This window comes from Papaver somniferum, chromosome 6 (assembly GCF_003573695.1).
Source record: "Papaver somniferum cultivar HN1 chromosome 6, ASM357369v1, whole genome shotgun sequence".
NCBI lineage: Eukaryota > Viridiplantae > Streptophyta > Magnoliopsida > Ranunculales > Papaveraceae > Papaver > Papaver somniferum.
Genome location: NC_039363.1, coordinates 36775118 through 36847206, shown reverse-complemented (window position 1 = coordinate 36847206; position 72089 = coordinate 36775118). Strand labels below are relative to the sequence as shown.

The following is a 72089-nucleotide window of genomic DNA, read 5'->3' as shown; positions in this document are numbered from 1 at the left end:
TAGAGGACGTTATACAGTTGTTACACCATTTCTCGTCAAAGCAATTTTCAAAGTGATTGAAACATATCATGACTTGCGTCACTAGGTAAAGATAAACATGGTCGAAGAGAAACGCTTACCAACACATATTTCGAGATATAGATAGGCGAGGTATACTTGGCTCGAAATACCAAATATGTATAATCTAAGTCTATATATAGAATACGACTTTTTGTCTCAAGAAGTAGGAGATAGAGTAGATAGAATTTTAAGTGACAGATAAGTTCAAGTCTTCACATACCTTTTTGTCGAGAAGTTCCACCGGTTCCTTGAGTAGTTCTTCTTCTTGTATGATGAATCGCCATGAAGTCCTTGAGCTCAACTACACTTTCTATCCTAGTACGAGACTTAGCTATAGTAGACTAGAAATCAAGACTTATAGTTTTGATTACTAACATTGACAAGCATGCTTGAGATAGAAACGCATGCGAGTTCGACCGAGCAATGCTCTAACAATGTTCGATATAAAAATTTAAGTAAGAGAAATATATGCATAAGTCTCTTTCCGACCCGTAACGCTTCGAGTTCGGATCTTCATGTGGGTTTGACCCAGGTCCGTAACCCGGGGTGTTACAATTTACATACTTCAATTCTTAGAATAATGGTGATTGTGAAAGATATTGATGTCGTTGTTACAACTCGGAAGGACGAAAAAAGCTTTCCATATCCAACAATCATAAGAAGCCATCGTTTCCAAAACCACGATTGGTTTTGTATAGTATCCCTTATACTGACCTTTCCAAGCATACAGACATCCATTCCACACACAATATATGCAATCAAGGATACCTAGCATTCTGGGAAATCCTCTCTTCGTATTCTCAACTAGTAGTCGATTGACATCATCTTGCGTGGGTTTCCTTAAAGAATGTGGACCAAAATGGTTGACTAAAGTTTCACAAAACATTTTGAGATTATCGTATGCGGTTGTTTTGGCCATAAGAATATACTCATCATGAGCATCTGCAGGCACAACATAACCTGGAATCCTACGGGACGCCGTGACATTTTGTTCAGGTTTATGCCCTCGTATGTTTCGAGCGTCAAATTGATAGTTAAATTTAGTGTTACCCAAAAAATCTCTCTAATAACCCGCATGACCAAGTGTTGTGGCATTCGGTAGTGATGTTGAAAATCTTGATCAGAGTAGACACTTATATTAAGAAAATAATCAAGTATGATTTGTTGGTGACCTTCCTCTCGAAATATCCACGTATATCTTATTCTCAATACAGCTCCTGGTAATTAATTTTGTGGAAATTTTCCGGTGTATAATTGTAGCATGGCGTTTGTTATGGATCTTTCATCATCTGAATCTACATCTACATCCATTTGATCTAGCTGCTACATAAACCCTTGTTGTTGTTGGAAAGAAAATATCTGCTAATAATTGCACGTCTTCATTTTCCGTATCAGGATACATAAAGGAAACAAATGAAAACAAGAGATATATTATTGGTTTTTTGTTTTTTTTTTGTAAAATTTAGAAAATGGATTGTAGCTGAGTGTGTTTAATTTCGGTGGACTGAGTGTGCTTACATAGGTTGGAAACGAAATATAGCCGTTGAGGGTTGTGAAAGAGTAGTCGTTGTTGGGACGACTGACCTTGTAAGGTACGATCAACTTCTTTTGCTTTGATAAACCTTCCTCCCACTGCACAAACTCGGTTTGTTCATCCACCTGATACCAAAAACAAGTTTTTTTGTATAGTCCCACTGGAGTTGTTCCAATAGATTTAATATGATAGCCATGTATATAGACGATAATGAACATGGAGACTATCCAACATATTCATCATCGTCGGTATTAAAGAACATGGTGATAGAAGATACTCCTTCTCCTCCATCAGATGGTTCTCAACCTATTTTGCGTAAGAAGAAACCAAAATAGGGAATCCACATGAAAGCTCCTGAAACATTGAAAAGGAGTTCATATTGATTTATTAATAAACCAAAATAGGGAATCCATAGTACCCTTATCTTCTCCTTCATAATTCAAGATGAACTAAAAACAAATAAAAAATGATGGATTAATAAATCAATAATCTTCTATTTATAATTTGTATTAGGCAAGAATCGACAAACTCACCACTCTTGTCTTTGTTTTTGATTGTTTAAATAGGTTAGAATGATCAAAGTGGAACTCGTTTCAGTATCAAGAATTACGTACGGCTAGTATTAGCTGAACTCCTAACCGTAAACTATTCCTGACCGTAAGTAGTTTACCTACGGCTAGGAATTCGTCATTTCCTAGTCGTATACTGATAATTTTTTGTTGTTTACGGTTAGAAAATAAGAAGTTACTAGTCATCGGGTGTTTTATAATTAGGTTCCTAGCCATGGGTAGATCTGAAATCTCAAAACACTAAAATAGATACCGAATGACTATAAATATATACAGAATGTTACGAAAGAGTATCAGTTTATCCGGTGTCACTGTAGTACAGTGCTAAATTCATTGGGTGATGATATCAGAGTTCGAAACTCACTGACATCAAATTCTTTACTGATATAAAAAAAAGTACCATCAGTTTATACTCAATCTTAAAATGAGCACATATATATACTCATTTTTACGTAAATATATACAAATTACGGCTGGAAAATGGTAAATTCTTAGCGGTAAGTGTAATTCCTGACTTCCAAGAACTGGCGAACTCCTATGCCTTGAAAATAAAAAAGTGAGAGGGGCATATGCCCATTATCGATCCTAACAGTTAAATCAAATTGTTGATGGTGGTTTTTAGTTCAGGGCTAAAAATGTAAAACTCTATGTTTAATGCGCTGTCTGCAAAAGGACTGAGCCATTTAAAAGTAATGAGCGCCTGAGCCTCTCTACTCACACATGTATTGAGCAACTCAGTATATTTATTCAGAATGGTGCATGTAGCAAGAATCCCAAACATTATGTAAACTCTCGCCTACACTACTCATTAATGTATGGTTTATTAAGTATTTTCCTATTCTATGTTCCTCAGCTGAACCCTTAGTATTGGTATAACATGACAATTAGTGTTCACTCGCAGCTGAGTAGCATGAATTTCCCGAAGTATCAAAATTAAGGTCTGCATGAAAATGCTCAATCAGAAGACGCGCTAACTGCTCTCTGAGAATAAAAGAATTTTGTATCAACACACAGAATTTGTTAAATTTGTTTAATTTTGTGATAACTCACAAGATTCAAGTTTTCGGCCTAATTAATTTACAAACATTAGGTCTTTTGCGCCTTGTGCAAATATCTAGAACCCTATTGATCGAGGCCAAACCTAGGTAAGCTAGGAAACCAATCCTCCACGGAGCTAGTAGGTACGAAGCCCTACCAGAAAACAAGAAACAAAAGAAGAACTGTGGCAAGTAGGGAAAATGACAAAGGAGACGCGGCCACGCCACATAACCGGCTGATCCGTTCCAACAGGCGCCGCCTGTGGACGCTGTCCATGCTCCATGTTTCCCTTGCCAACCCCTTTTTATATCGACCAATCAGGTTGCTCTAAATGCGTCACACGCATTTAGAATGAGGACGACCCTATATTGCTTGCCGACCCTCTTTCCCATGGACCAATCAGGTCGCTTTAAATGCGTCACACACATTTGGAATGAGGCCGGCCCCACATTGCTTTCCGACCATCTTTCCCATCGACCAATCAGGTCGCTCTAAAGGCGTCACACGCATTTGGAATGAGGTCGGCCCCACATTTCTTGCCGGCCCTATTTCCCATCGACTAATCAGGTCGCTCTAAATGAGCCACACGCATTTGGAATGAGGTCGACCCCATGTTGCTTGTCGGCCCCCTCTTTTTGCCATCGACCAATCAGATAACTCAAAACCTGCCACACACGCTTTTAATAAAGTTGGAAGTTGGTTGGTCGACGCGCCTAATTCCATTAGGAACCTAATCTAGATGGCCCAAGTAAGTCTCCAAAAAATCATGGACGCACGATTTGGCCACTTGATTTATTAAGCTTAGCCACTCCTAACGCGCCCAAATAGGCATCACCATGCCATCGCAAGAAACGTGCCAACACCGCTGCTCCAAACCGCGCTTAGTGATATCGCAGGCGCCATGACGATTGGCTATCCAACCTTCCAAATCGCTCCAGCGTGCCAATTGGCATGTCGTGCCATTCCGCGGCAGCAACATGCCAACGTGCCATAACAACACAACTGCGTGCTAACCCACTTTTCGTTCATGGCCAACGCCATAACAAATTCCAATTAGGGTATTCTGATCAGAATACGACTCTTATTCTAGTGGCATTAGTCGAAACCATAATTCCTAGTCCCGACCTAAATTATGCCGTTTCGGCCCTACAACATGCCACAAGCCATGTGGGACCCATAAAATCCTAAAAATGGCGCCATGCTATGGCCACCGATGGCTATCCTTGCGCCTATGGTCGTTCTCACATTATGGCCCTGCCATAATTCCTTTGACGCGACCATGGCACTATCCCCACAAAAAACATCATCGTGTCGCGGCCACATGCCACACATGCTAATTAGGTTTTTGGCATGCCAAACCCTAATTTGGATAGGGCCGCTACGACCATGCAAAATAATGCCACCCAGGGCATTAAGTTTGATACGGAACTAAAGCCAATGTTGTTGAGCCATATTTGGACCTAACACCAATATACCAAGATATGGTGGCCGCGTCTACGTCAGACGCTTTTCGCGCCACTATGCCACTGGAAGGTGCCAATCGTGCCACTACACTATTGGCATGTACCAATCGCGCCACTATGTCATTACCAGGTGCCAACGGGATGTGGCCATAATCAACGACCACCTTCTCTCATAAATTGCAATCTCGGCCGTCCAGCTTCGCCACAGAATTAACCGACCTATGGTAAGTCTTAGGTGACCAACCAACACTAACCTAATAGCGTCTTGCCCCATTTTCCTACAGCAAGTCTCATGACTTGACTTGCCACACATGATTATCCGCCACTTAGCTGACGTACGATTAATCAGAATAACTAGGTCTTGCACACAAGACCCACTCAGCAATCTGCTGCACATTTTCCACGAAAATACTCGAGACATCCAACATGTCACAAACTGGGGGATGCTCATCAGGGTATTGGTCTGGCGGTTCACAGCGTCCGGCGTGCAACACGTCCATTATAAGAAAGTTTCAGGAAAGTGAACAGTTAGTGGCGGCAAGAAGTAGTGGATGTAAACTAACCCGTTTCCCCTCATAGTAGGGACGTGGTTTTTAGCATTTACTCATTACCCCACTTCTCCATCACTCAACCACTCAACCACTCTCACTTCCTACGAGATCAGGGTGCGTTCAATTATGACTTGTATAAATATGTTTCTGCCTATTTCAACCAACCAACAGAGTTTTGGTTAACAACACAAGTATTCAGAAAAACACCAAGAACCGAGAGCTTACATTCCGCAAGACATTTCCATGTTCTGATACAAGTCATAAAGTAGCCACATCTTCAGAGTTAACCATTCTGATCTCAACACCTTCTTCGCTTCCCTCCCTAAGATAAACCCTTCTCCTTCACTTTGTGACCGAAGCAAGACGGGAACGACAATTTCTTAGTTTAGGTCAGGATTGTACAGATTGATCTCTCGAATCTAAAGTAGTCACGTCCAATGCATTTGTTTAGGGTTTAGATTCGTTTCTCGGCGGCGCACCCAAATTTACCAAAACCAGCAGAATTAGTTTTTTCCCTAAAACACAAATGTAACCTTTAACACTTGGTTGGTTTACTTAATTAAATTTATTAACACAAATTAATTTAGGAAATTTTAGCCATTATCCGAAATAGTAGGATAATGGGTCATTGAGTTTACTGCTTGATGACCCTATTTTGCAATCTTGTCGACCCTCGTAACTTCTCTTTTGTAGCCCAAATGATACAATTCTTTTTTTAGGGGATTAGCTTAATCGACCTAATCTAGCCCGATCAACCCACAAAACACCATAGTCCGACGTTTGTCAACAATGCCAGCTGGCCCTTTAAAGTTGGATTTTGATAGCCTTCCAAATCGCATAAATCTAAAACGGACAGCTAGCTCAGTTTATCATCCTGTTAATCAAAGGTTTGATGCGTTCCAGGAGATCCCAGGTTCGCGTTCCCGATAACGCAGAACTTGACATCGAAGGTAGAGTTAGCTTGTCCCCTTACGACATAATTAGTGCTCTATCCGCTTCGACTCCCTTGACTAATTTCTCATGAAGCTCCATGATGGGCTAGCACGACAATTTGTTCAACTAATACAATAGTGTATGGTGTTGGAACTGAGCTTGTAATAATACTCCTTATCCAATAATAGAATAATTTAATAAAAAAATAGAAATTAAATAAAAGAATGAAAATTAAGAAAACTTAGTGCCCAAAATTCACTATTGATTACATGTAAGGGCAAATGAGTAAATCAAAACGAATGAGATTATACACGTCTCTCTCTTTGACTAATGAGTGTGATCAGCATATTACATGTTGCACATATGCTATGGGAAGAATAATGGTATCAACTGAAACCCATTAATTTTGGAGCAAATCTCAGTAACCTATCTAATGTGTTAGGTATAAACTTCCTTGCAAATAAGTGGCAAATATCCGTCTTTTCCCCGTTGTACTCGCACTTGGTTCCATTACCGTTTCTCAATCTCTCTAACAGTTCAACCGTGACATCTGTTCTCGTGAACTTAGTGGGATGAGGACCTCCTTTTGCCCAGTCAACCCAAGTCAATGTTCTATACGAATTCCTTTCAGAAAACGCCTTATTGATGTTTAAAAAGGTTGGTATATAATGTTCATCTCCGTAACAGGAAGACTTGCAGAACTTGCCAAAAAGTGGGAAATATGTACGGTCAGAGATTATCTCAGTAGCAAGTTCCCTATCCATCTCGAACCACTGCGACCCTTTTCTCCACTGATAAAGGCTGATTTGTGGCCTCATTCTAGGACTATATCTGCCACGACCAACACCACCCGGTAAATCATAGGATTCGATGAATGTCTTGGTAGAGTTTATAACGTAAGAGTAGACTGTAGAGAAGTTGTAGAGTGGAATGCATGCTTCTGAGAGGAGAATGAAGCGTTGGTTTGATAAGTCAAGGAGGGCATTTGCTAAAAGGCGTCGTTCGGCTTCTATCATATTAAAGCTTCCCCATCTTACTTCCTGCATCAAATATGAATCATTTAATCACGATGACAGACAAAGATGTATATTTTGATTCTTACATAGAATAAGAAGCAAATAACGTTTTAAAGTTAGCTGCGCAAGAAAATTAATCAGGTAAGAGTCCATTCATATACCATGCTGGTCCAGTGTTCCTTCTGTATAGGCATACTGGTCCATAATAGACAGTATCGGGCCAATACGATATCAGATGGGGTATATAAGTCTGGATACAACCTCCAGAAAGTAAGAATGTTGTATTAGAAAACAATTTTTGAAAAGTAAAAAAGGTTAGCAGTTTTATAAGCAAAAAAAATGAATAGCTTATGAAGCACTTCCTCCTCAAATTCCATCTTAACTTTTACTTTATATTTCAACTAATTAAGTCAATAATCTTACTCTTACAAGCTTCACTCATTTATGAGCTGTCTCAAAAGAATAGTAGAAATTAGGAACACTTTCGTTCCAAGGTATTTTCTTTAACTTTTGTATGACCTAAGATTGCTTCTAATTCAGAATCACTCTAATTTTGGACTGGCTGCAATCTTTGTGTCGGTAGAAGGAGGTTATATAGAAACGATCATGGAGAGGTCTTTCCATGACGCCAAACAAAGACTAATATTTTTATCCATCTCTCCAAAAGGTCAAACAAGGCCTAATGGAATATAGGTGCAGGCTGCTAAACGCAATACAGACAAGGCATGCAATGAATTGGTTTCTTTTCCATAAAAAAAAGAAAGAAAGAGGAGTTAACCGAGTTTCTTCTAAAATCTAAATACACATTATATAAAATGCAGAAGTCAAGTCACACATCTGTCTACTCTCTCCTGGTGAGGTGAGCATACACTTTGTGAGGGAGGCAATAGCGACCTTATACAACTCTTCACAATCTAATTCTTTTTAAGTAATGCAATAATTTTTTTTCTCTGCAATGGTGTAATGATGATGAGTCCTCTAATGTGTGTACACTTTCAGAAAAGAAAGGAGATAGTATATAATATATTAATGTGTGATGATATGTTTTCTTGGTGAATATATTGTTTATAGGGGAAACCGGGAAAGTATTTAAAATGTTAACTTGCAGCATTTTAGCGGTCCAACTAAAGGAAAGGACTGTGCAAGTCAACCCGATGATGAGAAAACCTTGTGGGACGACCTGGCCGTCCCCTGTTTTGGTCGACACTCTTGTTGTCTTGCACTACTTCGTGAATCCTAGAAGCAATTAAATACAAATACAAACTGATTGGGTTTCTTGTTAGCCGTATGGTCCCATACGGTGTTTCTTTTTAAAAGAGGAGTATTAATTTTCAATATCCTACTCCTATTTTCTTAATTGATAGTGTAAAATCGATGCCTATGCCATTACTAGGAAGATTATCAAAGCGCATGCACAACCGGTCGCCAACACTGAAGAACAGGGCTCCTCAATCTCTGACCCTAATGCTATTCCTAGCTTGTCCTAATATCAAAAGTTCTATGGCGTCTCAATATGAACAGAACATGTATGATCGAAGAATTAAACTAAATTACTGACAGAAAAAAAATCAATGATACTAGAAAGTTAACCCGATGAATGACTAACCTTACTGGGGATTGTTCGACCGTTAAAAACGGAGTTTTCAGGCGGTATGATTGTTTCGTTGTAAGAAGGATTTGAGTGAACGTATACCGAGTAGAGATTTGTATCAACCCCATTGAAGAATTTATCCCACAAAGGACCTAATGTAACTCCACCTCTTGTCAAGAACATGAATGCAACTTTAGGTGTCACTCTGTACGGAAACTCTTCAATTTTAGGAACCATTGATGCCCTCCATAACAATTCTTCATCTTTCATGTCATGCATAAGGTTTTGATGTGGCTTTATATATTCTGACAACCCTATGCGACTCGCAGTATTATTATTATTATTATTAGTGCTATTATCAACGCTGGCGTTTCCGGGTATCAACATTACTTGATCAAGTTGATTAATTTGATGAGGAGGAATTAGAATTTCCAACGGAGACGCTGGTGGCGGTTGTACTGTTGCCGATGCGAATTGTGTGAATTGCAGGTTTAAAGAAAAGCTTTTTTGATAGAAACTCCATATGTTACCGGTAAATAAACCGCACATAAAGAAAAGAATACACAAAAATACTATCAATTTCAGTAGATTTGATTGAGTGCTTATTTTCAGAGATGATAAAATAGTTTTTTGATCCGTACTCACGGATGATGGATTTTGTAACTTCTGGTATTGGTTCTTCATGTCTTGGTGAAGAGGAGAGGGAGGAGAAACAGAATTGAGTTGTATATGGAAGAGAATAAAGGCAGAGAGGTTGATTAATATACACTTGAACCTTGATTGGTATCCTGACCTGACTGGTCAATTGAATACGTACAGTGCGAAGATTCTTGTGACCTCAGACCCTACAAGAAACTTGATGCTCTCCTATTCGGAAGAGTATTCAGATATCTAGTCCAACTTGGATTATGGAACTCTTCTAGTTTTGCAAGTCCAATTTGGATGGTAATACTGTGTTATTAGTCCAAGTTGAACTGTGAAACTTCCATATGCTTGTTTTTTTGGTTATGGAAACACCATATTTTCATGACCTTAATATATTGAGGAGTTAGTTTTAGAATATGAAACTTATTTCATTTATTTATGACTCTATTAAATTTGAAAACTTCTACGCGTAGGTTATGTTATTTTTGAATATTAAGGGCAGGAGACGAGGAGTTACAGATCTACGTTATTTAACACCATTATTAAGCAGTATCGCTATCTGATTCTCATTCAATGTAAAATATTGAAGAACAGATTTGAAAAATCAAACGTAAATAATGAAAGAGAGGTGTAAGATGATTTCGACCGTGTAAGATGTTGTGTCACTTCTTTCTTGTTACACCATGGCATGCGTGATATTTAGGTTCTAATACATTTCCAATTTTACTTTAGTCAAACTCCTTAATGGATTCTATTTTTGATTTTATTTTTCGGTATATTGAAATACGGAACTATTTTTTGTTTAAGTATGAAATATTATGAGATGCATATTAGAAGTTTAATTTTTACTCCTCCGTTTTTTGAAAAAGAGTAACTATTTCTTTTTTATATTAAAAATAGGTCAAGATGAGAAAGTGATAATACTTTTTGTTTGGTAAGTCCACCGGTTTATTAAAGCAAAAAATCGTAATTACAAAAATTACAAGGGGGATTCAGAGGCCCCCCACTACCATAAACCAAATGGGTAAAAGAAATAACTTCAAAAAAATAGCAAAATAAATAGCTTCACCAAAAAAGAAAGAAAAAAGAAGCTACGTACGTCTATAGCCAACTCCTCTCGAACTTCCTCGTCGGTTAATAATTCTATAAGCTTTACTCTTGGAAAAAAACTTCCTCGTCGGTTAATAATTCTATAAGCTTTACTCTTGAAAAAAATTGTAGACATAGTATATATATATCCTCATAATGACCATCATAGATATCATCATCATCTTCATCTGAAGCATAAGCACCCGGCACAAGCTTAATTGGAGATTGAGCCGTCTTTTTAGATGTCTTATCCCTTAGATCCTGCTTTTCCTTAAGATATTCCTTTCTATAGGCAGGATCCCTAAATTTTGCACGAATTCCATGGTTTTTTATTTTGCTTACCTCATCCAATTCCTCTTTAGAAAGAAGAGAATTATCACGTCGTTCCTTCGAAGGCCTAGGAGATACTCCCTTAAGTACCTTTTTACCAATCCCAGAGATAACATCTTCAACACTCTTGCTCGAATCTGAATCACCACTAGAAGGACGTTGTTTTCTTAGGGCCTCTACTCCGGACTCCTTATGCTTAGTTGAACTATCATCCAAAAGTGTACCCCACTCTTTTGAGTTTTTCACTTCCAGCTGCCATGTTAGCTGCGTTAATTACAACATCGCCATCATCCAACTCTTCATTGTCAACTGCATGAACTTCCTCCTCCTCATCTCTAAAACCCAGTTCTGAACTTAAAGCTTCACATTGGTTATTGCTTACAACAATCTCCGATCTTAATAATTCATTCACCAACGGTGTAAAAGTGAAAGGAAAGCCAGACGAAACTTTACCCTTGTTTCTATCCCCAGAAGATGAGTTTTACTATTTACCTGAAGCCAATCATCTGTTGGACTAACTTGTTGCAAAAAATCATTCACAACACCATCTATGATAGTACCAGTTGACTGTTCAGAATTGTGTACTTTTGTTGCATGTACTGCATGGGAAGTTGTAGTTATCAACTTATCAGTAGCAACACGATTCTCTTCCTCAGACCTAGCAAGCTCCATCTCCAACTTTTTAGCAGCATCCTCATTATAAATACTGCCACTGGTGTTGTCTGCATTACCCGTAGCATTAGGTTTGTTATTCCTCTTAGGTTCAGTAACCCCATTATTAACCTCGGTGCCATTCCTTTTATTCTTCACTTCACACCAACCTTGAGTTGCAGTCCCAGCTTTGTTAGCAGCCTTCTTCTTACATTCAGCTTCATCATGACCAATAATGTTACAATGCAATCAGAACTTAAGACATTAGGAATATCTATGTATTTCCAGAAACTCTTACCACCAGCATTTAACCCAATTTTCTCTGGAATATGCCTTGCGAAATCAATATCCACCAAAATGGATGTTAAATAACCATATTTTAAATAACGGGTTTTCTGATCTACCACAATTAGTGTGCCAAGAACCTTTCCCAATTAAAGCAACGTTTTTTTCGTCCACAACTCAACATGAAGACCCCGGAATTTCACCCAAACGACAACATGTGAAGTTCTTTGTTTGTCTGGATTAAAACCAGGATACCTATCAATAACACGCGATACCTGTTGATTAACATACCAAGTTATGTTACGTAACTTTTCTTTATCTTCCTCACTGTTGAACATGATTAGAAAAAAACCTTTGCTCAATGGAAAAAAACCTAGGATTGAGCTTCCACTGATCTTGTAAGGTTTCCTTAACCTCAGCAGACTTTAAACCCGTGAAATCCAATCTAGCGATATAACAATGTTGGAATGGTTTACAACCCTCTTGAAAGAAATCTGTAGGAATATCCAAAGATGGTTCACCATCTCTCAAAATAAGGTTTGGTAACAGATTAATATTCACAAATGTAGGTTGAAGAGTTTTCTTTCCTTTCAGTTTTTCCGCAGAAGTATCTTTCCATTTCCATTGATGAATCTGATTATTAGGACCAGAAGAAGATGATTCTATCATCTTAGACCAACCGGAGTTGATCAAGATGATCAAAAGTTTATGAAAAAAACTTAAAAACTCTAAAGTCTCCAAGCTGGAATGGAGGTATTATATATTATTTTTTTATAATCGTCTTGTTCAAATTTAGATTTGTAGGTTGGTACCTTGTTTTCCCTTCAGTGGTTCTGCTTTCTTGTATTTTCATTCAGTACAATCTTTTATTCAAAATATATATCAAATTCAGGTTTGTAGGTTGAGTACCTTGTTCTTCTTTCAGTGGTTTTGATTTCTTGTATTTTCTTTTAGTACAATCTCATCTTCAAAATACATGTCTAGTACTTTCTTGACGCATTAAAACGTCGACTCAATATCCATAGGCCTGCAGGGGTTAAATTAATTTAATATACGGCTACATGCAAATAAAAGACTAGATACTAAAATACTTGCTAAGAGCTCTAACAAAATGTCGCGAGTTTCATAAGTAGAGATGGTTGAAGACATCCTTTGAAAAGGTTTAGAATAAAAATTCCTTAATTTTAGGAAATTGGATGGAATCATCTTCAAATGGATTTTTTTCATTGAATTATAAAGTCTTTTGCACAAATTTATTTATTTTTTTGTTGGCAAAATAAAAACTTTTATTATTAAAAGAAAAGATATTAAAACCTTATGCCGGTAACAAAAAAAAAAAGTGGTAGTAACATATTATGAACCACTAATAAGGATCAAAATAAAAGTTATACCAGTTTTTGGTAACATCATTTGAGTTCGCAAACTCATGTTTCATAAGAGCTAAAGACTATGGGAAAAATAAATAGGTAGCTTGATCCACCACACCACCATAACTCGCTCTTTTATCAGTAAAACTATAAGCATTTCTTTCTTTCAAAAGACTCTACATGATATCATCAGATTAGGTTACAAACATCAGTAACTGCTTTATTCTTCTACACCAAATGCCAAGCTTAAATAGTTGTGGGAATATCCAAAGGCATTGAAAAATTAAGAATAAAATAACTTCACTTGAAAAGCATACCAGACTTTTTGAGAAAAGATGTTATGAAAAAACAAATGAATTGGAGATTCAAAGTTGTAACAAAACAAACATGTATCAGGAACCTCAATACCCCTTCTTCTTTGCATGTCTTTAATAAGCAATCTCACTATGCAATAAGCCCAAAAAGGAAAACAATTTTGGGTGGATATATATGTTTCCATATAAAAGGAAACATAATACTTGTGATATGAGATTTATCATCATAAACTAAGGAATCATACATAGATTTGACATAAATAAAAATATTTGAAATCAAAGCCCATTGAATCTCATCCTCCGCGTCATTACTAAAACTGACAGAACCAAGATCATGGTTAAGAATAACCAGTCATCTTAAGCAGCGAAGTTCAATCTTCCAGGAATTTTCAAATTCAAGTAATACCATCCCTTGCAGACACAACTATCTCAACCACGAAAGAAGTTTAGCTCTTGAAGTTGCATAAAGATTGGGAAAAGAAACTTTAATATGCAAATCAAGAATCCAGTTATTAGTCCAGAAACATACTTTACTTCTTTTGTTCACTTTAAATCTCACATGGTTTAAGAGAGTTGAGTTGTATTTCATAATTGCCCTCCACAAAGATTTGCCATAAGTACATTTTGGTGTTTTAGAAATCTAGTTAACAACTTCAGTACCACATGTTATTGGTTCAACTAGGGCTTAACCCGTGTTGTAACTGTTAGCGCACTGCTCGGTCGAACTCGCATGCGTTGCTATTTCAAGCATGTTTGTCAATGTCAGTGATCAAAACTATAATTCTTGATTTCTAGCCTACTATAGATAATTCTCGGACTAGGATAGAAAGTGTAGTTGAGCTCAAGAACTCCATGGCGATCATCATACAAGACGAAGAACTACTCAAGGAACTGGTGGAACTTCATCGACTAAAAGGTATGTGGAGACTTGAACTTATCTATCACTCAAAAGTTTATCTACTTTATCTCCTATCTTGAGACAAAGGTCGTTTTACTATATAGACTTTGATTATACACATTTGCTATTTCGAGCCGAGTTTATCTCGCTTATCTATTTCTCGAAATATGTGTTGGTAAGCTTTCTCTTTGGCCAAGTTCATTTTTACCTAGTGATGAAAGTCATATTATGTTTCAACTACTTGAAAATGACTTTGACGAAAAATAATTTGTGAATAAAAACTATATAACGTCCTCTAAGAATGTTTCAATGATTGAAATGAGAGTTCAGAATATATATAACCGTTGTTGGATATAAGAATTGTGTGGTAACACATATATGTATAAGTCTTTATTCTGGTGTGGCCCGACCAAAGATAACTTAAATCAATTACTTAACCTAAATACTATTTAAGGTCCGACCAAAGCTAACCTAAACGAACTACGGTTTTGCCGGCGATACCCACGAAACCACTAATGATGAACGGTTGATAAAAAAAATCAAGGTTTTCTTACAAAGTTAAGATAAAAATTTATACCAACTAAGATTAATTGGAGTGTGATGATGGCAGTGGTATTATTGTAGGAACATATGATTAACAAAATAGATCTGGCAAGGATAAAGTCATTTTTATCGAATGATATGAGTTTAGGCCTTCAAAGGATTTTTATACTGTTGATATTAAGAGCTTTGAAGTTTTTTCTCTGTGCTTTTATTGGACGATACCATAAAAAATTAAGATGCATGATCCATCACACAAATTAAATAGTCTAATTCTTGGCGGACATTTTGTTTGGGTACTATATATTTTGACTGTCATCATATCATCTCTATTGGTGTTTCAGGTACGTATTAGATTTCTTTTTGATTTTCCATCTTTTATATTTAACATTGCGAACATTTCGTTTGTGTACTAAATATATATTTTGACTAACAAGGCCTGACATGGCATCAGATTCAACTATATTATGTATGATATATAAAAAATTAACTGGTAGATGGTTTACGAATCTATTACATAATGCAGTTCATATTAAGTTAAACCAATAACACCAAGCCTTCCAGATTTGTGCCCTTGCTTTGTTGCTTAATGGGTAAAACTTGAGAGCCAACTTGAGTAAACAAGCAGCTGGCAGTAAAGTGGACTGTTGGTGATGGGGCTCGGGGAAAAGAAGGAACTGGTGCTGTTGTGCCCAGGTGGAATTGGTAGAGTGAGCTGGTGGTTGTTGCTTGTTGGTGAGAAATAGCTGGTATGGAGGTTGTAAGGATCGTGGTGGTCGGGAAGGTGAGAGGGAAATGGTGGTTGCTGGTGTTTGATGGCAATAACTGGCGGGCATGGATGCGAACGTACGAACCAGTAATTGGATGATAGATGTATAAACCATGTAGGTTGATCCTTAAACCTCCGTCTAAACTGAATCATTCAAAGTTATTAGTTACCGTAATATCTCTACTGGGTTCAGTGATTATTTTTTTTTGTTTATTAGAAAGGTTAATATATATTAAAAAAAGAACAATGACAAACACATACAAAGAGAAATTAAAATCAAAGCCCGAAAGAGCCAAGGACAAGTTCAAATTCAGACAAGGTTAACCTATTGGATGCACTATATTTTCCAAAACCTGTCGAATCTCTCATATTAGTCTGCAATATAATTTCATGAACAGCTTTCCTTCTTCAAAATACTCATATGCCCCTCCTCTGAAACTGGTTAGAGAAAGAAATTTTTTCACACTGCAAGAAAATGTATTAAGGGCATAGGCGATCATCCATACATCATTGTAAATGTATAACCGTAGGAGTTCAAATCAAAGGAGCCACCCTAAGCTGCTTCCATCTAGATTAAAAAACGTCTGTTTATTCTCGAATCCGGAGTGTGTGGACGAAGTCTAAGAACACCAAGCGCTATTCCAAAATTTTGTAGGCCCATTGTTTGTTAAGATGAGATGGTTAATCCATCACGTGAAGATGAGAAGCAAGTTGGTAACGAATTATATTTAAGAAATTTATACATTAAAGAAATAACCTATTCAAGCATTTCTAATATGAAATTTGGGTAATGCACATAATCCTTGGTTACTTATGGGAGATTTAAACTGTATTTTGAGGTTAAAAGACAATAAAGGGAGTACGTAGAGCCCCTCGATATGCAGTTTTGACTGAGTGGATGCATTCAATGGTCTTTGGTAAAGCAGTTCAGCTGGACTTATAGATGTTCAGGCTTGGGTAGAATAAAAACTTGATCGGGAAATTATCAATGGAGCTTGGTTAAATAAATTTCAGAACCGGAGATGTAAGACCCTTCCCATTTTTGCATTTGAAGCCTGCCTTAATTTGTTTTTACCAACATATTCAAGAGGGTGATGCCTAGTCTTAAATAGTATCATCATATATAAGGAAAAAAATCTATTCAATATCTTTCATATTAATCGTCATTTCCTTTTTAAATAAAATATTTATGTATAGACAACTATAAAATTCCTAATAAAGCTTCTACTTATTCATAAGGATTCCATAATAAAAACCAAAATATTTTGGTTTTATTTTTTTAAAGCATTTCCTAAAATAATAATACTACCCAATTTATATTTTTTAATATATTAATTTTAATTTTTGTAATAATATAACATTAAATAGGGTTAGTTAAAGATTAGTCATGACAAAATAATAAATACCCTTCTGACTTAAATAATAGTGATGATACTTTAATCCATCTCCTATCCACTTTGGAGAGGGTTAAGGAACTATAAAAGTTGAATTTAAGAGCAAGTTTTATGGTGGAATCCAACCTATTCCAAGTGTGGAAAAATTGTGGAATGTCAAGTCTAGTGACTTCCAAGTTGGGGTCTTCCATAGTTTTTCCAAGCCATGTTCCACGATTTCGTGGGATGGTACGTGGAATCCATGGAAGCGCTAATCAGATTAGCGTAAAACGCTATTCAGAATAGCGTGCTAGAAGACGGAAAACGCTAATAAAAATAACGCCCAATGCTAATCTAAATAGCATAAAGCGTTATTCAGAATAACGTTTTTTTTATCCGTAAATTTAAAACGAGCTGTCAAAAATCTAATGGCCGAGAAAAAAGAGCTAATCTTAATAGCGTAAAGCGCTATTCTGAATAGCGTTTTTCTGACGCTATTTTGATTACCGTTTTTACGATTCCACCATTACACTTGACCTTCCATGAACTATTCCAAATGCTGAGGTGACGTGAAAGATGGAATTCTTCCACCATAAAACTTGCTCTAAGGAATATCTCTTGTCGCTAGAGCACGCAATTATGGCATGGGCGGAACTTAGGGGTGTGCAGAAAAACCGAAACCGCGGATTTCACCCGCAACCGTCCGCAAAATTGTGGATGAAAACCAATCCGCAAGAGTGTATGGGCCGGACACGATGAGTTCTCAAATCCGCAAGGTTTAGCGGTTTGGTTGCGGTTGGTTTTGTAAATCCGCGAATTCACCTGCACCGTAGTAAGAGAATTTAATAAAATGACTAAGGATATTGTTGGAAGTTGGTATTTTTGAACTTGGTGTTTTTGTTTCTCAGTGTCGATATTCCGAAGGCGGGGCTCTCTGTTGAGAAGCCTGCAAGGAAGCTAATAGCAAATTGCTGCTGCTTCTAGGATGAGATTTTGTAGCGGTAATTTCTCTGATTGATACTTCGAGATGATCTTCGGTAACACCCTTGTTAGCTACTATCCTGATATGTTGTTGCATATCACAAGGATTAATATGCGCTGGATTTGAACCATCGCGATGATGATGAGAAATCGAACGTTATTGCTGTTTGCACGTATGTGAAGGTGGTGGCGGTGGTGGGTTCTCGATATCATAGCTTGGCCTTCCACCACAACAACACCAACGTGTGCAGTGGAAAAATGTGATATAGACGACCGCTATAAAAAATAACCAAGCACCTAAGTTCCACAAAATACTTATTGATGTATCTGACAACACATGTTGAGCAAAATTTTTACTTATTCAAAATAATTGAGTGATCTACTTTTTTGTGGAAAACAATGGAGAGGAGATATATGTGCATATTCATACACATATGTAGACAACAATTTTAATGGATATGGAAAACATAATCCTAATCTAACCTGGTCTTCCAGTATTCATAAGATAACAAAATTCAGGCACTATCTAAACTTTTAGAAGTTTTTTTTTTCTTAAAAGGCTCGTACCTTTCCTGATGAACAGAAAGACTCGACGAAGGTGTTAATTCATAGGATAATATTGGAAGTTGGTATTTTTGAACTTGGTATTTTAGTTTTTGAACTCAGTATTTTAGTTTGTTTAACTTTTTTTTTTCTTGACTAAATCTGCGGTTAATGCGCATCCGCTCCGTATCATCCGCGGATTTGAAATTCGCGGGTGATTGGGCCGGACACGGTTGGATTTTTCAAATCCGCAACTTTAACGGATTGGACGCAGGTGACCCTTTATCTGCAACCGTCCGTTTGTTGCACACCCCTAACGGAACTACAGCCAGGCTAAGCCTGGCGTGAGCCACCCCCAAAAATCCATTAACCTTTTTTTTTCACTATCTATTGGGATTGAGGTGTTAAATAAGGTCTAAACTAATAGGCTTAAGCCATGTGTCCGCAAATGGTCCATCCCAAAAGCCACCCCTACACTAAATTCCAGTTCCGCGCCACTGAAATAAAATCGCCAATTTAACTGTGTCCGTCGATTTATATTGACAGGCGAGTTGTCTGGATCGGTCCCTAGTTGGAATTCAACGCCCTTCCTCTTTATTGATTTAACAACAAAAAGAAAAAGAAAAAGAAAAAAAAAAGAAGAGCTAGTGCCTGCTGAATCTGTTTATTCTTATCACCACCACCGTCATCGTCAATTTTCAACCTCGTTCCCAGTTCTGCTCAAGGGTAGAAGTATACAGAGAGATGTCGTTGGAGCCTCCACCATTTCAAGAAGCCCCACGCTGTGACGTATGCAAATGCAGTTTCAACACTTTCCGACGTAGGGTTAGTAATTTACTTCTCAATTACTCGCGCTAAATTCTGATTTCATTTTCTAATTAAATTTTTCCTTTTTTAGATTTTATATATATTGTAATAAAGGAAATGGGATTCGCAATTGCATCTCGTATAAGGTTAAATTAATTGAAATTTATGAGGCTTAAGTCATCCAGATCTTGTATCCGAGAATCTAAGATGTTATAGGAATGTAGGTCACATAATTGCTTCAAAACATAGCTTATATATATATATATATATATATATATATATATATATATATATATATATGTTGCCCAACACGGGACAGATCATGTCATGTCACCGTAACCATTAGTAACTGTAATCAGATTAGCATGGTGCACAACAAGGGGCAGATCATGTCACGGTAACCATTAGTAAGTATAATCTGATTAGCAAACAACCCAAAATATCACCTCTGTAGTATGATCCGAGCTGGAGAGTCACATAGGGTATGAAGCTGCCCCCTCCCTTGCAGGTTCTAAATAAATTTTGGTGTTCCGGCAAGGACATTGGAGGGGTTGCTTTCTCGATGCCATTGACCTTGAGGCGAATCAAAGATTCAATTATATCAAGTATGAAATATCCCTGGTCCCATGTTCAAGTAATATTAGTATAATGGTCTCAAGTATCCATTGTCTACTTAAGGTTGGGCCTAACCCATTGGTTCTCCAGCGGAATTCGGGCATGACAGTTTGGAGGGAGGGCTGTCAGTGTCAGTCTCACCTTCCTTGAGATGAATCATGTTTAATCATCTCAAGGATTCATAGTTTCATCTTTGTATATGATGTTTGTAGAACACGAGTCGTTTAGACTCCCCATTCTGCTCACTTTGTGCAGCCGCATTGCGATTTTGATTTTTTTTTTTTCCGGTTTAGAGTTCCGCTAGCCTGATACTGGATAGAAATTAGATGTGGTCTTCGTAGATTACTTTGTGTATTCATTGCTTGTTTTCTCGGCGTAAAGTTTCATAAATTTAGTGATATAAGGGGTTGGATAACTTGACAAGTCGAGAGACTGATTTTATATACATTAGATTTTATGAACAGACAAACATTAAATATGATTCAATAGAAATTCAACTAAGCCGTTCCAGAAGATGTGGTCACCACCTACACCTACTGAAACAAAATATACTTGCATCATTATGTCATTCAATCTAAACATTGTCTTCAATAAACCATTTGCGTCATCCAGTCTGACATTTTAGAAGATATACTTCTCCTTTCTTTATATGTTGCCAATTTTGGCTGTGCAAGAATTTATTTCATTGTATATACATGTTACTCTAAGAAACAAGGATTTATACTTAGCTCCACATATTCTTCTTTTTTCATGCAGCACCATTGCAGATGTTGTGGCAGGACACTGTGTCATGACCATTCATCAGATCTAATGGTATGGGCTTTAGTTCTAACTTTCCATCTTATATTTGTTTCCTCCAGTTTTTTTGCTGTTGATGAATTCTAAGTATCATGTTCTCTGCTGCCTGCACTCTGCACCAAATTTGCAGGCTTTACCGCAGTTTGGCATTCTGACAAGTGTTAGAGTATGTTCTGATTGTTTTAACAATTCTCGGTAAACTTCTACCCTTTTTACATTTACTCAGATTTAATTCGAGGATACTCTCAGCTTTATTGGTGCATGGCTGTGTTACATCCAGTGACGGAACTGGGGGGTGGCTGAGGGGTGCTCCAGCCACCCCTAAATCTTTAAATACCACTCAAAAGTCATTTTCTTATGTGTAATTTTCGGGAAAAAAACAAACAATAAACCCCCTAGAAATTTAATGATAGTGGTGTTTTAGCCTACCTAGACTTTCAATCCCGCTTCCATCGCTGGTTACATCTATAATTTTCTGGAAATGTTTTTTTCTTTCTGGATAACAGTTAAATTTGATTTGTCTGAATCAATGCTTTAACATTCTGCCTGGTTAAAAGTGAAATATTCAAATATTCAAGTACTTTGACCAAAACTTTGAAATATCAAACAACAGGTTGGTGTAACGGATCGATTGCAAAAGACAATAGTAACAACCCAGTAGCAAAAGACTAGTTAATCCAAAAAAAACCTCTAGCATAAAGCAAAGTTATGTAGTTATAAAATGATATAAAGTATAATCGCAAACCTGGTTATCAAAGTGATTAATAGTTGACTCATTAGCTTATTGGTTTATCCAGTACCGACTTCCATATCGTCTGTAAAACAAAGTTCAGTTAGTATGACATTTTAAAATTTCCATTTGAAAGAAAATAAATTCATTGATAGTTAATATAACCGTTTTCATTGACATACTTGGTTGCATTAAAAGTAATTTTGGCTGCATCTTTTATTTTGTTCATGGTTGTTTAATCGAAATTCTCTTTGAAACAAAAATTCCAGAAGTGAAACTATGATAATGGTGTAGTAGGTGTCTAGGAAAATACTCAAATAGGTTAAAATGATTTTAGAAAAAAACCTAAAATATCTGATATGCGTGGAATTACATTGGTTGGTCTTGGAAGAGAGATTTGTTCTTATCAAGACACGTAAATAAGCTAAAAGATTATTGGCTAGTATATGACTTTCCTTACTTACAGTTACTGGTACCTATTAAGGTTACCAATAGATTTTTACAATTTAGTATATTTTTGTTGAATTAATAAGAACTACTCCCTCCGTCCAAGTTATATAGGAGGAGAAACCAAATCTCTTAGATTAAGAAAATTATATGGGTTTTATAAATATCCACCATCTTTCTTGTTTTACCCTTTACTTTTAAATATTAAATATTAAATTAACTTTAGTGTAATATTATTATCATAGATAGGGGCATTTTTGGAAAGAATCATCTAGGAACTAGAACTATGCCTGTATAGATGGAGAACCAATTAATATATACCAAAATATTATTAGTTGTTTATATCTATCTATTCTATTATGATAGTCATATACTATGTTTGGTTTTTTATCGGGTTTTTTGGTGCTACTTCAGTTATATTTTTAGTACGCTTCTTTGTTATTTTGGAACATGAAACCAATGCCAACCACCTAAAGGGTTTTTCGGCTTCTGGATTCCACGGTTTCATGTTGTTTTTTTTTCTTTTTCTGTTTGGACTAGGCTCGGACCAGGTTGAAAACCACCCACGTGTATCCCTAGTGGAAGGTCTTAGTTGTTAAAATGGTTAGACCTTTGTTACTCGAAGCGGAAAGAAAGAGCTCAAAAATGAGCGGCAGACTTTGGCGATGAACCTGAACGCATGAGAGTGTTGGGCCAGTTGGTCCCATACTCCACAGCTCAGATCTACTCCGGGCACTTTTCTTATACCGATCAATATCATTTTCCTAATTTGTTTCAGTTTATACATCGATATGGCAAAATAAAAGAGATGCAGATCATTTATCCTATGTTTGTTTTCAGATTAATTAAATGGTGTGTAAAGCTGCCTTGTTTTTCAGTGGTTTGCTACACTCTAACCAAAATCTTTGTATAGATTGGGTGAAGATAAATCACAGATGACATTCAGCGGTAGTAACTCAGCGGCGGATGCAGTTTCCAGATTAGACATTCGTGACACTGTCGACGAGAAGCCTGCTCCAGATCATGAGCAGAACTCTGTTATAAATGTTCCCGAGTGCAAGTGTGGGATGCCTTTATGCATTTGTGTTGCTTCAGCCCCAGAACCAGATCCCGCTCCTTTGCAGGTATTCAGATGATTCCATTATCAGCAAAGAGTAGTTTCCATGTCGCTCTCATTTACTTGTAGTTTTTTCTCTCCCTCTTGTGACAAATGCATACTACATATACAGTCCAACCTCAACCTAGCAGCAGGAGGAAAAAGATGGACCAGACACCAAAGAATACAGGTCCAAGTTCCAACAGCAGCAACCCTAGGTCTGTGATATCTCTTCTTCTGAGTTTTGCTAAAGTTAGTGCTTTGTTCATTTATAAACAATTAGGTGCCTTCTTACTTTAACTATAATTCTTATCAGGCGATATACTTGTTAGGCAACCTATTCTAATCAGATGTTTGATAGAAAAAAACATGTTGTAGATACTCCCCTAAAAGTATAGATTATCGTAAATAAATTGATAATTCTTGATTTTGCGCTTGTCGGCCAACGTCAAACTTTAGATCATCAAGAAACCGAAGTGTAGCTTCACATAGCAAGAGTTGACTAAGGTGGTAATACCGTAATAAGCATTTTCCCGATATCAATTCTTACTGTCGAGAACTAAACTGGCCATGTTTGGAATACTGTTTAGGTTCTCGTCGATACCCTGATGATAAGTACTTGATGCGAGCTAAGTTTTGGTGTCTTAGCTTTTGGTATCAGAGATTGTGAAAAGTGTAGACTGGGTGGGTTAGCCTAGTGAATTGATATTACTTCTAGTATCTCTAATTAGTAAGGTGTTGTGCTGGAGGGGTCAAGGTTGAGTCCAATCACTTGGCAAGAATGAGGACCGAGTGACGAGGTTCGTTGGCATGTGCTTTAGTAAAGACACTCAACATGGGGTACAACCTATATGGAGTTTCCCGCTGTAACTCGTCCAGTTCTTGTCACTCTGAGGAGAAATCCAAAGGTATAAAGGCGTAAGAAAGCATTGTGACACAGTTGATAGCACTGCTGCATCTTGTCAAAGAAAACTTCGTTGGACCAAATAAACACATTTTTGAACTTCGGTCAAAGCTGCCTCTATAAAGGTTAATATGTTTGACACAGAATGAGTTTCATTCATGACCAACAACCTCATACTTCCGTATCAGCTCAGATTTTTGACTATGTAGAAGCATTGCCTTTAGGACTACTTGTAGAAACTTCCATGTGATAACTGGGGAATGCGAGACTTTGACCTTAAATGACTTTGTGGCTGCCACGTCTGTGTGATAGACAGTGCAGGAATCATGTGGTATAGAATAATCCGTGGATGAAAAACTTGGGTCCTCGACCATCTTATGGATTTCAGGGAGCAGTACAGGGTTAGTGATAATGACATGGCTGTTCATACGACGTCAGCATGGGTGAAGTTAATATAAACATCATTGTTCCGAGCACTTCATAGTTATGCTGAGCATCTAATATAATAGTTATTGACTGCATGGTAGTGGAGTGGTACTGTGACACTGAGTAACAAACTGCCATGAAAGGCAACAATGATATTCTGACATCCGTTAGTATGTCAATTTGTGGTTCTTGTTTCTATTTTCTCGAAGGAAAAGGTATTGGTTCAGTCATACTGTGGTAATAACTTATCTAAGTTAAATTTGCAGCTCGTTTTTTAATCCTGGCCACATGACAAAAGCAAGTGTGAGGGAATCCAAGGCAAACTATGAAGTTAGTGGGGAGGTACGGTAACTTCAACATCTATGTTAGAGCTTTTTTTTTTTTTTTTTTTTTTGGATCGGTAGAGAATTGGTGCTGATGAGTTTCAAACTCTTGTCACTGGTATCATCACCCAATGACTTTACCACTATACTACAGTGATATTAGAGCATATTGTTTGTGCTTATTGTCCTGTAACGCATCATTTTATTACCCAGGGTTTAAGAGAAGCTATCAAGAACAGTGACACTGCAGCAGTTAGAAAGCTTCTGAGTGAGGTATTCTAATATTAGTTTCAGATTCCATTCCGAATACAGATAACGAGCTAAACAACTGATTTTATGACTTCCTTTTCATTGTTGTTAGGGTGTGGATGCAAATTACTGTGACAAACAAGGATTATCTTTGTTGCATTTGGTAACTCTTTCTTTAGCTGGTTTCTTATGGGCACGGTGTCATTGTAATCTCAACAGTAAATGATATTTATGGTTTTTAGATATTTACTTGGTGCTTGCAGGCTGCCCTTTTTAATCAGACTGACATAGCTTTTATTCTCATGGACAATGGGGCGAATTTGGAATACAAAAATCAACAAGGTACTCAATGATTTATTTACCACTGTGCATGGAATGCAATATCACCTTTTCCGTATTCTTCGTTCCTTTTGAATTAGGGAAGAAGTTGTAGTTGTTTTTGCGAGTTCTAGCAGAATCAAAGTTCTGGTCCTCCAGTGTTCAGTACTACAGAATATAAACATGTAACCAGAGGTATTCTAGGCTAACCAAAGGAAGAGTTAAAGACACAAGCTAGAAAGGGACAACCTTGGATCCTACTCAAGTTCTTTTCCTAAGCAACTATCACAGTGTTGACAGTTATGTTGTGAACTGAATAGTACATTCAATACTGCAACTATCAAAGTGTTGAACTGCAAACGTGGTGATGCTTACAAGTTGTATTTTCCTAAGTTTTCTAAAGAACCAAGAAATAAATTACATTTAAGTTTGTGGGAGGATCCTTTGACATGGTTGTTCTCACATTTCTACAAAAAATGAGCACAATCCGAGATGTTCAGCACCACCATGGCACCATCGATCACTTTGAAAATTAGCCGTCGAAAATTAATGGCTGAAGTTAAAATTGGTAGTTGGTGAGGTTTATTGTATTGGAAATGCTCTAATTTTTGGTTTGTGGAGCACTGTAAGAAGAACATATTACCAAAAAAATTAGTTTTGAATTGTGAGGATAACCATGTTAGGATGCTCCCCTTTTTTCTTATAAAGGGTCATATGTACCCAGTCAACTCTATTCATAACAGCGGCATCTTCTGGTTAAGTTCTTTTGCGAGCAAGGATATTTGTCTATTTCTGGAAGTTTTTGTTTGTGAGGTAGTAACTCTAACAGTGCAATGTTATTTTTTTCCCAGGAGAAACCGCATTGGATTGTGCCCCAACCACTTTGCAGTACAGAATGAAGCAAAAGATGGAAAATGGGGCTTAGTTGAAGTGAATGGGATTCAGTAATGCATGAAATGGGCATGCTCAGTTTTTATGGTGGCCAAGGTGGTGCACCCCAGTGATAGTGCTGTGAACATCGAAAAACAATGTAAACATTTGCAGGAACATGGTGTAAGAACAAATGATGTATTTAGAAGAAAATTCGTGTCCATTTCAATGGAATGTAAGTGTACAAAGCAGAGGCCAAGAATACTACGCCCTGAAGAGCAACGCAGTATAATGCATCTATATGGTTGAGGCCCAAATTTTATGTGGAGCCTCCGTCAGAATAAGCAATTTTTTTTTTGAAGCATAAATAAGCAAGATTTATATATTACCCACCGACTACTTGTGTAGGTTTAAGAGTATAGCAATATTTATATATTACCCACAGACTACTTGGGAGTTGTAAATATTGCTTTACTCTTAAACCTATGTAGCTAGCCACTGAATAGAGTATAAGGGGCCATGCTGAAGTAGTCGACGCGAGGTTTCCTTCTACGTGCTTCACTTCTATACCAGGATCATGTTTATTGAGTTTCAAACTAAACTAAAACCTCTGCATAAAGATCCGAAAAAGAAAAGAAAAAAGATCTTGTATGGAGGTTATTCTCGTACAGAGGCTCACTCTGAATAAACCAAATTATTCTAATGGTGGGTTTGGCTGTAGAATTTACAAATTTAGGAATTTATAATCCCATGGGATTACAAATTTTTGAATTTCGTGCAAATCCCTCGTGTATTTGGTAACTCAATTAAAATACCTAGGATTTGTACCGTTACCATGTTTGGCATTATTCTCATAATCTTAAAATTGTAAAAAAGTGGGTTCATAGATCCCTTGATAAGTTTCCTAACAAATCCTAAGGGATGGGTCGGACTCCATATGGAGAATTTGATGGAAAAGTGATTCTCATAGGAAACGTGATTCCAGGAATTTGGGCAACCAAAAGTACCGAGGGAAACATAATTCCACCAAATCCGCCGGACCCATAAATCTCACATATAAAATTCTGCATCTAAACCCACCATAAAAGAAAAATACATTATATATAATATGCTATTTACAAGGGATTTTGTTTTAGATGTTCAAATATATGAAATTTGTTATATCACAATTCACATAAAACTCAACTATGATACTGATAATTGAAAAATGAAATCGTATAGTCAAAGATATTTATGTTGAGATGTGCAAAAAAAAAAATGCAACGAGTCCACTTCGATACAAAAAGATCTTGTAAAATGGTAAGAGAAATCGGTGTCTCAAACTTTAATGTATGACAGACTTATATTATTTATAATGTCAATTATTTTTATTTGGAGGTAAGTTCCTTAAGATCAGACCGAGTTCTTTTTTTTTGTTGTAACTTATTCGAATATGGAGTCTATTCTTAAATATAACGTAAAAAGCATAACCAAATTTTTTTGTTCTAATACAAAGATGAATCTTATATGGAGTATTTTTTTTACCGTAATTGATGCTTTTGTCTCTCATTGTTGCATTTCCACGAATCGATGAGTTTCCTAACTTTTTTTTCTTCCAAAGCAACAAATTCTATTAATGAAGAGCATAGAGATACACGACACAACCGTACGGGAGATATCAAGTGGAAAATTATCTAAATAATCAAAATTTATACAATTTTCTCTTGCCTTTTTTGCTAACATGTGCCATGTGCATTACACCGTTAGCCTCTTGGTTTACTGCATTATAGAACCATAAGTTACTACTGAAATTTTATGTGTAACATCTAAAATCAGAACTTGATTTACCCCGTGTACATTGGGTTCGTCTTTATTTAAAGAATTAATTACTGCACTTCAGTATCTGATTCAAATATTACTCTATAAAAGCCTCTTTCCTTCTCCCAGTTAATATCTTTACCATCACTTGACATTCTAGCTTCTCCATTGCACATTCTGGATTTAATCCTTTATCAATGAATCCTCCTCTTGCTTTATGGCACATACATGGAAAATCCTGAATTGTTAGTCATATGCTTTCTCTAATAGTTTTTGCTGCATAAAAGTCATCCATATTAACTTTCATAAACCCTACATCAGGAGGTTCTCAATCTTTCACATGCAAATTAGTGCTCCTATTATTAAGACCATTTCCATTACTACATTCAGACATTGTACAGTAAGCTGACAGATCTTACCGACAACATGGAGTCTATTAGGGTTAGTATTTTGGAAGATTTTATGCACATGTCCTCCCAAATAAACCAAGCAACATTCGTAAACCCGTAAAAATTATCTTCATGATTCCTGTAAGAGTTAACAAAAACATTACCTATTAGATTGAGCCAATTGACAATCTAAGCACATAAGCTAGTGTTCTAATTCGCCCGAAAAGAAGTGTTGCCATTTGTACCTGACCAAACGGACTTAACATAAAAGCACTCTAAGAACAAATGATCAACATATTCCACGTTAGCATTACACAAGCTTACAATGATTATCAATATCATTCATATATCCCTAGAAATCTTGTCTCTAGTAAGTATGATATCTTTGAGACATTTACATATTAATAATTTAACCTTATGAGGAACTTTTTTTTGGCTAAAGGTGTTTTGAAATTTCGGTAGACACAAGACTAGCAGTAGAAGTGGTAGTTGAAAAATGATAGTTTAACAAGTACACCACCAACTTTTCTGTTTGATAGGAGTGCGAACCCGTGTAGGACTTTTTAACAATTAAATTAATAAATTTTAATATGAAAAGTAAAAAACACACATACAAGAATTTTGTTAACGAGGAAAACTATAATGACAGAAAATCCTAGGGACCTCGTCCAGCTTTCAACAGTCAAGTGTATTAAACCGCTACAGCACTAGACTATTATGAAACTTGGGACTGGAATATAGTTAAAACCGAATTATTCCTCCAAGTAATTCGGTTGTAGTCGTGTTCCTTACGTTTCTTGAACTTCGCAAGGTTCTACACACTTGATTCCATTAGCTGAAGTCTTTTACAGCCTAATTGTTGCTTCAACCTCAATGAAGAATTTTGATTCCTATCTACCCATATCAGACAATCCTATTTGATTTTCCTTTTGATGTGTTTTCAATCTAAGTTCGAAAATATGTTTGCAGTAGGAAAAGTGCATAAAAGCCCATGTATCCAGAACACCTACATTCTGATAATCCTAGATCACCAACAACCTTCAAGAATAATCCAAACAAATCAAGGAAGAGTTTATATATCTATATTGAGGAATCGCAAACTCTGAGACGAAGATAAGTATGTGATTTCTATCTATCTTGTTCCTAATCTAAAGTTCGTAAACTTCATTAATCATTAGAACAAGATCTGGATACAAGAAGTATCAGGTAAAAAGATAGTCAGACCGGGCTTCACAAATCCATAATTGAAGTCTTAACCTAAAAACCATAGGTTATGAAGGATGACTCTATCTTTTCAAATAGGAAACAAGAGTGTCAGGGTTTAAGAATTCATATCGCAAGAGTCTATCTATTTATTGATTTTTAAGGCTACAAAGAGCTTGAATTCAAGCTAAGTTTGCTTTAGATTTAAGCAAATACTTTCTCATTTTTTATGAAATTCTTATTATAAATTCATGAAAAGCATGTGAAAAATTTTCCTTGAAATTACACAGAAGAATATGCACTATGGTCCGGTTCTGGAACCGTGCACAATGATAGTCCATAGCTGCTAAGTAAACTTTTGAACTTACAAAATGTAACGGTGTTTGATAACATTCAAGACTAAACAATGATCCACAATCCCAAAGTGATTTCGTGAGTAAAATTATCTTAGAAGTGTCTGTGAGAGTTGTTGAAAAAACAAAATAGTTTGTGACCTTCTGCTAAACTGGAAATGGAGAGGTTTGTAAATCGAAACTTCTTCTATGCAATGTCTAAAGTACACATAGTCATACGACTTAGTCTCGTATATAGAAAGGTAAAAATTTGAGTAATAGGTTGATTCAGTCTTCACATACCTTTTATTGATGAAGTTCTCCAAATGTCTTCGGTTGTCCCATGTATTTAATAGGTGATTCAGTGATGTATAATACTTAATTACACACTTCTAATCCAAGTCCGATACCTGACTAACTGTAGACTAGAAATCAAGATATAGTTTTCTGCAACTAAATTTGAGAACAAGCTTGAGATTACAAAACTCGCGAGTTCGACCGAGCAATGCTCTAACAGTCTCCCCCTTGTCAATTTTAGTGACAAAACTATCAATACATAAAGATTCGTAATAAATAAACCTTTCGTCTCCAAAGTCCATCATGCATAATTTCCTTGGCTCTTCAACACCGTCTTGAATTCTTCGTACTTCAAGTTCTTCAATGGTTATGTGCTTGTCCAACTCAGCATCATTGTTGTTGAAGATTTGTAGAGATAACAACTTATGAGGATACTCTTGCGGGCCTTCATAGAATGATAAAATCACCCAAATCAATGGTTGTTATACAAAAATATATTATTATTACCTTCATCAAAGTTCAATTGTACCACAACTTCAAAGTAATACTACGGTGATATGTGCCTCCCCCCTCCCTTCCCCACCCCACAGTCGATACTTACGTCTTTTGCATAATAGGTGAAACCTATAGATATAAATCCACTTTCCTTTACATAACGATCCGTAAACCATATGTATGTAGTAAGATACCCATTTTTGTCAAAAAAAATTTTTTTGGTAAAAGTAAAAAATCAGAATCGTAACGAATCTTAATAAAACAGTATTCAAGACTAAAGAACATACCAACTTTTAGTTTAGACAATATCACTAAGTAAACTTAGAAATTCCATTAAGGAGATGTATAAGTACAAATATCTCCTACAAATTCTACATCCGCTTTCCCCACAAAGATATGATGATTAAATACAAGTTCAAAACAACTCTCCTACATTAACAAATCACAAGAGAAGGATATTCTTGGACATTAACAAATCGAGTAGACTTGTATGAAAATATTTTCTCACACAAGTCCAATCACAAGAGAAGGATATTCTTGGACATTAACAAATTGAGTAGACTTGTATGAAAATATTTTCTCTCATGTAGTCAGTTACGAATAAAGAAGTTAAAAATAGCGACCTTAACGTTAGAGGCACCAAGATCAAATTTTTCATGAGAAAAATATATCATCGAAAAAAACTAATCCCTAGGACAATTACGAACAAAGAGATAATTTAAGTGACATGACTCAACATAAAAATATATCTTCTCTAGCCATGTACGGACTTAGAGATTAAAGTTCACTCTTTATTGCCTGGCATTTATGCATTCAAGGAGATAAAAATATTCCTACAAACCATCTTACAGAATCCGGATGCAGTAATTTCACAATAAGTGTAATCGTAGAGAGATCAATATTGCGTCTTTCAAAAAGTTTAATCCTCTTTAGCCAGTGACGGACGAAGAGAGTTAAGAGCTTAACTTTTAAGCATATATAAAATTTCAGTTTTAATCACCAAATATATGATAGCAAAGAACACATAAATCTCATAAGATAATGCAATACATATATATAATTGATAAAGATTAGGTACTGCAAGTTAATCTTCTAAAACTAAAATTTAACAAAATAAATATTATACATGCAAGATGAAAATTGTTTGAAATATCTTGTGTACTCACATAATATGTTATCTCAAATCCTAGTTTTCCTTCTCGAACACAAGAATAAATTCTCACAAGAAGTTACCTAGTAATGAAAGAAAACAAACTACTCATATATAGTCAACAACTTGAGATATGAGAGATGCGAGGTGATAGGGTTTTAAACCTATATGAATAATAAGCGCAATCGCACGACGTCTAACTAGTAGTAGACAACGGAAAGTACGGATCGAACCCACAAGGGGCGGTGGAAATACCGATAACTAATAACTAATCAGAAATGAGATTTTTGGGATTTTTAAAATTGAATTTGAAATAATAAAAATAAATAAAAAGAATTACTTAAATGCAATGAGAAAAAGTCAGTAACCAGGGTCTACAGTATCCACCACTATACCTATTCGGTACTGAAAAGAATACATAATTCTCAATTTGCATCTATAACTTTGTTCTACTGAAACACCAATTATTGGTATGAATTTATTTAATAAAACTTGCATCTCCTTAGCATAACCCATCAAAGTCTTCCAAGCATGGCCTATCAAACTATAATAGCAAGAAGATTATTAAAATTACATATTTACAGATCCACAATTATTATTTGCGTCGTCTAAGTATAGCCCATCAAATAATTTAACCTAAGCATGGATTATCAAAAACTATAAAAAATAAAATTGCAAAACTATATAAATTTATGAACTTAGACTTTTGTATCATACAAAGTCGGATAAACAACAACAATTATAGTTTCCACGAGCCTCCAAATGATTTAACCTAAGCATTCAATTCATAAAAGCCTCACACCAAATATTCTCAATTAAATCATGGTTTCTACCGTAAAACCCTAATTACAAAATTATTAGAACATGGCTATGAATCATCAACCAGATCATAAGACATCCGAACAGGCTTTTCTTTCTCATGTTCATAAACAAAGCGACAAGATATGGTGAATGGGTAATCATAAAACCCAATAACTTCCTCAGTAGTAACATCTTCTTTTTTTTGTTTCTTCTTTCCTTTGTACAGTTTGAGAGTCTGACACGCAAGGAGCATTCATGTACTTTGAAGTTTTAAGTGATAAACTTGCACAAATACACACTTAAATAATGCAATACACTTCAAGTGTATATTTATAGTTTCTTAGGACAAAGAAGCTAGAGGAAAAAGATTCCTTTCCAAAAATAAGTTTTTGTCTTGACAAGAGAACCAAGGATCTCTTGTCGATTTCGGAACCTTTCAAGAAATAACTTTTTATTATATGAGACATAAACCGAATGTATATATACCCATAAGGTTACAGGTTCGTGACCTTGTAAATGGTGGTGAACTTGGAGTTAGGTCTGCCAAAATACTTATTATGTATTTTGGAAGATTTCAACACAAACCTTATAGTTTGTATATCAACAGTGATAAGATAATTAACCTTATAACTTTCTTAGCTCAATAAATAATGATTCACATGGGTCATGTTCTCGTCTCTTACTTAGGAGTCAGATATGCAGGGAGAATAAAAATTTAGAACACAAGAGTTTGTCGATACCCACATCAAGTCGTTTCAGACTTTTAAGTGATGGGTAGCACCAAGTTAATAAATAAATTATGATGATGCTCAGAAAGATAATACCAAAAAACATCTAGTTGTAGGTCCGTCACTTTTTAGACCAACAATGGTTTTATAAGTGAACACATCTCTTTAAAGGAACATGAGGATATATCTTTTACATGACCACAAAGTGAGTTTAGTCTAGATATCTCTTTCTCCATCTTCTCAATAGTTGAAAGTGCCTGAATAAGATCTTCTCTTGATTCGTTAAATTTCATCCTCAAGAGTTTGTTTATTTCATTACTTTCCTCAAGTTTTTATTTAGAAAAATATTTCTCTGTTCTTTCGATTGAAGTAGTTCTTCAAGAAGACCGACTCTTTTAAGAAGACCAAATTGAGTAGAAGTTTCTTTATCAGAGCTTGCAACAGCAATCACACACATAGTTTCTACAACAACTTTATCATATGAATTAATGAACATGTTGTGCAACTGTCTTCTGAAGGTGTTTGGAGATATACTCTGTTGTACTGCTAAGAAGGTAATATTGCCAGAGAGAGAAATCTCCTTTCCAGTGGTATTCTTTATTCTGGGTAGTACATATTATGAGTATTACCTTGGTAAATTAAAAATCATGCTTTTACTCATTATTTACAGGTGTAGACCGTTTACAAACATATACTTATTAGGTCTTGGAGTGTTTGTCTGCTCTGGTACCAACTGAAAACAAGGGGGTACCAAGTACGCACCAACTTTTTCGTTCGAAAACCTGTATGGACAAAACCTTAATACAATTCCAAGTCGATCGTCTTAATGACCCCTGGTCAAAATTGTACAAAGAGTCATATCTCATTCTCTTACAATGAAAAAGCTCTAAACTAGGAGTTCGTGAACCTGATATAACCGTAAGAGTACTTGGACGATTCTAAAGATCAATAAGTTCAATCTAGTTGAATCCAATAACCAGATCAAAATTCTACCAAGCACGAAACTTGTTATCTATCTTTTAAGATACGAATTCTACAAGAACAAGTTCTTATAATCGATCACAATCAATATGGATTATGTAACTACGATCGATTACATAATAGTTGTGATAATTCTATTATCAATATAAACAATATAAAGTAGAAAAGAAAAAACACAAGACACCATAAATTTTTTCAACGAGGAAACTGCAACTGCAAAAAAAAAAACCCGGGACCTCGTCCAAATTTGAACCCCAAATTGTATTAAGCGGCTACAGGTACTAACCTACTATTAGAACTTCAGACTGGAATGTAGTTGAGACCGAATCCATCCTCCAAGCGATTTAGTTACAGTGACACTCCTTACGTCTCTTGAATCTCGTAAGATTCAATGCAATTGATTCCCTTAGCTGACGTCCTTTACAATCTAAGAGTTGCTTCAACCTAAGTGAATACTTTTGATACCAATCTACCTCTAACAAATAAGCTTACATAATTTCCGTTTAGATCGTGAGATCAAGGTGAAGAAATCTGTTTGCAATAGAAAAAGCTAGCAAACCTCAAAATCCAGAACTTATGACTCCCCAAGAGCAACCAAGATTATTATTCAACTCACAAGAATAATCTTATATGAGTCCAATTAAGAATCGTTATCTGATAACTATCTTGTGGAATCACAAGGTCTGAGACGAATAGACTTTGCAATTGTTATCTATCTTGCTTGAAAGAGATTACGAAAACCTCAATAACATAGAAGCAAGATCAGGATACGCGACTCTAAGTGATGTCTTTAAGTCGTCAACCTAATTATGTTTCAAAGAGGAAACCTAAGTTAATAGAGGACGACTCTAGCATACAACATGGATGCACGAAAGTGTCAGGGATTGAATTTTCCAGTTGTTTGAGTCTCTCTATTTAAAGACTTTCAAGATCAAAGGTCGTTTAAGATTCAAGCTAAGACAACTTGGGAATCAAGCAAATACGTTTTCCGTTTAGATTGAACTCTTTGATACGGTTTCACGTAAGCATGTGAGAAATCGACTTGAAATCACATATCAGAATATACATTATGGTCAGTCGTAACCTAACCGTGTATAATGATAGTTTATGATCAGTTAACCATTTGAATCATAGTATTAGCCATATTCATTTAACACTTTAGAATTTAATCTCGATGCACAATCACAAGTGAATAAGTGATCAAATATGTTTTATAGGTGTTTTCGAGAGTTAATCAAATGTCAAACATATCGTAGAAATAGTTTGTCTGCATCTGAAAATTTTCAGCATGGTAAGTACGTGTACCGCGTGTGTGTACTATACCCAATCCGTGAACTCGGGCTACCAAGATATGTATACCGGGTATGTATACCCTTAAGGCAATTCTCAGACAGAATATTTTGGTGCGCATACTGCAAACTCGGGATTTTTTGGTGCGTATTAGGTAGGTGTATCGAAATCCAATTCACGAACTCATGATGTTTTGATATGCGTATTGGGTACGTGTACCATGAGCGGTTATCGAGTTAGAGATACGTCGGTATGCGTACCACTGATCTGGAACCAATACAGTTACGACGGTACGTGTATTGGGTATTTGTACCGTACCTGTACCCTTATTTTCAGTAGTTTTATTTCTCTCTTTTATTCGAAACATTACCTAATGACATCAATGACGAATATCATCTCTCAGGCTATTTTCAAATGATTAACTTGAATCATAACTTAGTTCATAAACAATAAATTATTTTTTCATCAAATATATGTATGAATATTGCTTTGATTTTGACTTATTTAACAAGATAAATTTAACTCGAAACTTCTTCTATGCGATGTTTAAATTTCACGTAGTCATACGACTTAGTCTCAAAGATAGAAAGGTGAATATTTGAGTAATAGGTTGGTTCAGTTTCACATACTTTTTGTTGATGAAGTTCTCCAAATTTCTTCGGTTGTCCCCCGTATTCAATAGGTGATTTAGTGATGTCTGGTACCCAACTACACACTTCTAATCCTAGTCCGATACTTGACTAAATATAGACTAAAACTCAAGATATAGTTTTGTGAAACTAAATATGACAAGAAGCTTGAGATAGAAAAACTTGCGAGTTCGACCGAACAACGATTTAACAGATAATGTTGTTGTGATTAAAGCTTGTAATGGTTCTGTTGATTCGTTTAAGTGGGAAGACCAAAATATCCTTATGGAGTGTCAGTCGGTCCTTAGGAATTTAGAGCCTCGTAATGTTGTGTTTCCAAAAAGGTCTGCTAACCAAGCCGCAAATAAGCTGGCTAAAACAGCTAGAATTAGTAATAGGTCTCAAGTCCGATGGAAATATCCACCTATTGTTTTATGTAGTGTTTTGGAGAAAGACCGTACGTAAGGTTCAAGTTTAGTCTTGGTACTCTTTCTTTTGGAAACCTATTACAGGGGCATCACAATCCAATAGAGGGGATTCACTTGGATTCCTAGTGACCATTATGGGGGTATTCTTGATTCAATACCAAATGTTTAGAATACCCTTCAACTAAAATAAAAACCTAAAATCTAAAATCTTAATTCGAAACCTAATTCTAATTTAGAAATCTGCTCTTCTTCTTAACTTCCTTTCCTTCATAAATCCTTCCCTCTTTTTTCAATCAAAGCATTTCACCGTCTTCGATCAATTGGCGATTCGAAAAGCTTATAATCATCGATTGAGTTCTCTAATATGCGGAAGAAGCATATTGATATAAATGATGGTAATTAACAAACCAATTACGTTTGAAATGGTTAGATTGATTGAAACAGTAGAAAAAAATTAGGTTTCAGAACCAGTTACAGTTAGGTTCGATAAAAAAAAACTCAACCGTAAGTGTTTTACAATTGGGCTCGACCAAAAAAAAACCCAGCTGTAGCGGATTTACAGTTGAGTTCGACCAAAAAAACCCAGCCATATTTAATTTACAGTTGGGTTTTACCCAGTTACAGTTGGGTTCGTTCAAGACCAAACCTAACCGTAAAACCAACAAATTCAACCATAACTGGTTTTTAATTGGGTTTCCGCAGTTTTACTTAATTACAGTTAGGAGTTCATCATCACCTAAACGTAAATTTGTATTACGGTTGGCTATGAAGGAAATACCCAATGATAAACCGCTCTGAAAAGCTAAAAAAATTAACTTTTTTTTGTGTACTTTCATCAATTTTGAAAAATAAAAAGGACCTTGGTCGAGTGATTTGCAATCTAGGATTTTAGATTAGTTATGAAAAAATCTTCAAATTTTTTATTTTTTTTCAACTTTTTCTTCCCACCAAAATACTAATCACTAATTATATAAAAAAATCTTATTAGTTACTAGATTATTAGCACTAACTACATGAGGGTTGTTTAGCCATTATGAAAATATTTTAGATAAGGGTGTTTTGAAATACTAACAGATAATCCGTTTTTATCCTATCAATGAAGCCTCTCTATTGAAATGCGAAGCCTCGGCTTCTTTTTTTGACATAAATATTTTTTTTTTTTGACATGAAATGAATTTCTTTCTTCTGTTTTTAGAGGAGAAAAAAAGTATGTGCATATGCTTTTGGGGTGACGATTAGTGGTGGTCTATGGTGTCACTCTAACAAAGACCAAACAAGCTCCTTAAATGCATCTATATGTACTTTAGCAAAAGGTGAAAAACAGAGAGAAAGGAAAAAGAAGAAGATCTAATCTTCTAGTGTGATGAGGAGGAATCTACGCATATCTGGCCACTTTTGACTCGGACAAATTTCCCATGATGTTAACATGTGAGGAGTCATATACGCATGTTTCATACAGTGGAAGATAGTTATAATGCTATTCTAAGGTTGTGGCGTTGGTTGCCTTGTTATAAAGAAAAGGGTTTGTGTCCCCGACCCAGAAAACCCCATTTTCTTTCAAACCACATATCCAAATTCCAAACCCCACCAGGCAGGCATATTTTTTGTGTTTTGCTTTGGCTGCATTTGAACTGACGCAATTTCTGTTAGAGTTGTTATTGAAAGAACGTACAATGACATTCGGCTGGTATGCCATTGGCTCGACCGCCACCCTCTCTACGTCATACAACAAAAGACGTACGAAGCGTTGGAATCTTTACTTCCTTAGGTAGTGAGGCACTATAGGATTTCCCAGCATTCTCATGTTGTTCACTTTTTCAGAAATCTGAGTTAAGCTTTTCCTTTTTCTAGTTTTCTTAATCCATTTATTCACAACTTTACACGACACTTCATTATCATGGATAATATATAGCTTTATTCCTCCTCCCCCTAATGGATGAGATCATGAAAGAAAAAGGAGTAGTAGTTAAAGTAATTGACCCACCACCTAAAAACACATCATCCACCATGTTTTTCCTCCTTAAATACAATTTCATCTCCATAAGACTTCTTCCTTCCTCATTACAATACCTATCCATTTCTCTCATCTCTTTCTAATTCATTCGGTTTCTTACTGTCGTCAACAAAATGAGTTTTGCTTCTAGTTTGGTACTAACACATCTAACATGCAAAGCAGCAATCATTCTGGCCGTGACCCGAATAGCGTTTTACTGGGTCCCAAGGCTCCGACACATAGGTCGTGGTCTTGACTGCATTATCAGAAGATATTGCAGCAGTACTAGTAGTTCTGATGAATATTCAACCACCAGTGCATCGCAATTGTTGACGACGATGGCTCATTATTCAAGACTCCATGATGATGATGTGACGACCTATGAAGAGATGGTTGCTGATGGAAGATTAGAAAACTGTAAAACATGTGCAGTGTGTTTGAATGAATTGACGGGAAATGATAAGGTGAGAGAGCTTAGGAATTGCTGTCATGTTTTTCACAGCGAATGCATAGACAGATGGTTCAACCACAACGATCAGAAGACTTGCCCTCTGTGTCGGACTTCATTGTTACTGCCCATCATGTCAGTGCCATTAACGACCTGTGCCACTGCAGGTAAATCCGAGCCCAGCTGGGCTGTTGAGCGAATTCTCTATCTCTTCGGGGACGATTTACTTTGAACATAGATTTTTCTCTTTTTTCTTTTACCTCCCCTAGCTAGGATTTATACAAATGGGGATCTGGAAATGCCAGTTGATTCTTGAGTTTATGGATGCTCGTGCTTTTAAAACACATTCACGCCTGTATATATGAATAAACAAGGATGAGAAAATGTTTACCTTTGAAAATTTGTTATAATATTTCCAATCCGGATCGATCACCTTGTCCAGTTATCATTTGTCGCCAAACCTTTTATTCCATTATTACTTATATTATGTTCGTTGATATAGAACTGTGATTGAGGTGTTGATTTCAGGAAGTTAGGAGGCCTGCTGATTTTATTATCACAGGGTACGATAGAATGGAAGTTGCAGCCTAACAAAAACTCGAATTTTTAACTAGCCGTAACTTTTACCTGAGGGGAGTCCTCTATTTTATGAAAAGATCGAGCCGTTTATAATTAATGGATAGAGTGAATGCAAACAAGATTACAAGGCTACCAAATCTTTGTTGGGAAAATGAAGATATTAGAGAATATCATATATTTTTGTACATAAGATAGCTTATATTCACATCTCTAGTTCTACAACTCAACTAGCAACCACCACCACCACCACCTTTGCCGACGCCGCCATCATAGGTGGCAGATCCTCCTACCTTAATAACCGCATCTCCGCTCATATGACTGTTTGGATGAATATTTTCTCTTCTTTCCTCCTTTATTTTCAATATGTCACCAAATTTGTTAGTATTAACACAACGACCAACCATCATCAACCCGAAAGGAACGAAGATGCAACCAAAAACTATAAAGAATATAATTATCGGTTCCATTAGCAACTCTCCGTTGTCCTTGACACCCAATAGACGAATATATACACAGATACAGCACGTCTTGTGTTTTTTAAATTAGCAGTATAAGTTTATCTTATCTTCTTACATAATTTGCAACTAGTAATTTTTAATCTATTTATAAACTTGGCGATTCACATACATTGAATGGCAACCTAGACGGTATGTTTTGACCAAGCTGAGATATATAGATATAAGAGCTACTTTGAATAGTATTTTGGAAAATTATATCTGAATCCCCCAGTTTATCCCAAAGAACCTATGGGCCCTCGAAGGCAAACGGCTTAGCGGAGGGCAACAGGAACTTTCAGGTGATTTAGATACCAGTGAGAAACTCATGTTAGGCATCTGTATTTGAGATTTTAATTTGAAACCTCGTGTAAGGACTGGTGAATCCAATAGAGGGGCTCTTATAATAAGAGAAAATTAGATCGCTAATTAGTAATTTTAAAATCCGCTTATCTAAAATGAAAAATACTAGAACCCCTACTATACGGGTTCAATATATAGAAGCCCCACAAAATGGATCCTCTACTATCAACTCCATACTTTCATTTTTTTGATATTTCTAGGCCCAAAACTTTTATTTTTGGGGCCAGGTTTTGAATTATTCCGGATTGCTGACGTCAACAACTTTTTTAATAAATTTGAAAATATCAAAATTAACCTCCAGTATTTATAGTCGTTTTATACAGTAACAGAAACAAAAAATCAAATCAATTAGTTTTTCAGCTCTCTCTTCTCTCTGCTCTCGTTTATTTTTTCTTCAGAAACAGAATTAGATTTTTTCTTCACACGAAATCGTTGCATTGAAGAACAAGAATTCGTTAGTTTGCTGATGTGTTGAAGACGAGAGGAAGAACAACAATTCGTTATTTTTTTTCTCAATTTGTTGATGTTATTCACTGGATTTCAGATCTGACGAGATTCAGACAATGCATCGAAGAACAACAAATAGATTTGTATCAAAAAATTTTTTTGTATCAAATAGGTTTGATTCACTAGTTTTTCTGATCGATTTTTTGATTTCGATCTTCTACTGATTTTCGAATTTTGTTTTGTTTCGATTTTGTTGAGTCTGAGAAGAGGAAGAAGACAGGTTGGAATAGAGAAATCAACATAGGTGTGTTTCCGATCTAGTTTTCAGTTCCATTGATTTCGATTTTTATGATTTGGATATAGTTTTTTAATTTTTTGGTTTGGTTGATACTGAGCATGATGTGGTTGATACTTACAACAGGATTGGTTGATACTGAGAAGAGGAATAGAAAAAATATTGTTTCAGAAGAAAGAAAACAACAAATCTAGGTACGAATTTTATTTTGGTTTCATTTCAAAACATTTTTTTTTTTTTTAAATTATTTGTTGTTCTTGCATGTCTGATCTGAGGATTTGTTGTTTACTTTTTGTTGATACTGAGAGGAGTATGAAGAAACAATTTTATTTCAGAAGAACAACATCAAATTGATATAGACATGCTGTTTTTTTTTGTTACAGTATGTGTAACTTGAGGTTACACATATATATCCTGTTGTATTTTAAGCATGTGTAAAGAGGATGAAGAACTACAATTTTGTTTCAGAAGGAAAACAATTGATGTAGAGATGTTGTTTTTTTGTTACAACATGTGTAACTTGAGTTTACACATATATATCATGTTCTATTTTTAGCATGTGTAACTTGAAGTTACACATATATGTCCTGTAGCATGTTTATTTATAAACAGTTGTATTTGTATCTTTTACTCATATTTATCTTACTCCTTTTGTTGTGTATGTTGATTGCTCATTTTATGTTTAGCTTGCCGCATAGAATATATTTCTCACGAGGGGACAACGCCCCCGAGTGAATTGCATTCGTTTGTTTTTTTATATATTTTAGTGTATGTTTGTATTTTTCAGTTTGTCATGGATGATGTTAGTTGCATTGGTGTTACTCGCTACTTTGATGATTTCATTAGACTCGTGTTCATGTTGAAACCAAATTTGATGAGTTTAAAGACGAAGTTTGTAAGCAACGGAAGCAATTTACTCCACTTGGTATTTGTTTCTTCCATCGAGAAGGTGGGAAAAATCTCTCGTTTGACTGTGATTATTCACTTCAAGCTCTTGCATCTATCACACACAGTAAAAAGAAGATCAATTTTGATATTTTCTTGGAAAATGTTACTCATGTAGCCTCTTCATCTAGCTCTAGGGGAGTTTCTTCTATTTCTAATGGTTCTACTACGTCTTCGTCGGGAAACAATCGTTCTGTTGCAATGTATTTGGAAGATAAAAACAAGACTGCAAAACCTTTGTTATCGAATGGTTGGCCCAAGGTGCTTGGTGAGATTGGTCATGTGTTTGTTGAAGGAGTTAATCAAGTCAGGATTTCTTACACCAAGTATCGTCTTCGCACTGGTTTCAACATGATTGTAACACACAATGAGCGTTCTAGGTTCACGGCTAAGTGTGCAGTAAAAGAATGTGGCTGGAGATTTCATGCAACTTCTATAGATGAAAGGAATGAAATGTTTCAGGTAGTTTTTTTGTGTTTGTTATCTGTGAATGTTAGCATATGTAATTTTTGTTACAGTATGTGTAACTTTGGGTTACACATGATGTTTTTTGCACCATTTGTGGTTGGTTTTTGGTTGATTTGTTTATTTTTTGAATGTATGAACTTCTTCTGGTCAGGGCTTATAATCAGGAGCACATCTGTGGTGCTGGTGGGTGCAACTTGAATCAAAAATACTCAACCAGCTTCGCATCTAGTTTGATTGAGGAAGAAGTTCGGAAAAACCCTCACAAGAAGCCAAGGAAAATTGCAGATGATTTCCAGACCAACTATGGGATTACCATGGAGTACTATCAGGCCTATAATGGTAGGGAAAAGGTTTATGAGACCATTTATAGCGACGATGTGAAGTCATACTCGCACTTGGTATGGTATATTAATGTTACAAGGGAAACCAACCATGGTAGTGTGATAAAGTTTGAATTTGATCCTGCAAAGAAACAGTTCCAACGGATTTTCATCGCATTTGCTGCATGCACCAAAGGGTACCAGTTTTGTCGGGCAATGGTATACTTGGATACCACTTTCCTTACCGGTAGATTCATAGGTTGTTTGATGGCAGCTACCGGGATCAATGGTGGTAAAGGTATGTTTTTTTTAAACAATTGTATCTGACAGATAACTGGGAGTGGTTTTTAAGGAATAACATCTGTAACTTTAAGTTACACATTTGTTTACTCAATGTGTAACTAAGGGAATAGCATCTGTAACTTTAAGTTACACATTTGTTTTAGGATGTGTAACTTCTATTTACACATTGTTTTCTGTTTTTCTGAAACTTATTATTTTTTCATTCTGCACACTTTTTTGTAGGATTTTTCCCACTTGCTGCGGCACTAGTCGATTCTGAGAGTAACGACAACTATGAGTGGTTTTTAAGGAATTTGACTGAAGTTGTTGGTGATGGGAGTCCAATCACATTCTTTTCGCATCGCCATGAAGGACTCTTGCGTTGTGTTCCACTTGTCTTTCCATATTTGTTCCACAGCTTCTGCTACTATCATTTGAAGAATAATCTACCCATCACTGGCTCAGATCCTAGGTACACGCTTGTGCTGGACCTTTTCCAAGAAGCGACATACACACTCTCACCTGAAAACCATGCTAAGGCCATACAGAAAATTAGATATTTGAATTGCGATTGGGTGGATGATTACATCGAGACCATTCTACCTGAATCATATGTGAATGCCTATTTCAAAGGTTGTCGGTGTGGACGCACATCTAGTACCCTAGCAGAATCACTCAATAGCTGGATTCTGGTTCACAAGAAGATGCATGCATATGCTCTTCTTGATCATCTTAGTAGAGTGCTTCTTTTGTTTGTTTTCTTTGTTTCTTGTTTTGTCACTTTGTAATTCATAAGTTTTTTTCTTTTTCAGATTAGGAGGAAAGTAATGGTAATGATGGCATAATGTTGTGATGATGGCGCGAATATGATGACTCCATTAACTCCAGAGTACGAGGAAAAGCTTACGACTCTTCAAGATGAAGGTTTTTCTTGGCAAGTATTGGTGGCTATTCCTACCGTGTTTGAAGTTTTTAGCGAAAATACTCACAGAGTGGACCTAGAACACGTGACTTGCACCTGTCAAAGGTTTTGTTTCTTATGCTTTTTTTTCTCTTTTTGTATGTTCATTTTTTTGAAAGTTTACAGGATGTGTAACTTCTAGTTACACTAGATATATGGATATGTAACTACTAGTTACACATCTTATTTTGCATGTGTAACTGGAAAATACACATCTTATTTTGCATGTCTACGGATTGTCACACTGAGTTTGCTGTGTTGTAGCATTTATCATCATAGAGTCATCAAACTGTGTTGAAGCAAAACTGTCATCAAAAGTTTCAGGTGTTGGATGAGTTGAAGCAGTCATAACCAAACTGTCACCAACAGCTGCGGGTGTCTATTAATCGACATTTGTAGTAACATCATCACCCGTGGCTTTCTCCTGCGGCTCAACCTCAACACCACCTTCTGCAGCTTTCTTCTGCGCCTTATCAGCAACAGGGGTCTCTTCATCAGCTTTCTTCTGCGCCTCAGGGGTGGAGTTTTTCTTTGCAACGGGCTTTTTCTTTGGAGGGGTCTTGCATTTTGTCACACTCTTCATAACTAAATTGTATGTACTGAGAGGTGTTTTGCGCTCCTCTGCAGCAGTTTGAGCTGCATAATTATGGGCGTATTTCCAGCTGCAAGACTGATACGTGGAACTGCACAAGGATTGAAATGAGAAATAATATAACAATTTTTATTTATTTAGGAGGATGATGATGATGTTAAATTTAAAAAAAATGAATGAAGAACAACTACTTACACTCTTCTTGGAAGGAAGTTTCCACGTCATCTTTGTCTTGGTCACTCTCTTCCTCGGACTCTTTAGTAGGATCAACATGAGTTTCTTGATGCTCAGTCCCTGCATGTCCTTGTCCACCATCTTCTTGTTGCATATACTCTTCCTGGGTCACTTTGTAAGGTTCAATACCCATTGCTTTCATAACCTCGCAGCATAAAATGTGCTTCTAGTAATTTTGTGTGTTGGAAATGTCCTCATCTTTTATCCCTGCTCTGGCAATTTTGTGCACTGCATCAAATATTTCTTGCTTTTCTTGTAGTTGTTCTTTCAGTTTTCCATTCTCAATGGTTTGATCTCGAAGCCACCTTTTCATCTCGTCCTTGCTTGGTACCACGGTTGCTATACCAAGCTGCTTTTCAAGCTGTGAAAACACTTCCACAAAGCTAGCAGTTGGCTGCAATTAACAGATGGAGAGGTTAAAAAGAGATATCAAAAATAGTTAAACAATCTAAATATACAAATTTTCAGTTGCATGTGTAACTTTAAGTTATATAAGCACATTTATGTGTAACTTATAGTTACACAAAAAATTGAATTCACTGGTGTTATTTTGCATGTGTAACTATAAGTTACACAAGCACATTTGCATGTGTAACTTATAGATACACATGACAATTTTGATTACATCCAACTTATATCTAACTTATAGTACCATAAATTTACAAAATATAAACCAACGTATAACACTTACTGAAAACTATGTCATGTTTGTACTAGAAATGTAATCCGAAATCTGGTGTACGTCCCACCTTCCAACCCTTGGGATATCTTGTTATTGGTTTGAAAATTTCTGGATTGAACCTTCTGGTATGTGTTCAACAAACAATATCTGCAACATATAAATTTAATTAGTCGATCGAATAAAAATATCTACAACTTAACAGTAAAACTACTGAAATAGAAATTACACACAAGCTTTCACATTTGAAATACAATCAGCATTAGTCAGAATCTCTTCAAACAGGTGCTCATGTATTAAATCAGGCCACGACACCTTGAGCACCGTCTCATAAGTTTCAACGATACTAAGATATCGCATATTCATTCCACTAGCATTTACGTCGCCAAAAAATAGTACACATCAAAGATACAAACCTATCAAACAAACTACATTCTTATCATCAAGTTTTATTCTTCTTCCCCTTTTGCTCATAAGTTTTATTATCTTCTCTATAATGTTCTTCTTACTCACCGTGGTCTTGTGTTTTGTATCTTTGATATAAGTAAAGAACTTGTTGTATAAAACATTCTCATCCAATTCACTTAGAGAAAAGTACTTTAACAGCTTTTGACCCTTTCTACTTCCAATCCTCTGCATGCAAAATATACCAGCCAACTTTGCCGGTATAGACTCTATAAACTTATCATCACCAAACTTGAACGAACACGGTATCTCACAATCTATATCATAAAAATTCAAAAGCTTCACGACGCCGTGTTTATTAGTAGTGATTTTTTTTGTTGTACTTGCATCAACATCATTATATTCATCGTAATACATCCTTACAAGCTTACCATAAGCAGCTCTCCTAAGATATGTTTTAGCTCTCTCGGATAGGCCTATACGTTTTATTACCTTTACCAAATCCTTAATTGCATTCAACGATTGCCTTAATTTTCCTGTATACATCACACACAAAAATAGCATGAGTCAGTATGTTGTGTACTTATCAAATACACTCCTTTTTCTATTATGTGTTGTGTAACTGTAACTTACACATGCATATGAAGGTTTAGGTTGAATTTACAGACGTCATTTTTGATGTGTAACTATTATTTAAATATAATACAGTCATAGGTGATATTTTGCATGTGTAACTTTTAGTTACATAGGAAATTGGCAAATCAGTGGTGAGATTTTGCAGGTGTAACTTCTAGTTACACAAGCAATTGGAAAGTTAGTGGTGAGATTTTGAATGTGTAACTGAAAAAGCGGGGGTCTAACAACCACACCCAATATTTCGCTTAGCAATCTATGTGGACAAACTCCAATATACTTTCAAGAGAATCAATTAGACAGTCAGACTCAATCTAGACAAAAAGTATATCAAAGATTTTTTATCTCAATATCTCGATTTAAATCTTACTCAAGCAAACTGCGAGTCTCGATTTAAATACAAGAGAGATAAACTTGGATGGTACCAAAGACCAATATCCAAGTGTCAATAAATTTAAATCAACAACCAAAAGGTCGGATATTCTAATTGATTGAAAAAACGCACAACCTGTATTATTTCAATTATATAAACAAATATAATGTGGAAATGAAATAACACAGACACCAGAAATTTTGTTAACGAGAAAACCGCAAATGCAGAAAAACCCCGGGACCTAGTCCAGATTGAACACACACTGTGTTAAGCCGCTACAGACACTAGCCTACTCCAAGCTAACTTCGGCCTGCACTGTAGTTGAACCCCAACCAATCTCACACTGATCCAAGATACAGTTATGCTCCTACGTCTCTGATCCCAGCAGGATGCTACGTACTTGATTCCCTTAGCTGATCTCACCCACAACTAAGAGTTTCTACGATTCAAAGTCGAAGACTTAAATAAACAAACCTGTATCACACAGAAAAGTCTATGATAATAGATAAATTTGTTTCCCACGAATATACCTATGAGTTTTGTTCCGTTCTTTGATAAATCAAGGTGAACAGGAACCAATTGATAATCCGGACTTATATTCCCGAAGAACAACCTAGTATTATCAATCACCTCACAATAGTCTTAATCGACGCAGCGAAAAAAGATATTGTGGAATCACAAACGATGAGACGAAGATGTTTGTGATTACTTTTTATCTTGCCTATCGGAGATAGAAATCTCAAGCCAATTATTAAAATTGTACTCGTATGATAGAAACAGCAAGATCAGATCACACAACTACAAGAAAAGTAGTATCGTTCTGGCTTCCCAATCCCAATGAAGTCTTTAAGTCGTTAACCTGGTTTAGAAGAAGAAACCAAAGGTTAAAGGAGAATTGACTCTAGCTTAGCACAACTAGTATCACACAGAATGTGTGGGGATTAGGTTTCCCAGTTGCTAGATTTCTCCCTTATATAATCTTTCAAATCAGGGTTTGCAATCAATGTTAGATTAGTAACAAAGCATTCAATATTCACCGTTAGATGAAAACCTGATTAGATTCAAGCTAATATTTATCAACCGTTAGATCGAAAACATAGCTTGTTATACACAAATGAAATGCACGTTCCTGGGCTTGTGTAACCCTACCCAAACTTGTACATTAGTTGGTTCAACAATAGTTAACCAAATGGTTAGCCATATGATTACTTTCATATCAACCATATTCTTCTTTACCATAACTAGTTCAAATGACGCAGATGAACTAGTTATAGAGTTATTCAATTATAAGGAAATCTTATGTACTACACAAAACACAATTGAAGCAAAAACGATTTGATTCACATGAATCGGTTCATGAACTCTATAGCCACGGTTTGCAATTGCATTCCTTAGCTTATAAAGATAAGTTCACTAAACATCGTTTTTAGACATAACCTACTCAAGTTCGCGGACTGGGTTCTCGGACTTAAGTTCCCGGATGGAGTTCACAAACTCCAACAGAAATTATCAGGTTTGAGAACTTCTCCAGTTTGCGAACTGGGTTCGTGCACTACTCCGGTTCACTTGATCAACAAAGTTCGCAAACTTCGGTTCAAGCAATAAGGACTTATACATATATGTGTTTCCACAACAATTCTCACATACTCTAAATGGTTGTATAGGCTAAACTCTCATTTCAATCATTGAACATTCTCGGAGGACGTTATATAGTTGTTATTCACAAACCATTTCTCGTCAGAACGATTTTCACAGTGATTGAAACATAACATGACTTTCGTCACTAGTTAAAAATGAACTTGGATAAAGTGAAAGCTTTACCAACACATATTTCGAGAAATAGATAGGCGAGGTAAACTCGGCTCGAAATACCAAATGTGTATAATCTAAGTCTATATAGCAAAACGACTTTTATCTCAAGATAGGAGATAAATAGACTTTTGAGTGATAGATAAGTTCAAGTCTCCACATACCTTTTAGTCGATAAAGATCCACCAGTTACTTGAGTAGTCCTTCGTCTTTTATGATGATTGCCATGGAGTTCTTGAGCTCAACTACACTTTCTATCCTAGTCTGAGACCTTAGCTATAGTAGACTAGAAATCAAGACTTATAGTTTTGATCACTAACATTGAAAAACATGCTTGAGATAGAAACGCATGCGAGTTCGACCGAGCAATGCTCTAACAATCCCCTTCTTTGTCAATTTTAGTGACAAAACTATCAATACATATGGAATACAAAAAATATATAAATAAACTTTTGTAGCTCCTATTCCACATGCCTATTCTTCAATATTACTTGAAATCTTCGTCACTTCCAAGTACCTCAATGATCCCAAAGGTTGTAAGTTTAGCATCACCGTTGTTGAAAATACGTATCTATAACAACGAGAAAACAAGAGTTCTCAATCATTGTTATACAGTGTCGTAGTATCATTACACAACGTCAAAGTTCAATTGTATCACAACTTTAACAACAATACTATGGTAATATGTCACCCCCCCCTAGTCAATACTCCATCTCACATGGAAACCACTCCCCCTTACATAATGATCCGAAAACCATATGTATTTTTAGTATGAACTACATATTAATTCTCCCCCTTTTTGTCAATAAAATTGGAAAAGGTACAAGAACGGGATCCTAATGAAATTTCCGAAAGAGACATTTCATGACCAAAAGAAAGCATATATCATCTTATTTAGATGCAATCATAAAGCCGAAGCTAAATGCATTCATCAATGAGTCTATTAAGAATAAGATAACCCCTAAAATATTCCACAGCCGCACTCCCCACAAAGATTTGGCAATTAAGCACAAGTTCAAAAGAACTCTCCCCCATATTATGTCATTCCCGAAAGAACAACAAGAGCGACCTTAATTTCAAAAAGAAAAGAAGGATTTCTTTGGACATAACAAACTACATACAAGTATGAATTTGAATCCAAAAATATTCAATTAAATGAAGCATAAGCGAACTCATAATTAACTTAACCGAATATGCTCAACACAACTAAACTTATGGAGACTTATAAGCACTCAGTTAGATTAATCACAAGAAAACCCGTAATTAATCTAATCGAAATACACAACTAAACTAATCACAAAAGTAATCAATTTAATTGGTCATACTCGACATAAGAGAATCTATGGAGCAATGACTAAGTTAATCATGAAAATAATCAACCCAGTCAAAAACGCTCAAACATAAGAAAACTTACGGAGTCATAACTAAATAACCAAACAAGATGACTAATTTAGTTCAAAATGCTCGACATAAAGTATCTCATGGAACAACAACAAAGCTAATCATAAAAATAATCAACTTGGTTGTTTAGTGCTCAACATAAGACACATTACGGAGACTCACAGTAATACATAAAATATGGATCAGGGAAGATCAATTATTGCGGAATACACAAGGATTCATTCTATTTTTCCATCACCATTTTCACAATGACATACAATAGACATAATCCTTGGAAACAAAAGATTTTAACCTATCTTTCATCAAAAATTGACATAATAGGCTTAACTTTTGTATTTGTCAAAAGTCAATTCATTCTTTCATCAATACATAAATATCAACTCACGAACGACTTTACTTTTGATAAAGTATGGGACAATCAAGTTCAATATTGCAATATTTAAAACCATAAAGATTAATACTGCAAAAATCATCTTCCAAATAAATTTAGAATTTAAACCAATAGATCTAAAAACATGAAGATGAAAACGTTGGACATAGCTATGTGTAATCACAATAATGGCTATTCCAAACTCTGGTTATTCTTATAAGAAAAACAAGAGAAATAGAAGATTTACTAGGAAAACTATCTCTTAAGAGAACATGATTAGAAAAACGCTAAACCCGGTTAGCAACTAGAAATTGAACATGGACGAGCTCCTCAGTTGCTTTCTTCAGTTCGTTTTTCAAAAAATCAAGATTCCTTGTTGCAATTCCGAGTTGTTCACGAACGACCTCAAAGTTCCGAAGAAGATTTCCTACCAGTTATGATGACATCTGAACTGGTAGCTTGTTTTCATGATCAACAACATAAAAGCAGGTTATGAAAACAGGGTTCTTGTGAAACTCGATAAGTCTATCCTTCTTATCATTGTCTTCCTTGTTGCATCCATCCATTGTAAGTACAAAAATTAGATGAACCTTGACGTTACAGAACATATATGTACCAAAGCTTAGCATGGTACATGTGTATATATATATATATATATATATATATAATTTTCTTAGGAAACCCTGGGAAACAAGACTTTCGTGTGGGTCGGGTATACATGTACTTGTGGTCAAAACTTTTCATGACCAAACATAATGGAGGACCAAGGCAGAACTTCTTAATTCCAAGCGAAACAATTGCAGAGGAAGAAACTACTTGGAGGGAGGACTATTAAACAAAGAATTTCATCTCTAGAGAGAATGATCAGACTTTTCTTCAAGAAGATAAAACTAGAGTGAGTCTCAACAGATTTTTTAAGATCATATATTATACAACCTTGACAGCTTTCTCAAGACAAACTTCTTGAGATCTATAAGCATCATTCTTTATCTAAAAGAGGGATGCTTCTTTGAGCAGTCATGGTGTATCAACATGAGCATTTTTCTCATCAATATTGACTTCTTCTTTCTCTCTTTCAAGGGATTTATAGAAAAATTACTTGACATAGTTGAAGGAGTTTTATCAAGAGAAGAACTAGGAGTACCTGAGCCAACCGTTTTCCATGTTTTCTTGATGCTCCGTTTGAGTCCGTTTATGCTGATTTTAAGTTCTGAGACTCGATTATTGATATGTATGAAATTTGGAGCAGGTGTGTTAGATTCGCGGCCTTCTTCAGGAAGAGACAAGGAAATCGACCTTTCTTTCTTTCTCCTATGCCTTTTCCTGATGTTCTTCCTTCTACCATTTTTTGTTTCAAAGGCACGATTAAGAAAAGACTTATCATAGTAGTTTTCTTGATTGTCGAAAGCGCTTTTTACTCCAACAGTGTGAGAAACAGGTTTAATAACTTCCTTAGACACCCATACAAGAATGTTGTAAAGTTTTTCATTCCTCAAATGAAAACGACATTTTCGCTCAGAATGTCCTTTATTTCCGTAATAATAGTAGTTAAAGGAATTATTCTTAACCGTTCTCGTGTGAGTAGATTTGGAAGAAGTAGAATCCTTATTTACATTACAAGCTGCGAAAGGTCTTTCACATGAAGAATTATCAATAGCTTTAACGAAATTGATCTTACTAGTTTTTGGAGCATCTATTCCTTTATATCCCAGACCACGTGTATCACGATGTTATTTACATGCTCCAATCATAGAAGACAATTTTATAGAGCTAGAATTGAATCTTCTCAGATTCTCTTCCAGTGATTTTACTTTATCGAAAGAAGCTACAAGGTCAGTCTTTGGCAAGAAGACTGAGTTATTTGTCACTAAAACATTTTTGTTGAGAGCCATACCTTGCTTCAGCATCTGCAAGTCTTTCTTTCAACACACCGAGATTCTGGAGAAGATTATCACATTCAGACCTCTTTGTGCGTACATCTTCTTCTCGATCTTTAACGATAGATTGTAAGATTTTATACCCACCATCATATCCTTTAAAGAGTTTTCTCAGTTTTCTGTTTTCTTGACAAAGAGGAGCCATATATTTTCTTAGGAAAGTTGTTGACTTCTTTTCTTTCAAGGCACGGTCAAACAACTTGATATATTGAGCAACTTCCTCATCAACACTTTATCCTCCTTCTGAATCACTGTCATCTGAAAGATCATCCAACTGCTCATCAATGGATTTTTCTCAGTCGAATGCAGATTCAGTCAAGGGACAAGAGACAGAGTTTTTCTTAGAAGCTTCAGGACATTGAAACTTACATAAGTGACTCTGAAATGATGTTGCGTTATCAGAGATAATATCGTCCATCCTCAGATCGCCACAAACACAGACTTTTGAGGTCTTGAGCGTGTTTTCCTACTCTGATACCAATTGAAAAAGCTTGGGTCTAACAAAAACACCCAATATTTCGCTTAGCAATCTATGTGGACAAACTCCAATATACTTTCTAGAGAATCAACTAGACAGTACCAAAGAAAAATATCTGAATCTTTCGATTTGATCTATACTCAAGCAAATAGAAATCTGAGAGTCTTTATCAAAGAGAGATAAACTTGGATGGTACCAAAGACCAATATCCAAGTGTCAATCAATCTAAATCAACAACCAAAAGGTCGGATATTCTAATTGATTGAACAACGCAAAACCTGTATTATTTCAATTATATAAACAAATATAATGCGGAAAATAAATAACACAAACACCATAATTTTGTTAACGAGGAAACCGCAAATGCAGAAAAACCCCGGGACCTAGTCCAGATTGAACACACTGCATTAAGCCACTACATACACTAGCCTACTCCAAACTAACTTCGGTCTGGATTGTAGTTGAACCTAACCAATCTCACACTGATCCAAGTTACAGTTATGCTCCTACGTCTCTGATCCCAGCAGGATGCTACGTACTTGATTCCCTTAGATGATCTCACCCACAACTAAGAGTTGCTACGACCCAAAGTCGAAGACTTTAATAAACAAATCTATATCACACAGAAAAATTTATGATAATAGATAAATTCGTCTCCCACGAATATACCTATGAGTTTTGTTCCTTCTTTTGATAAATCAAGGTGAACAGAAACCAATTGATAATCCGGACTTATATTCCCGAAGAACAGACTAGTATTGTTAATCACCTCACCATATTCCTAATCGATGCAGCGAAAAAAGATATTGTGGAATCACAAACGATGAGACGAAGATGTTTGTGATTACTTTTTATCTTGCCTATCGGAGATAGAAATCTCAAGCCAATTATTACAATTGTACTCGTATGATAAAAACAGCAAGATCAGATCACACAACTACAAGAAAAGTAGCATCGATCTGGATTCACAATCCCAATGAAGTCTTTAAGTCGTTAACCTGGTTTAGAAGAAGAAACCAAAAGTTAAAGGAGAATCGACTCTAGCTTAGCACAACTAGTATCACACTGAATGTGTGGGGATCAGGTTTCCCAGTTTCTAGAGTTCTCCCTTATATAATCTTTCAAATCAGGGTTTGCAATCAATGTTAGCTTAGTAACAAAGCATTCAATATTCAATGTTAGATTAAAACCTGATTAGATTCAAGCTAATATTTATCAACTGTTAGATCGAAAACATAGCTTGTTATACACAAATGAAATGTACATTCCTGGGCTTGTGTAACCGTACCCAAACTTGTACAGTAGTTGGTTCAACAATAGTTAACTAAATGGTTATCCATATGATTACTTTCATATCAACCATATTCTTCTTTACCATAACTAGTTCAAATGACTCAAATGAACTAGTTAGATAGTTGTTCAATTGAAAGGAAATCTTATGTACTACACAAGACACAATTGAAGCAAAAACGATTTGATTCACATGAATCGGTTCATGAAATCTATAGTCATGGTTTGCAATTGCATTTCTTAGTTTATAAAGAGAAGTTCACTAAACATCGTTTTTAGACATAACCTACTCAAGTTTACGGACTAGGTTCGCGGACTTAAGTTCCCGGATGGAGTTCACAAACTCCAGCAGAAATTCTCGGGTTTGAGAACTTCGCCAGTTCGCGGACTTAGCTCACGCACTATTCCGGTTCACTTGATCAACAAAGTTCGCAAACTTCGGTTCAAGCAATAAGTACTTATACATATATGTGTTTCCACAACAATGCTCATATCCGCCAAATGGTTATATAGTCTAAACTCTCATTTCAATCATCGAAACATTCTCAGAGGACGTTATATAGTTGTTATTCACAAACCATTTCTCATCAGATCAATTTTCAAAGTGATTGAAACATAACATGACTTTCGTCAGTAGGTAAAGATGAACTTGGCTAAAGCGAAAGCTTTACCAACACATATTTCGAGAAATATATAGGCGAGGTAAACTCGGCTCGAAATACCAAATGTATATAATCTAAGTCTATATAGCAAAACGACTTTTGTCTCAAGATAGGAGATAAATAGACTTTTGAGTGATAGATATGTTCAATTCTCCACATATATTTTAGTCGATGAAGATCCACCAGTTCCTTGAGTAGTCCTTCGTCTTATATGATGATTGCCATAGAGTTCTTGAGCTCAACTACACTTTCTATCCTAGTATGAGGCCTTAGCTATAGTAGACTAGAAATCAAGACTTATAGTTTTGATCACTAACATTGACAAACATGCTTGAGATAGTAACGCATGCGAGTTCGACTGAGCAATGCTCTAACAGTAACTTATAGTTACACATGCACCTTTTTGTAAAGTTACACATTCACAAGCATTACATATGGTCAAAACATGAGTTTCTAAATGTGTAACTTATAGTTACACAAACCCTTGGCAAGTCAGTGGTGAGATTTTGAATGTGTAACTTATAGTTACATAGGCTCATTTTTATGTATAACTACAAGTTACACACTCAATATACAAACCGCAATACAGTCAGTGGTGAGATTTTGTAACTTATAGTTACACAGGCTCTTGTTTGTATAGTTACACATTCAAAAGCATTTAAATTAGATCATCACAACCAAAATCACATATGTATAGTTTTCACCAGCATGAGATCATAACAACACATATACTCAAATAGTAAATTTGATATGGTTAAGGGAAAATTAGTTTTTCACATCTTAATACCTCTTAAGGCATGATCTTCTTCAGGAGGATTTTTTCTTCCTTGCACCATGTTATTTCACAAAATGTAAATTGAACCTGAATCTGTAGTTTAAACAATAATAAAATCAAATTAGTTGTTCATATGGCTTTCAATTGAACCTGATCTGCAGTTTAAACTGTAATAAAACATCAATTTGCAGTAGTATTAAACCCATAAACATGAGATTGAGATGATACATAAACAGAAAACATCAGTTTCCAACCAATTCCATGTAAACCTAAACCCTAAAACCATAGAGGAAAAGGAGAAGATCTAAAACAGTTGCAAACCTCTATTCGTCTTCTTCTTCTTTTTTTGTCTTCTTCTTCTTTCTCAGCAAACAAATCAAAAAACGACTGAATCAAAAAATAGATCGAAAACGGATGCAAACAGATCAAATTCATCGAAAATATTAAACACGAAGAAGAAGAAAAGATTAAACATGAAGAAGAAGATTGATCGAAAACCTACCTGTTTTCGGTTTTCGTTTGTTCGATCTGCAAAAAAAAAAAGAATCTCTGAAATTTGAGTTTTCGGTCTGTAGTTTTCTTAGGCGAGATTTGTTTTCTCTCTCCTAAAATGAAAAAAATGCGCCTGCCTAAGAAAAAACCTAGGTTAGATACTTATATAGTCAATGTTAATTTGGTCATTTAGACCTCTATTAAAATTTATTTTTAATTCGGGGCCTGGTTTTAAAACTCTTTAACTAGGGCCTCATATTATGGGTTATCCATGGGTTGGGCTTTAGCCTAACGTTCCCTTTTCATAATAACTAAACCACATTTATACGGTTAGTGTTAATCATTTAACTAGCTAATGATTAGATTAATGATTTTTGTTATACTTAGTCAACAATTTAAATCCAATTGAGAGGTATTTTGGTGGAAAGAATAAGTGGGAAGACTTTTTTTGCTTCTTTTTGGAAATTTATTTGGAAAAACCTAGTGTTTTGGGGTAAAAACCGATTCTGTTGTTTTTTTGGTAATTCGGGGTGTGTTGATGAGAAACGAGTTCAAACCCTAAACAAATGCTGCAACGAGAATGCTTTTAGGTACGAGAAATCAATCTGTAAGACTCTGGCCTAAACCAAGATATGGTCGTTCCAGGTTCAATTCGGTTACAAGGTGAAGGAGAAGGGTTGATCTTAGGGAGGGAAGCGGAGAAGGTGTTTGAGATCAGAGTGTTGAATTATGAAGGTGTGGTTGTTTATGACTTGTGTGTCAGAAAATGGTTTCTGGATACTTGTGTTGATAGCACTTGTGTTCCCCATTTTTGAATAGGTTGAAAACCTATTTATACAAATCATTGAGCGCACCCTGATCTCTTAGGAAGTGGAGGAAGTGAAATAGTGGAGAAGTGGGTTTTGTGCGTAAGTTAGTGATCGTCGTGTCTCATTATGAGGGATGACTGATAACACGTTCTCCCACTACTCTCATTACTGATAACCGTCCGCCTTTCCTGACACGTTCTCGTAATGGACGCGTTGCACGCCGCCAGACCAATACCCCAGTAAGCATCCCCCAGTTTTTGACATGTTTGATGTCTCGAATAAGTGGGTCGTGGGACCCACCGCGGAGAATAGCATGGTGCTATTAGGTAAAACAACTAAGTTTTTTATGAGGCCAATATAAAATATTGTATCTATTCGATGCATGTGAAGCATCGCAATTAAGCAGCTCAAACTAATCGATGTGTATGAAGCATCATTGTTTTAGAGCCTGATTGCATAAGTCGTGGATTGGCGTCTTAAAAGAGGCATGATCGACCACCTTTGAGTGATAGTTTGAGGGCCCTATTAGAGCATTGCTCGGTTGAATCCACCAAGCGTTGGTATGTCAAGTTTGGTTGTCATATTTTAGTGAATCAAAACTCATGTTAAGAGTCGCTTGATTATATACTAGAGTCAACTTCGCATAGGTTAGCTTGAAAGTATTCGGATATGAGACATTACAAGTATTTCGAAGTCTTGAAGATGTGAAGAAGCAAGGAGATACAATGAAAACAATCATCCTTAGAGGTTAGTGATATTTGACTTGAACTGTTTCATTCCCTAACGTATCTTTCAAGTCGTGCATATTGAAAACATAAATGCGAAACATATTTGAACTCTAGATACACATAGTATTAAGAAATACAATACGAGTTTTAGTGCTTAACCATTAAACTTCGTAGATAAGACATCGCCATAATCATTTGAATGCTATTGTGATTATGTATGGGTATGAGGTGAGGATTTTATCCTAGGGAACAATGTTTACACGTGTTCTAAGGAAGTAAGTTCATAAACTTGTTTGTGGACCGAAAAGGAAATTTCCATGTGTTATTGGTTTCGTTATTCATTGCATATCTTATGAATAACCAATATGTGTGATAGAGTATAACCGCTCACAACTTGTTGTGTTCTTGGTAGAACTCTTCACAAAGGCCTGACTTATGTATTGGTATAACTTTTATTAGTAAAACCGATCTTAAGTAATCACCTGTGGTATGATCGGATTTTGTATGTCTGACCAATTAAAAGGAAAAGGGAACTGATCCTTGTAAGGGGTGCAATACATCAAAGGGAACCGATCCTTGTATGGGGTGCAACAAGGTTTATAGCAGAAAGGGAAACCGATCATATGGACATGTGCAACAAGTTTTTAGGCAAAGGGGAACCGATCCTATGGACATGTTCAACACATATAAGTTAGATACCATATATATGTGGGGAACCGATCCTAGTACCTAGTCAACCGAATTTTTGGAAAGCTAGTGTGACTATGCACAATACTCACATGGAGGTAGTACCGAAACTTGTTTTGGTAGAACTGTAAACCCATGATTGTGATTGAATGTTGGTTTGATCAATCACATAGTTATTGAAAGTCATATGAACCAATTCTAAACTTGTTTGGAAGTGTGTCAAATAGGTTTCAAGGTTGTAAGTGTGGAAGAGAACTTACAAAGTAAAGATGTCGACAAACTTTGAACACTTGCTGTGAATGTTTATTTCTTTAATTGTTCAAAGATATTCCTTAACGGCTAAGAGAAGAGAATCCCGGGATCGAAACATAAGTAAGTTAAATCTTTTAATTAAGATTTTTAATTTCATTTTGTAGGGAAATTACAGAATTTGTAATGTGCATTTACTAATTACATTTTCGGAGAGATTTCGATCATTATTTTTGGACAGAGCATTTCCAGGAATTATGAAAACCGAATCTGTGCTTTAATGAATATCTTGAGAATATTTTTGGTTTTGGAAATTCCTTGGTGTCCAAACTTCCTTGTCTATAAATACTCGAAATTTGCCTTTCTAGCAAACTAATCCTTCGTAGAAACATCTTTACTCTTTTGTTGGTGTTACTGATGTAGCCGCATATTCGGAGAGGAGAGTAACCTAATTAGGAGAAATATCTTACGGCCGCTCATTTTAAAGTCTTCTTTGGGATTGAGAATCTCTAGCGTGTACCGCTGGTGGGAAACTAGATAATTGCGGTTTATCTTTTGTTTTCGATTGATTTGATTGACTAACGGTGGTTGAAATCTGATTGCACCTAGTTTGTTTATTCTTGAGAATCTTCTCTTCTGATATAAGAATCACTCAAACTAGTTCAGAGTTTCGACAGGGATCTTTAGACTGTTGTTAGTTCTGAAGACGATCTTGTGATAATCCATTGTTAACAGACTCCGTTCTGTGCATGATTGATCACAAGAGATTCAAGTGATTGTGTGCAGGTTTTTATTGAAGATTTAAGAAGATTTGAAGACAAAGAAGATATTGAAGATCTGACTTGGGTTTTATAATCTTTGGTGTGCACAATACTTGTTTCGGTAAAAGAGGATCCAATTAATAATCGGTTTATCCTTGTGGTAGATTGGATTGATTAATTGAGTAGATCGGCATCAACACGATTCTTCGGAATAAAGGTGTTGTTGGCTTAATATTAAACGATTACCTTTGGGTGATTGAATACAAGATAGATCTAAGGACCTGAAGAAGGAGTTTATGTTGAGATAAACGGAAGAGCCTTTGTCCGAATCATATCACTTGGTTGAATAGAGTTGATACCAAACATATTTGTTGTTCCTTTACTGTTTGGAATACGAACCAAAGGAATTGTTCCAAGTACGTGACTTATTTATAAGTTGGAGGCGTGGGAATACAGAAGGAACTAGGTTAACTATAGGGTTAGTTACTTGGTCTCAAGTATACGAAGTTAGTGTAATTTTTTGTGGCGGATTAATCCTGAGAGTATTCAATTCTGGACTAGGTCCCGGAGTTTTTCTGCATTTGCGGTTTCCTCGTTAACAAAATCTTGTTGTGTCATTTACTTTTATATTCTGTATTATAATTGTTTTATTATAATTAACGTAAATTACACAAACGTTAATTCCTATTTACTTGATAAGAAATCCTATTCTGTTTGGTTAAGTACGAACCTTTGTATCAAGTAAACATACTTCGTTGTTGTATTTTCTCGATCTCGTATCCATAAAAGATCACACGAAGTGTGAACCGATTAGTTGTATTGTCTCGACTAGTTCCATAGACAATCACTTTCGGAGAAAGGACTCATAGGTAGGAAAAGTTTTAGCTTGAGGTATATTTGGGTACCCTCGCCTTTTCAATTGGTATCAGAGCGGGCAAACACGAAAAGATCTAACAGTCTGTGTTTGGTGCGATCCAACCTATAAGAATGAATCTGATCAATGATTCAGTTAACGTTCCAACAAGATTTAATGGAACTAATTATCCATTATGGAAATCGTCTATCAAGGCCTTTCTTCAATCCCGAGATTTTAACATGGCTATTAATCAAAGACGGGTACCAATGTCCGATAGACTATTCGAAGTCAGAGTTCAAACGACTAGCGTCATATACTCTTGAAGAAAGGATTCTTGCAAAACAAAATTTTGTTGGTTTAAATGCCATTATACATGAAATTAGTGATGACCTTCTACATCATGTATTATATTGTAGAACTTCTAAAGAAGCATGGGATATTCTAGAGACTGTATTCGAAGGAGATGAATCTGAAAAAGAAGCTAGACTTCTCATACTTTCATTTGAATGGGAACATCTCCATATGGATGATAACGACACCTTTGAGGAGTTTAACTCTAAACTTTCTGAGATTGTTAATGCATCTTTTCTCCTTGGAAAGGCAATACCTGAAAAGGAAATAATATGCAAAATTCTCAGATCGTTACCATCCAAATACGAGTCTAAGAAGCATGCCATAATATAAGGGAATGATATTTCTATACTTTCTCGAAGCTCTCTTGTATGAAAGTTAAAGATCTTTGATAGAGAAATTCTGCTGAAGAATCAAACTGAAAAACATTGCCAAAAGGTTATGGCATCTGTTGAAAAGGAGCTTGACTCAACTATTGTGCATCTTGCGCAACGAATTAAGAACATATCATCATGTGATAAATGTATTCCTGATACACTATAAGTTTGCCATAAAAATGGTAATGATGAAGTTTAATGCTTCAACTGCCGTAGATTCGGACATACGGCAAAACAGTGTCCCAGCAGAAAAACTGGAAAGTGCAATAGAGCGTATGTTTCCACTCTTGATGATTCCGGAGGAAGTATCCAATGAAGAAATACTTAATTGCAATGCACTTGTTGCTAACTCTAATTATGATGTTTTCAGTAAGTCTAATCAACTTCTAGAAAAACTTGAGTTGGAAATTAATAAAAGTGAAAGGTTAATCCCAGATCTTGAAAATCGGTTGAAATCCATTTCAGGTCAACCCTGTATGGTAGAATCTGAACCAGAAAAATTGGGTGAAATACCAAGAGAATTAGAAACCAGTTTTTCTAATGACACAACAAGTTCTTTATGTGAAGAAAATGATGTCGCTACAATCCTTTGCAAAATCAAACTTATCCAGGCTCTTCAAAAAGGGATAAGGAAGACTTGTAAAGTCTTGGCTTACAAAAGATGATTGGAAACTCTCGCAATAACAAGAGAAAGGGAGAACCCCAGGAAACACAGTCCAGTGTGTTGATTAATCATCCTAAAGATGTTTTTGCTAAGAATGGTGAGAATATTTCTCACCTCAACACACACTGATTGTGTTGAGTTTTGCATCCTCACTTGTTGCCCAAAATTCTAATTGTGAGGAAGCATAAATTTGGGCAACATATTCATGATTGTTTCTCTAGTGAAAAATATTGAACATTTCTTATTTTTGGGAAAGAATAATTTCGGTTTCCTTAAACCAATTCTTTTTTATATTCCTTGATTTTCCCCCATCTTATAAATCTTCATGTCCGAAAGGAGATTATCATATTTCAATAGAGAAATCGCTAAAAGAAGAATCATATCTTGGTGATCTAGCACTTTGTGCATCAGTTATGACTGAAACTTATGATGTTCTTCTTCATGAAATCTCTCAAGGCTCTCTGAGGAAACAGATTCACTCTGTTAAAGGTTGTATTAGGTATCATGAACTGATGATAAATGATTCAAAAGGAGTATTAGCAAATCTTCATTCTCAACTGCTGGAGATGAACATATCTACTGAAAGAGGAAGTAATCAGAGGAATTTAAATCCAGTTTTTGAAAGCAATCTTCACAAGAAATGAGAGAGTATAATAGACATCAATTGTTGATTTATTTCATTGATTGTATCGGTCTATTATGAATAAAACTATTATGAATAAAATTATTTGATTAGTAATTTTTCTTGTGATAGTTTTCGGTTTACATAGACTGTGCTTAATTTCTTTTATCTTATTGCTATGTATGTTTATGGGATGTTCGATTTCGGTTTTACTACCTTAATATTCGATCTCATATATTGTGAACCCTTATGGTTTGGGTGACTTTTTGATTTGGCGGGATTAAGTTCTAGCCCTAGTAGGTAGGCTTTATCAAAGTATCATGAGGGGTTCTGGTAGAAACAATATGTGAAAATGTCACAATATGTTGAATCGTTTTTGGTTTAGCATAAAAGCATATGTGTTTCGACGGTTTTCAACTTTTGCTTGCAACTGTTAAAACCAGTTTTCAACCTTTCTCTGGTAAAGGTTGAGGTGTGTTGTTATTCTTTTGTTTATGCATAAGGATGACAACGTGGTGATATTTCGATATCAATTCTCCCTGGACGTAGATGCTATCATATTGGAGAATTGGATGCGAAATTTGAGGTAACAATCTTGTTAGTTAATTGTTTTCCTGTTCAAGAAAAGCCTGAGTCTATATTATATATATTTGTTACTTTTGCTTAACAAAATTTCGGTTCAATTGATATTTATTCCATGATGTGTGTATGGATGTGTGATTCAATTGGTTACGGTTAAGAAAAACTATTGTTATCTTGCTTTATTGTATGGTATCAATTGTTCAGGATTACAAAATTTCGGTACAATTAATGTGTGTGTGATTCAATTGGTTCCGGTTAAGAAAAACCATTGTTATCTTGCTTTTGTATGGTATCAATTGTTTCTTACAAAATTACGGTGCAATTGCGGTGCTTTTAATGTCTATGTTGTTTCAATTGCTTCTGGTTGAGGTGAATAATTATACAAGTTGATTTATTTTGGTTTTTATGAATTATTTATGGATTAACGAAATAATTTGTGTACAGGATGAGTTGTGTAGTCCAATTCAATTTCGGATAAGAAACTAAGTTAATTCTGATCTTAGTTTGTCTTATCAAAGTGAGGTTTCGGTTATTCAAGTCTAATCGAATGCCTAAACAAGGAATGCTAGTTAACTAACCTAGTACTTGTATTGTTTAAAATTGAAAGGTCTAAGTTTATGGATAAGTAGAACCTGATAAGAAAAATGGAGTTTGTGTTTATTTTGGTCTTATCGAATTAAGCGGTTGTTTTTGAACAATCGGTTTAGCAAAGGGACTAATGTGCTTAGTTCTTTTTAGTTTGCTAAACTAAATTGGAAAAATTATTTCGGGCAATTGTTTTCTTGGTAACATATCAAAATAAGACTACTTGTAGTTTCGGTTTTGATATTGGTTATCAGAACGTGATGTGTGGAACCCTCGTGCTTAACTCTACAGGTTTGCAAGTCAATTCTGAGATTTGTAAGATTCTTTTCGTGTTGTCCTTTATTTTTTCGTTTCTTTGTCATTTTTGTGACAAAAAACGAGAGAAATATATGGAGTAAACAGGTGATGTTGGAATTGATTTTATATTGATTGGCATTGCTAGGGAAAAGAACATTGGTACTTGAATGTTTTATCTAACGAAAGAGTGAAAGCACGGACTACGGGGGAGTAACATGTCATATAAATTGGTATAACAAAGACGTGCGGATTGAATATCTACATATCTTCCTTAGGGGGAGTATTAGCTTTGTTATTATAAGGTCAACAACGACATTTTCAAGGATTGAATATAAGCAGTTTTACTGTAGTGTTGAATCGGGAATCAAGCGGATTGTAATGAATTCTTGTAATTTGTTTATCCATATGATGTAAGAGTTTGTCACCAAAATTGACAAAGGGGGAGATTCTTAGAGCATTTCTCGGTTGAACCCACCAAGCATTGGTATGTCAAGTTTGGTTGTCATATTTTAGTGAATCAAAACTCATGTTAAGAGTCGTTTGATTATGTACTAGAGTCAACTTCGTATAGGTTAGATTGACAGTATTAGGATACGAGACATTACAAGTATTGCGAAGTCTTGAAGATGTGAATAAGCAAGGAGCTACAACGACAAAAATCATCCTTCCACTTGAGGTTAGTGATATTTGACTTGAACTGTTTCATTCCCTAACGTATCTTTCAAGTCGTGCATATTGAAAACATGACTGCTAAGCATATTTGAACTCTAGATAGACATAGTATTAAGGAATACAATACGAGGTTTATTGCTTAACCATTAAACTTTGTAGATAAGACATCGGCATAATCATTTGAATGCTATTGTGATTATGTTTGGGTATGAGGTGAGGATTTCATCCTAGGGAACAATGTTTACATGTGTTCTAAGGAAGTAAGTTCATAAACTTGTTTGTGGACCGAAAAGGAAATTACCAGGTGTTATTGGTTTTGTTATTCATTGCATATCTTATGAACAACCAATATGTGTGATAGAGTATAATCGCTCATAACTTGTTGTGTTCTTGGTAGAACTATTCACAAAGGCCTAACTTATGTATTGGTATAACTTTTATTAGTAAAACCGATCTTAAGTAATCACCTGTGGTATGATCGGATTTTGTATGCCTGACCAATAAAAAGGAAAGAGGAACCGATCCTTGTAAGGCGTGCAGTACATCAAAGGGAACCGATCCTATGGACATGTGCAACACGTTTTTAGGCAAAGGAGAACCGATCCTATGGACATGTGCAACACATATAAGTTAGATACCATATATATGTGAGGAACCGATCCTAATACCTACTCAACCGAATTTTTGGAAAGCTAGTGTGACTATGCACAGTATTCACATGGAGGTAGAACCGAAACTTGTTTTGGTAGAACCGTAAACCCATGATTGTGATTGAATGTTGGTTTGATCAATCACATAGTTCTTGAAAGTCATATGAACCAATTCTAAACTTGTTTGGAAGTTTGGAAAATCGGTTTCAAGGTTGTAAGTGTGAAAGAGAACTTACAAAGTAAAGATGTCGACAAACTTTGAACACGTGATGTGAATATTTATTTCTTTAATTGTTCAAAGATATTCCTTAACGTCTAAGGGAAGAGAATCCAAGGATCGGAACATAAGTAAGTTAAGAATCTTTTAATTAAGGTTATTAATTTCATTTTGTAGAGAAATTACAGAATTAGTAATGTGCATTTACTAATTAGATTTTCCGAGAGATTTCGATCATTATTTCTGGACAGAGCATTTCCAGGAATTATGAAAACCAAATATGTGATCTAATGAATATCTTGAGAATATTTTCGGTTTTGGAAATTCCTTGGTGTCCAAACTTCCTTGTCTATAAATACTCGAAGTTTGCCTTTCTAGCAAACTAATCCTTCGTAACAACAGATTTACTCTTTTGTTTTTGTTACTGGTGCCGCCTATTCGGAGAGGAGAGTAACCTAATTAGGAAAAATCTCTTATGGCCGCTCAGTTTAAAGTCTTCTTCGGGATTAAGAAGCTCTAGCGTGTACCGTTGGTGCGAAACTAGATAATTGCGGTTTATCCTTTGTTTTCGATTGAGTTAATTGACTAACGGTTGTTGAAATCTGATTGCACCTAGTTTGTTTATTCTTGAGAATATTCTCTTATGATATAAGATTCACTCAAACTAGTTCAGAGTTTAGACAGGGATCTTTAGACTGTTGTTAGTTCTAAAGACGATCTTGTGATAATCCATTGTTAACAGACTCCACTCTGTGCGTGATTGATCACAAGTGATTGTGTGCAGGTTTTTATTGAAGATTTAAGAAGTTTTGAACACAAAGAAGATATTGATGATCTGACTTAGGTTTTATAATCTTTGGTGTGCACAATACTTGTTTCGGTAAAAGAGGATCCAATTAATAATCGGTTTATCCTTGTGGTAGATTGGATTGATTAATTGAGTTGATCGGAATCAACACGATTCTTCGGATTAAAGGTGTTGTTGGCTTAATCTTAAACGATTACATCTGGGTGATTGAATATAAGATAGATCTAAGGACCAGATAAAGGAGTTTATGTTGAGATAAACGGAAAAGACTTTGTCCGACTCATATCACTTGGTTGAATAGAGTTGATACCAAACAGATTTGTTGTTCCTTTACTGTTTGGAATACGAACCAAAGGAATTGTTCTAAGTACGTGACTTATTTATAAGTTCGAGGCGTGGGAATACAGAAGGAACTAGGTGAACTATATGGTTAGTTACTTGGTCTCAAGTATACTAAGTTAGTGTAATTTTGTGTAGCGGATAAATCCTGAGAGTATTCAATTCTGGACTAGGTCCCGGGATTTTTCTGCATTTGCGGTTTCCTTGTTAACAAAATCTTGTTGTATCATTTACTTTTATATTCCACATTATCATTGTTTTATTATAATTAAAGTAAATTACACAAACGTTAATTCCTATTTACTTGATAAGCAATCATGTTGTGTATGGTTAAGTCCGAACCTTTGTATCAAGTAAACATACTTCATTGTTGTATTGTCTCGATCTCGTATCCATATACGATCACACGAAGTGTGAACCGACTAGTTGTATTGTCTCGACTCAGTCCATAGACAATCACTTTCGGAGAAATGACTTATAGGAAGGAAAAGTTTTAGCTTGAAGTATATTTGGGTACCCTCGCCTTTTCAGGCCCTACTGTCAAGTCATCGCTTGGTCGATTGCCTCATATAGAAGAAGGATGGCCGGTATTCACAATGGTACTTTGCTTGTTTTCTAAAAATAAATTTATACCCTCCAACTAGGCTGGCGAAGTTGGATGGTCATGATCGTTTGCGATAGTTTCAAACTGTCATTGACGCGACTTTAGGGTTTAGGGGGCCGCGCGGCCAACTCTCTTTGAGCAAGCGATTTCGAGTCATTGAGCCCTAGTTTGCGTATGCCGGTCAATCACGTGTGAAGGTGGGTCCACAATGATCACGTTGACATCTTCGGGGCCGTTTAAGATTAAATCTAAGTCATTTGAATAGGCTGGCGAACATGGATGATCATGATCGATTTGCGGTGACATGCGACCGCAAAATCCAATTAGGGTTTCAAAGTTTACGCGCTCATCCTACTTTGGGTGAGCGATTCTATGTATTCCAAGCTTGCTATGAGCAAGTCGATCGACCAACGATGGAGTTGGGTCGACGGTGAACGTGTTAGCATCTCGTTAGCCACCTGAAATTGGATCTATGCCGTCCAACTAGGCCGGCGAGAATGGACAACCATGATTGATTTGTGGCAGTTGTTCAATGCCGCAAAGTGACTTTAGGGCTTCTTAAAACAATGTGTTCACTCTACTTTGAGCAAACGATTTAATGCTCTCTGGTCTTGTTGCAAACAGGTCAATTGACCAAGAGATAGCTTGGGCCGACAGTGAACACATTGGCACCTCTTTGATCGCTTGAAGTTCGATCCAAGCCGTTCAACTAGGCTAGCGAAGCTGGACGGACACCGATCGATTTGCGACAGTAGTGTACTGCCGCGAACCGAATTAGGTTTTTGAATACATCGTGTTTGCTTAAGTTTGAGCAATCGGTTGTACGCCTTATAGCTTTTCCACAGGAAAGTCGATTGACAAAGGGGAAAATTGGGCTGCCAATGAACATGCCGGCACTCCCTTAATCGTTCGTAGGAAGATCCAAGCCGTCCAACTAGGATGGCAAAGTTGGACGGATATGATGGCTTTTGAGACCGTTTTTTACGGTTTTAGCTCGTTCGAGCTTTGTTTTTACGCAGCGCAAACGCCCATATTTGGGTCAGCGTTTGAAGAGATTATGAACAAGCTAAATAAAGCCCGATCGACTTGGGAAATGGTGGGCCCGCTGGTGGTCACTATAGTGATTGCCTAGTTCTGCTAGGAATATGCCATATTTATTAAATCGTGCGGCTAAACTGTGTGGTTGATCGTTTCTGAGACTGATATTAAAAGTCTAGATTTTATTTAAGGAGTAAATATGTGTTCGATCATGCTAACTTTTTTAAAAAGTTTTTGAATGCATTGATCTCTTTGTCCAAGAGATTTGGCCTGTATGAGTATTTTTATGCAGATCTCAATAATAGCACTTCGGGAGATTCATGCTTCCTTTTTGAGAGTGAGCATTGATCGTCCTGTCATGTCAGTATTGAGAGTCCTGCTGGGAACATAGCATGGAAAAATATCAGGCGAGTCATGCATTAGTTAATAATGTTGGCGTAAAATATCAGGCGAGTCACGTAGGTGCTACATTTTGTACCCATATTTATATTAGTTAGGATTCAATATTTTGTCTAATATTACTGCTTTAGTGCTTTTATAGAAAGTACAAGTAAACGTGGTCATGCCGAGAATAAACGGCTAAGTGAACTACTAAATGGAGTTTGCGACATCAATCACCAAAGTTACTTACAGAAGGAGGGGAGAGCTTAATTATCAGTTGGCTACCAAGTTAGCTAATTGAATTTTTGTCATGGCCACCTGCTTGCCTATATCACTATTCGAGGCCAGCACATATAGTGCATGTTGTGCACCTAAGGGTTAATACTGTCTAAACCATTTGAGTGACATGGGGCTCGTGGAGTATGTGCGTACAGGGAGTACGAGAGCATTTTCTTATTATCGTTTGAAGTTCGACGAGTGGAGTTTTCTATACTCCATACCAACACCAGGCGTATTTCAACATCAGTACTTGAAGACGGAATTAAACTGGCACTACAAAGAGGTGGATTCCGTGTGATGGGTCTATACTGGGAGTAATTGATTGGGTCATACTTGACCTGAATGTGTGCCGTGGAGACATACATGGAGAAGAACCTCTTGAGTTGATTATGAAGTTGTGTTAGAGGGTCGATGGTTCTTGGTTATGGCAATAATTCCAGGCGGTGATTGTCGAACACACAGAGAGGCTGAATTCGTTCTCTTTTGGAGGTGCATGGCCTGAAATTGCTATGGTTGTTGTTGAGAAAGAAGAGCGGAGCTGTGTCCGAGACTAGAGATAAAAACTATAGAGATAGTGCTGGTTTGTTGTAGAAGGAAAGTCGCAGTCAGATGTGGCCTGAATTTAGTGCCCAGAAAAGCAGCGTTGAGTGGTGACTTTGCCGCTGTTTTGTGGTGCTGTACGTTTATGAATGGAGTAGTTTGAACCGGGGTTAGCTCATAGTGCAGCAACGAAGATGAAGAGTCTGTATGTCAGCCGGAGTTGGGAGATTTCGATTGTGTATGATGATGGGTGATTGAAGTGGTCGATTCTCACTGTAAACTAATGCTCTCGCGAACAAGAATAAGTTGCAGCAACCAAGTAGGATATGTACTCCGCATACATGGGTGTTTTTGAGGGTTCAGTTTTGCGCGACAAGACAAGGAGCTGGTGATATGCAGAGAAACCAAGTGGAGAAGTACGCTGGCTGGTTTTGTATGGGACTGTTGCAGATTCAGTTAGGAGGTGATTCCCAGTTGGGTTACTGAACAAATGGAAGTGAAGGCCATGGGTTCGATGGGAATTGGCGAACGGAAAGGTGATATCTTAGATGGTCAGGGAACCAGTGGTTTTGGTTGTTGATGTTACTCGGAGAGAAACATGGTAGTTACGCAGATTTTGGACCTGGTCTGGACTTGGAAACTGGTTTGGCGCACTTGGACTGGGCCTGGCAATTTCGCTAGGTCAGAATGAAATTCTTTTACATCACTGATATATACAGAGAAAGAGAAGAAAGAGAGGGGAGGCGGCAGAGAGCCGTTTTACACGGAAGACAAGGGTTTGCAATGTTATTGTTTTCTTCTTCCATGTCCTGCTAGTTTTCCATGTTATGGTGAAAAGATAAAGTTGTAGGTTGATTTATTTTGTGTTCTTGAATAAGGGTTTTTTCCTATTGAACTTAATGCTAATGTTTTGTATCTCTATCAATGTTTTATCTTTTAGCTATATTTTTCATGTTCTATGCCATGTATAGTCCACAGTTAGATTAGTAGAAGAACTCATTGAACCTTAGCGATAATTGATTTATGAATATTCCTTGACTCTTCATGTCATGTATGAATTAGTGCTTAGAAATTCTACTTTAAGGTGAGAACAAACAATTGTTTTGATAATTCTTTTCAACGATTCTTTAACGAAATAACTTCCATGTATGAGTAGCTAGGTTTGCGATTCTACATGAGTAAAATTGAGACCCTTGTGATTGAATGCAAGTAACTCACCTACAACGGATTCCCGGATCCTTAACACTTTCACGTCCTTTGTCACATTTTTATTATTATTTTGCTTTCATTGTTCCATAAACTTCTAAAATATTGAATTTGATTATCTTATTCTTGATATCAATTAGTAGTAGTATTTTCACATTTCTCGTGGGACGAACCACATTTGCTATTGTCTATAATTTTGACACCGTGCACTTGCGGTAAAACAAAGTCGGTTTTCCGACCCATCAAGTTTTTAGCGCCGCTGCCGGGGAGTGGTTGCAAAATACTCTCTGACTGATATCTTTTTGTACATAATTTTATCTTGTTTTTCTTTTAGATTTATTTTGGTTCTTATTACGCATTTTATTTGATTTTTTTTAGGTACCTTAGCCTGAGTTGTTGTGGGCGAAAAAGAAAGTATGAACTTGCAAAGCTTTTGCAAGAGCCATTTGGAATGTCCATTAGAGGTTTGTTTAGCTCATTTTGGGTATGATTTGGATGATGATAGTGTTATTTGTGAAGTCAATACCTTGTTAGACTCCACACAGCTGCTAGACACTAATAAATGGAAGCCCAAACTAGAACCTCTAGTTTTCAGAATCTCGACTAGTTCCATTAGACGAGAAAGCTCCGACCTTGACCCTTAAGTCATTAAATTTTGAATTTTTTCGTCTTGATGATATCGATAATGAAACCGTTTTAGATGATAATGGGTTTATGAGTCGTGATATTATTGATCCATTGAGGCCTTGTTCAGCGAGTGAAATTGAACCAACATATGTTTGTGTGCCCGACTTAGCTGAATTTGAACCAATATCAGTCATGGAAGTTATTTCCGCTGACTTAGAACCAGATTTGGGGAGTACAACAACTGTTCAATTCTTTGGACAATCTTTACTAATCATCTGCGAACCTGATTTACTTCATACTCAAGGTTCGAATTTTGTTTTAAATAAGACTGAATTCAGTTTTGGCTCTATGGGTACTTATTTTTCTTACTGCAGGTTCATGTTTTCGACTAATCAGATTAGTTGGGTTGATCCCCAACTCTTCATGCTTTATATATATGATTCGCAGCTTACCTTGGGGTACCAACTCCACATTGTTTGAGAACGTGCTACTGGAAAACAAGGAAACAAACACATTTCGCTTCATGGGAGTCAACCCATCAGATTTGTTCCCTTTACTTTATCTTTTATTTATTTATTTTTTAAAAATCTCCCATCTTAATTTTTACGTTGGATGACTCAATTACATTGAGGATGATATAATGTTTAAGTGTGGGGGAGTGGCACTTTCGTTAGAAATTTTGAGTAAAAAAATTTGCATCAAAAAAATAAATAAATCATATGACCGGTTGTTGAGCGGGTCTTTTACTTTTTTTTATTATGACCAGCTGTTGAGCGGGTCTTTAAATTTTTT

General features: G+C 36.0%; 2 protein-coding genes across 3 annotated transcripts; one reads left to right on the top strand and one right to left on the bottom strand.

The window, feature by feature from the left end:
- Positions 1-6397: 6397 nt before the first annotated feature.
- Positions 6398-9736, bottom strand: LOC113287318. 2 transcript variants are annotated; one of them, XM_026536034.1, is made up of 2 exons: positions 8771-9736; positions 6398-7188 (listed from the first exon to the last, which is right to left on the bottom strand). In XM_026536034.1, exons 1-2 carry the CDS (start codon positions 9437-9439, stop codon positions 6535-6537), a joined length of 1323 nt encoding a protein of 440 aa, XP_026391819.1. In that variant the 5' UTR covers positions 9440-9736; the 3' UTR covers positions 6398-6534. The 2 variants fall into 2 exon arrangements, with proteins under 2 accessions (XP_026391819.1, XP_026391820.1); XM_026536035.1 differs by lacking the exon at positions 8771-9736 and adding an exon at positions 7326-7410.
- A 9421-nt stretch (positions 9737-19157) lies between these two features.
- On the top strand, positions 19158-26484 carry LOC113287317 (vacuolar protein sorting-associated protein 27-like). The gene is made up of 10 exons (XM_026536033.1): positions 19158-19365; positions 20719-20775; positions 20891-20955; positions 22851-23061; positions 23148-23251; positions 24630-24705; positions 24900-24959; positions 25048-25098; positions 25199-25277; positions 26105-26484. Exons 1-10 carry the CDS (start codon positions 19285-19287, stop codon positions 26176-26178), a joined length of 858 nt encoding a protein of 285 aa, XP_026391818.1. The 5' UTR covers positions 19158-19284; the 3' UTR covers positions 26179-26484.
- The last annotated feature ends 45605 nt before the right edge of the window (positions 26485-72089 follow it).

Coding starts and splice junctions, on each gene's coding strand:
- LOC113287318 (XM_026536034.1), bottom strand. CDS start 9,439: ATGAAGAACCAATACCAGAAGTTACAAAATCCATCATCCGTGAGTACG. Junction 7,189..8,770: donor GTCGAACAATCCCCAGTAAG/GTTAGTCATTCA, acceptor TATTTGATGCAG/GAAGTAAGATGGGGAAGCTT.
- LOC113287317 (XM_026536033.1), top strand. CDS start 19,285: ATGTCGTTGGAGCCTCCACCATTTCAAGAAGCCCCACGCTGTGACGTA. Junction 23,252..24,629: donor TCCAACAGCAGCAACCCTAG/GTCTGTGATATC, acceptor TTAAATTTGCAG/CTCGTTTTTTAATCCTGGCC. Junction 24,960..25,047: donor TTAGAAAGCTTCTGAGTGAG/GTATTCTAATAT, acceptor CATTGTTGTTAG/GGTGTGGATGCAAATTACTG.